Source organism: Stegostoma tigrinum, chromosome 20 (genome assembly GCF_030684315.1).
Source record: "Stegostoma tigrinum isolate sSteTig4 chromosome 20, sSteTig4.hap1, whole genome shotgun sequence".
Classification (NCBI taxonomy): domain Eukaryota; kingdom Metazoa; phylum Chordata; class Chondrichthyes; order Orectolobiformes; family Stegostomatidae; genus Stegostoma; species Stegostoma tigrinum.
Genome location: NC_081373.1, coordinates 1,517,483 through 1,589,571, shown reverse-complemented (window position 1 = coordinate 1,589,571; position 72,089 = coordinate 1,517,483).

Here is a 72,089-nt window from a genome sequence, read left to right as displayed (position 1 = left end):
CAGTAACAGTGCTATCACACAGCACCTGCTCAGCAATAACCTGCTCAGGGACACCCAGTTTGGGTTCCGCCAGGGCCACTCAGCTCCTGTCCTCATTACAGCCTCGGTTCAAACATGGACGAAAGAGCTGAATTCCAGAGGTGAGGAGAGAGTGACAGACCTTGACATCAAGGCTGCATTCAACCAAGTGTAGCACCAAGGAGCCCCAGCAAAACTGGAATCAGTGGGTATCAGGGTTAAACCTTCTGTTGATTGGAGTCATACCTGACACATAGGAAGATGGTTCTGGTTGTTGGAGGTCAATCATCTCAGCTCCAGGACATCTCTGCAGGAGTTCCTCAGGGTAGTGTACTAGGCCCAACCACCTTCAGCTGCTTCATCAATGACCTTCCCTCCATCATAAGGTCAGAAGTGGGGGTGTTCAGCACCATTCTTGACTCCTCAGATACTGAAGCAGTCCATGTTCAAATGCAACATGATTTGAACAATACTCAGGCTTGGGCTGGCAAGTTGTGAGTAAAATTGCCAGGCCATGACCATCATGAATAAGAGACAATGTAACCACTACCCCTTGACCTTCAATAGTGTTACCGTCACTGATATCCCCTACTATCAACATCCTGGGGGTTACCATTGACCAGAAACTCAACTGGAGTCAACACATAAACATAGGGCTACAAGAGCAGGCCAGAAGCTGGGAATCTTGCGGCGAGTAACTCATTTCCTGACTCCTCAAAGCCTGTCCACCATTTACAAGGCACAAGTCAGGAGTGTGATGGGATATTCCCCACTTGCCTGGGTGATGCAGCCCCAACAACACACAAAAAGCTTGACACGATCCAGGACAGGCAGCTCGCTTGTTTGGCATCACATCCACAAGCATCCACTCCCTCCACAGCCGACGCTCAGTAGCAGCAGTGTGTACTATCTATAAGATGCACTGCAGAAATTCACCAAAAATCCTTAGGCAGCACCTTCCAAACCCATGACCACTTCCATTTAGAAGGACAAGAGGCAGCAGATACTTCCCCTGCAAGTTCCCCTCCAAGCTACTCACCATCTTGTCTTGGAAATTCATCTCCATTCCTTCAATGTTGCTGGGTCAAAATCCTGGAATTTCCTCCTTAACAGCTTTGAGGGTCTGCCTACAGCTGGAGGGCTACAGTGATTCAAGGAGGCAGCTCACCACCACCTTCTCCAGGGCATCTAGGAGCAGGCAATAAATGCTGGTCTGATGAACAATGCCCACATCTGCAAGTGAATAATAAAAATTGTCAAGCATTAAAGAGTGAAAATGGTAATTGGCTACTGACAGCACAACAAGTCGGATAGATCAGCTTTCATACTGTCCATTCCAGATACTGGTATTTCATTCTCAAAGACCTAAACCATGTCTCAGCTTTTGCTGTGAGCTTGCCCTGATCATGTTACAATTATCGAACTATCATTGCGGATGGGTCATTATTACAGGGAATCGCTTTGGGAAAACAGCAGAGCGATCCTCAGTCCTCATTACATTCATTTTTCAACCAAGATCAACAAAACAGGTAACGGAGAAAGTTCATCCAGGCTAATGTTGTAAACAGTTAGTAGCCAATTGACTGATCTTTTCGCACTCAAATTCTTTCCCTGTCTGAAAGCTGAATGCGTTATAAAATCAGTTGCCATCAGTTATATCAACATTCTGTCCATCTGTCCAAGAAGAATTTCTCTCTCATTAGCTCTCGTTTATTTCACTGTTGTCTGCCTGTGGACCCTTGCGTCAGTGGAGGGTTAGTTGATAGTGTTTTTACATCAGACTCTGAATTAGTTTAGCATTGAAAACCCACTGCATGAGCTGATCATAAGTATCTGGGGCTGCACTGTCAGAGGTGCTGTGTCTTGGAGAAGATGTTAGGCTGAGGTCACATCTCTCTCTCGGGTGAAAGATCTTGAAGCACTCTCTTTTTGAGAAGAGATGTGGAGATATCCTTGGCCTCCTGATCAAAGCTTGTTCCTCCAAAAATGTAACAAAAACATTACCTTGTTATTTTCACATTATTACTTGTATACAAATTAGTTACAATATTCCTATACTACAGTGATGAGATTTCAAAATTACTTCATTGGTTTGGATATTCTGAGGTTGTGAAAGGCACCATATTGATGCAAATTCTTTCTTTTCCTGTCTTTTACTGTTTTCCCAGTTCAGTGCGGTTTATAAAAGAAATTCCCAACAAGAAAACACATGAACTGGGATGAACCAAAACTATTCCCATGAGTTTCATATTAAAAAAAGATGTTTGTTACGTGGGAGTTATTCCAAGACTGTCCACACAAAATAAATTAATGAACAAAATATTTGGATTTTACAATGTTACTGTTTTACAATTAATGGTCTTGTCAAAGAACAGGGTTGTAAATACAGAGAAGAAATGTATACAATTTAACCTATATAACCTGGCAAAATTAACATTCATACTAAAGGAATTAAAGTTGAAAAGAACTAACTAAGCTGGAAAATGTATTGGGTATTTTACGGAAGGAATTCTGCACAATTTTAAACACTGTCATATATGAACCATTTCAGTAGCCTCCTCCTCACAGGTGCTATCTCAAGTTGTGATAATGCTTGTGTTTACCCTCAGGCCCACACTAAAGCTTACTCACCTCATCCAAATCTACTTTTACTCATTGAATTAGCCTTGGTTGCTAGTCCTCAAAAGATTCAACTCGCTGAATTGGACTTTACCAGAAATTGGTTCAGAATCATTTCAACATGTTCATGCTATGGTCCTGTCCATCTGCCCAGTGAGTTCTCTCTCCCTGTCTAATGGTAGATTGATTTGCTTTGTGAGTGATGGTCTACTGGCTGCTATTTCATTTGGTTAGCTACTTTCACGGTTATGGCTTGTTATTTTAAATTCTGTTTTATTTTCAACTCTACCTCTTTAAGCAAACCATTGTGCAGAGCTAAACTTTGCAATGCCAAAGACAAACTTCAGGTGTAGCGTGTACAGAAATGCCTGAATGGATATGATTAATAGTTGTTGTGTGTATACCTGGAGGAATCAGCACATAAGCTCTGCACTCTGGCTTCCAGCTGCCTTTCAATCTTGCAGTGTTTTCTGTAACTCACATTTTTGTGAAAATACTGCTGTAGTTAAATGAATAAAATAGTTTCCAAATGAGAATAAGACCCAGTTTATTTTAAATACTATTATTACTTCTCACCAGAATTGCTTAAGCTGTGTCCAGGAAATTAATAATACCAATAACTTTCAGCACTTTAACATAATGGCCCGTTCAGCAATAGATTTGCAAGCCACTTTCCATCTTTTCATTTCTCATTAACGAGTTTTGGTTTGACATAGAGTCATAACAGCACAGAAACAGACCCTTCGGTGTAACCAATCTATGTCTACCATAATCCCAAACTAAACTAGTCCCACCTGCTGGTGCTTGGCCCATATCCCACCAAATGTTTCTTATTTATGTTCTTATCTAAATGCCTTTTAAATGTGGTAACTGTTGTGCCGAACTTTTACCCTAAACCTAAGGTCTATCTAATCTCCACCCCTACCTTATGCTATCCTCCATATGGCTATCTAATAGCTGCTTAAATGCCCCTAATGAGGCCGACTCCACTACACTCTCCGTCAATGCGTTTCATGCCCCAACCATTCTCTGAGTAAAGAACCTACCTCTGACGTCTCCCCGATATCTACCTCCAGTCACTTTAAAACTATGCCCCCTCATAATAGCTGCCTCCACCCTAGGAAAAAGTCTCTGGCTGTCCACTGTATCTACACCTCTGATCATTTTGTACACAGATGTGCACAATATACCAGTGACACAAAAAAGGACCAGGGACACCCCATCAGCACTGTCTTTTCCACATCGTCAGGATTCAAGGGATTTTAGGACAGTGTCCCTTTTGAAGTCAGTCCTCCAAAGTATTCACCAGAAGAAAGCTTTTTCTTAAGGAGAGAAATTGGGCAGTTTCGGCCTACACACTCTACAGTTTAGAAGGATGAGAGATTTAATTGATTTATACAACATGTTAAAGAGATTAACAAAGTAGATGTAGAAAAAGATTTTTTCTCATATGCGGCAATTTAGAATGAGAGGTCACAGAATTAGAATATGGGGTGATAAATTTAAAATAGAGATGTGGAGGAATTTCTTCTCTCTCTGGGCCATGAGTCTATGGAATTCACTGCCCTAGAGTGTGCTTGACGCATACTTTCTTACATAAGGAGACTGAAACTGAACAGACTAATTCCTGGGGTAGCTGCATTGATGAATAAACAGAGGCTGGATCAGGCAATATTCACCATTTAGAAGAACAAGGAAGGACCACATAAAAACCTAACAATTTCTAGCAGGATGGGACAGTGTAAACGCAGGAAGGATATTGCTGGTAGCCAGGGAGTCTGGAATCAGGGTCACAGTCTAAGGATATGGGGTAGATCACTTAGGTCGAGATGAGGATATGTGAGGTAGCTATACAAGGGGGCATAGTTTAAAGTGACTGGAGGTAGATATAGGGGAGACGTCAAAGGTAGGTTCTTTACTCAGAGAGTGGTCGGGGCGTGAAATGCAATGCCGGAGAGGGTAGTGGAGTCGGCCTCATTAGGGGCATTTAAGCAGCTATTAGATAGCCATATGGAGGATAGCATAAGGTAGGGGTGGAGGTTAGATAGACCTTAGGTTTAGGGTAAAAGTTCGGCACAACAGTTACCACATTTAAAAGGCATTTAGATAAGAACATAAATAAGAAACATTTGGTGGGATATGGGCCAAGCACCAGCAGGTGGGACTAGTTTAGTTTGGGATTATGGTAGACATAGATTGGTTACGCCGAAGGGTCTGTTTCTGTGCTGTTATGACTCTATAGAACATAGAACATAGAACAGTACAGCACAGAACAGGCCCTTCAGCCCACAATGTTGTGCCGACCATTGATCCTCATGTATGCACCCTCAAATTTCTGTGACCATATGCATGTCCAGCAGTCTCTTAAATGACCCCAATGACCTTGCTTCCACAACTGCTGCTGGCAACGCATTCCATGCTCTCACAACTCTCTGCGTAAAGAACCTGCCTCTGACATCCCCTCTATACTTTCCACCAACCAGCTTAAAACTATGACCCCTCGTGCTAGCCATTTCTGCCCTGGGAAATAGTCTCTGGCTATCGACTCTATCTATGCCTCTCATTATCTTGAATACCTCAATTAGGTCCCCTCTCCTCCTCCTTTTCTCCAATGAAAAGAGACCGAGCTCAGTCAACCTCTCTTCATAAGATAAGCCCTCCAGTCCAGGCAGCATCCTGGTAAACCTCCTCTGAACCCTCTCCAAAGCATCCACATCTTTCCTATAATAGGGCGCCCAGAACTGGACGCAGTATTCCAAGTGCGGTCTAACCAAAGTTTTATAGAGCTGCAACAAGATCTCACGACTCTTAAACTCAATCCCCCTGTTAATGAAAGCCAAAACACCATATGCTTTCTTAACAACCCTGTCCACTTGGGTGGCCATTTTAAGGGATCTATGTATCTGCACACCAAGATCCCTCTGTTCCTCCACGCTGCCAAGAATCCTATCCTTAATCCTGTACTCAGCTTTCAAATTTGACCTTCCAAAATGCATCACCTCGCATTTATCCAGGTTGAACTCCATCTGCCACCTCTCAGCCCATCTCTGCATCCTGTCAATGTCCCGCTGCAGCCTACAACAGCCCTCTACACTGTCAACGACACCTCCGACCTTTGTGTCGTCTGCAAACTTGCTGACCCATCCTTCAATTCCCTCATCCAAGTCATTAATAAAAATTACAAACAGTAGAGGCCCAAGGACAGAGCCCTGTGGAACCCCACTCACCACTGACTTCCAGGCAGAATATTTTCCTTCGACTACCACTCGCTGTCTTCTGGTGGCCAGCCAATTCTGTATCCAAGCAGCTAAGTTCCCCTGTATCCCATTCCTCCTGACCTTCTGAATGAGCCTTCCATGGGGAACCTTATCAAATGCCTTACTGAAAGGCATGACCTACCCCTCACAAAGCCGTGTTGACTGTATGTCAAACCAAAACTCACAAATGAGAATTGAAGAGATGGAAAGTGGCTTGCAGATCTATTGGTTATCTCAAAAGAGAAAAAGAACATCAGTTCCTGATTTTCTCCCAATTCTATTTAACAGTTAGTGTTGAATTGGAAAGTAAAATAATTACATTTATCACAAATTGAGTAACAGAAAAATTCTAATGAACCCTTACATTCAAAAAATGCTATTGTATTCAGATTGCCATCTTAATTTACTGGAAAATGTGCTTCAGTTCTAATGTTTAGCAATGTATGTTGGATCAAGTCAGCAGCTACAAATTAAAGTGAGCCTTCAGAATCACCCAGGTCACTTTGCAAAGGGAATGAAAACGAGGAAAGTAGGAGTATTATTACAGATGGAATCTATAAGTTGGTTTACAGCATAACAAGCCCGGTAATTGTTCAAGTAAAGGTCATTGGGGTTACAGAGGAAAAATTAGTTCACTTACAGTTTTCATGTCATTTCTTTCCCTCAGATGTGCAGTTATTGATTTTGCATTAAGTGGAAGGATTTGATGATGGAAAGAATGGCTGAACACCTGTGGATTCACTCATTCACTCAATCAACCTGCTCAAGTCCCAAACAATGCACTTCGAAATTGGTGAACCTGTGGAATTCCCTGCCAAGGAAAATGGCTAAGGCCAAAACATTGAATGTTTTCAGGAAGGAGTTAGATATTGTTCCTGGGGCTGAGGGATCAAAGGATACAGGGAGAAAGCGTTGGATGATCAGTCATGTTCAGATTGACTACTGGAACAGGCTCAGAGGGCCGAATCGGGGAGAGGGGGGAGGTGGTGATTGTGGGGAGTCGGGGTTTGGGCGGGCAGAGAGAGGTGCAGGGAGTCGGTGGTTGGGCGGATGGGGAGGTGTGCGGGGAGTCGGGGGTTGGGCAAGTGGGGAGATGTGCATGGAGTCAGGAGTTGGGGGGTGTGGGGAGAGGTGCAGGTTGTCGGGGGTTGGGTTGATGGGGAGATGTGCGGGGAGTCGGGTGTTGGGTGGGCGGGGAGATGTGCGGGAAGTTGGGGTTTGGGTGGGTGAGGAGAGGTGCAGGTTGTCATGGGTTGGCTGGGTGGGGAGATGTGCGGGGAGTCGGGGGTTGGGCAGGTGGGACATGTTGTGGGGAGTCGGGGGTTCGGCGGCTGGTGAGAGGTGCGGGGAGTCGGGGGTTGGGCAGGTGGGGAGATGTGCAGGGAGTCAGGATTTGGGCGGGCAGGGAGATGTGCGGGGATCCGGGGTTTGGCCGGGCAGGGAGAGGTGCAGGGAGGCAGGGGTTGGGCGGGTGGGGAGATGTGTAGTGAGTCGGGGGTTGGGCGGGTAGGGAGAAGTGCGGGGAGTCGGGATTTGGGCGGGCAGGGAGATGTGCGGGGAGCCGGGGTTTGGGCGGGTGGGGTGACGTGCGGGGAGTCGGGGGTTGGGTGGGCATGGAGATGTGCGGGAAGTCGGGTGTTGGGCGGGTGGGGAGAGGTGCGGGGAGTTGGGGGTTGGGCGGGTAGGGAGATTAGGGGGGAGCCGGGGGTTGGGTGGGTAGGGAGATGTGCAGGGAGTCGGGGGATGGGTGGGCGGGGAGATGTGCAGGGAGTCAGGGGTTGGGCAGGTGGGACGTGTTGTGGGGAGTCGGGGGTTCGGCGGCTGGTGAGAGGTGCGGGGAGTCGGGGGTTGGGCGGGCGGGGAGATGTTCAGGGAGTCGGGGGTTGGGTGGGTGGGGAGATGTGCAGGGAGTCGGGGGTTGGGCAGGTGGGACGTGTTGTGGAGAGTCGGGGGTTCGGTGGCTGGTGAGAGGTGCGGGGAGTCGGGGGTTGGGCGGGCAGGGGGATGTGCGGGGAGTCAGGGGTTGGGTGGGTGGGGAGATGTGCAGGGAGTCAGGATTTGGGCGGGCAGGGAGATGTGCGGGGAGCCGGGGTTTGGCCGGGCGGGTTGAGGTGCAGGGAGGCAGCGGTTGGGCGGGTAGGGAGATGTGCCGGCAGTCGAGGGTTGGGCCGGGCGGGGAGATGTGCCAGGAGTCGAGGGTTGGGCGGGCGGGGAGAGGTGCAGGGAGGCAGGGATAGGGCGGGTGGGGAGATGTGTGGGGAGCCGGGGTTTGGGCGGGAGGGGAGAAGTGCAGGGAGTCGGGATTTGGGCGGGCAGGGAGATGTGCAGGGAGCCGGGGTTCAGGCGGGCGGGGAGAGTTGCAGGGAGGCAGGGATAGGGCGGGTGGGGAGATGTGCCGGGAGTCGGGGGTTGGGCGGGCGGGGAGAGGTGCAGGGAGGCAGTGTTAGGGCGGGTGGGGAGAGGTGCCGGGATCCGGGGTTTGGGCGGGCGGGGAGAGGTGCAGGGAGGCAGGGATAGGGCGGGTGGGGAGATGTGTGGGGAGTCAGGGGTTGGGCGGGTGGGGAAATGTGCGGGGAGTTGGGGGTTGGGCGGGTAGGGAGATGTGCGGGGAGTCGGAGGTTGGGCGGGTAGGGAGATGTGCGGGGAGTCGGGGGTTGGGCGGGCGGGGGAGATGTGCGGGGAGTCGGGGGTTGGGCGGGTAGGGAGATGTGCGGGGAGTTGGAGGTTGGGCGGGTAGTGAGATGTGCGGGGTGTCTGGGTTGGGCGGGCGGGGAAATGTGTGGGGAGTGGGGGGTTGGGCGGGTAGCGAGATGCGCGGGGAGTCGGGAGTTGGGCGGGTGGGGAGATGTGCGGGGAGTCGGGGGTTGGGCGGGTAGCGAGATGTGCGGGGAGTTGGGGGTTGGGCGGGTGGGGAGATGTGCGGGGAGTGGGGGGTTGGGCGGGTAGCGAGATGCGCGGGGAGTCGGGAGTTGGGCGGGTGGGGAGATGTGCGGGGAGTCGGGGGTTGGGCGGGTAGCGAGATGTGCGGGGAGTTGGGGGTTGGGCGGGTGGGGAGATGTGCGGGGAGTCGGCGGTTGGGCGGGTGGGGAGATGTGCGGGGAGTCGGCGGTTGGGCAGGTGGGACATGTTGTGGGGAGTCGGGGGTTCGGCGGCTGGTGAGAGGTGCGGGGAGTCGGGGGTTGGGCAGGTGGGGAGATGTGCAGGGAGTCGGGGGTTGGGCGGGTAGCGAGACGTGCCGGGAGTCGGGGGTTGGGCGGGTGGGGAGATGTGCGGGGAGTCGGGGGTTGGGCGGGTAGCGAGACGTGCCAGGAGTCGGGGGTTGGGCAGATGGGGAGATGTGCGGGGAGTCGGGGGTTGGGCGGGTAGCGAGATGTGCGGGGAGTTGGGGGTTGGGCGGGCGGGGAGATGTGCGGGGAGTCGGGGGTTGGGCGGGTGGGGAGATGTGCGGGGAGTCGGGGGTTGGGCGGGTGGGGAGAGGAGCGGGGAGTCGGGGGTTTGGTGGGTGGGGAGAGGAGCGGGGAGTCGGGGTTGGGCGGGTGGGGAGATGTGCAGGGAGTCGGAGGTTGGGCGGGTGGGGAGAGGAGTGGGGAGTCGGGGGTTGGGCGGGTGGGGAGAGGAGCGGGGAGTCGGGGGTTGGGCGGGTAGGGAGATGTGCAGGGAGTCGGGGGTTGGACGGGTGGGGAGATGTGCAGGGAGTCGGGGGTTGGGTGGGTGGGGAGAGGTGCGGAGAATTGGGGGTTGGGTTGGTGGGGAGAGGTTCGGAGAATTGGGGGTTGGGTTGGTGGGGAGAGGTGCAGGGAGTTGGGTGTTCGGTGGATGGGGAGAGGTGCAGGGAGTCAGGAGTTGGGAGAGGTGCAGGGAGTCGGGGGGAAGTGCGTGGAAGCGGTTGTGAGGCAGTGGAGGTTGGGTTTTCGGAGGAGTAGAGGATGATCACTCGATTCAAGGTGGAGGGTCAGCTTATCTCAAAAGAGAAAAAGAACATCAGTTCCTGATTTTCTCCCAATTCTATTTAACAGTTAGTGTTGAATTGGAAAGTAAAATAATTACATTTATCACAAATTGAGTAACAGAAAAATTCTAATGAACCCTTACATTCAAAAAATGCTATTGTATTCAGATTGCCATCTTAATTTACTGGAAAATGTGCTTCAGTTCTAATGTTTAGCAATGTATGTTGGATCAAGTCAGCAGCTACAAATTAAAGTGAGCCTTCAGAATCACCCAGGTCACTTTGCAAAGGGAATGAAAACGAGGAAAGTAGGAGTATTATTACAGATGGAATCTATAAGTTGGTTTACAGCATAACAAGCCCGGTAATTGTTCAAGTAAAGGTCATTGGGGTTACAGAGGAAAAATTAGTTCACTTACAGTTTTCATGTCATTTCTTTCCCTCAGATGTGCAGTTATTGATTTTGCATTAAGTGGAAGGATTTGATGATGGAAAGAATGGCTGAACACCTGTGGATTCACTCATTCACTCAATCAACCTGCTCAAGTCCCAAACAATGCACTTCGAAATTTCATCCTCCCATCCCCTTGACCCCTCAGCCCCCACCGCCCCCCCACCCCCCGTCCACCATAATTGTATTCAGCAAAATATTTTGAAAGATTGGGACCAATACAGGAAAATGCCTTTCCTCTGCTCGCTGAGTTCTTTCACTAATGTTCATCATTTGGTGTAGTTACTGTTTATTGCACCAGAACACACGCTGGTGAGGCCTATTTGTCATTCAGACCTGGTGTTGCTTTGGTAACAGTCGGGGAGGGGGTATTTGGTGGCTTTGACACTTTTACATTTAGAGAGCTACACACCTGATCCGTGAGTGTTGCAAATAAACTTCAAGCCATTTGTCTCAATGAGAATCTGAATCTCTCGTCTCACTGAGCAGGACCTTCAACACAGACAGCAGAGTTTGCTGCAACTCTGTGTTCATGCTCTTGAGGTGAAAGGGATGGCTACTGTTACAGGTATATCCCCATGGCAGGTTAACAAAGTGTGGAGCTAGAATGAACACAGCAGGCCAAGCAGCATCTCAGGAGCACAAAAGCTGACGTTTCACGCCTAGACCCTTCATCAGAGAGAGGGATGAGGAGAGGGGTCTGAAATAAATAGGGAGAGAGGGGGAGGCGGACCGAAGGTGGATAGAGGAGAAGATAGGTGGAGAGGAGAGCATAGGTGGGGAGGTGGGGAGGGGATAGGTCAGTCCAGGGAGGACGGACAGGTCAAGGAGGCGGGATGAGGTTGGTAGGTGGGAAATGGAGGTGTGGCTTGAGGTGGGAGGAGGGGAGAGGTGCGAGGAAGGACAGGTTAGGGAGGCGGGGATGAGCTGGGCTTGGTTTTGGGATGCAGTCGGGGGAGGGGAGATTTTGAACCTTGTGAAGTCCACATTGATACCATTGGGCTGCAGGGTTCCCAAGCGGAATATGAGTTGCTGTTCCTGAAACCTACGGGTGGCATCATTGTGGCACTGCAGGAGGCCCATGATGGACATGTCGTCTAAGGAATGGGAGGGGGAGTGGAAATGGTTTGCGACTGGGAGGTGCAGTTGTTTATTGCGAACCGAGCAGAGGTGTTCTGCAAAGCGGTCCCCAAGCCTCCGCTTGGTTTCCCCAATGTAGAGGAGGCCACGCCGGGTACAATGAATACAGTATACCACATGGCAGATGTGCAGGTGAACCTCTGCTTAATATGGAACGTCATCTTGGGGCCTGTGATAGGGGTGAGGGAGGAGGTGTGGGTGAAGTGTAGCAATTCCTGCGGTTGCAGGGGAAGGTGCCGGGTGTGGTGGGGTTGGAGAGGAGTGTGGAGCGGACAAGGGAGTCACGGAGAGTGTGGCCTCTCCGGAAAGCAGACAGGGGTGGGGATGGAAAAATGTCTTGGGTGGTGGGGTCGGATTGTAGATGGTGGAAGTGTCGGAGGATGATGCGTTGTATCCGGAGGTTGGAGGGGTGGTATGTGAGAACGAGGGGGATCCTCTTTGGGCGGTTGTGGCAGGGGCAGGGTGTGAGGGATGAGTTGCGGGAAATGTGGGAGACGCGGTCAAGGGCGTTCTCGACCACTGCAGGGGGTAGGCTGCGGTCCTTGAAGAACGCGGACATCTGGGATGTGCGGGAGTGGAATGCCTCATCCTGGAGCAGATGCGGCAGAGGAGAAGGAATTGAGAAGAGGGGATGGAATTTTTGCAGGGCTGTGGGTGGGAGGAGGTGGCGAAGGAATTGGGAATAGGGAATGGAATTTCTTCCTCTCACCTATCCCCTCCTCCCACCTCAAACCGCACCTCCATTTTCCACCTACCAATCTCATCCCACCCCCTTGACCTGTCCGTCTTCCCCGGACTGACCTATCCCCTCCCTACGTCCCCACCTATACTCTCCTCTCCACCTATCTTCTTTTCTCTCCATCTTCGGTCTACCTCCCCCTCTCTCCCTATTTATTCCAGAACCCTCACCCCATCCCCCACTATGATGCAGGGTCTGGGCCTGAAACATCAGCTTTTGTACTCCTGAGATGCTGCTTGGCCTGCTGTGTTCATCCAGCCTCACACTTTGTTATCTTGGATTCTCCAGCATCTGCGGTTCTCATTATCTATCCTCATGGCAGGTGTTCTCTGTAGCACACCATAGTGTCCTCGGATGTACAGGTTGAGTGGATTGGCCATGCTAAATGCAGTGTTATGGGAACAGGTTGAGGTGGCGGGGGGTCAATGTAGATCTGGGTGGGATACACCTTAGATGGTTGGTGCAGACATGATGGGCTGAATGGCTTATGTCTGCACTGTGGAGATTTTATGGTTATTGGTCTCTGTTGTCAGATCAGCAGCTGAGCTCCCCTTCCCTTCCACACCACCTACAACTGCTAAATTGCAGCCCAGGGAAAAGCTGGCATTTCCATGCCCTGTGCACCACACACACTCAACAGTCCAAATTTCAAAGTCACTCCACAAGGGCAGGAAGGTGGTTACAGGCCATTTGGCCCATTTAGCCTGTTCACACAGTGTGGTGCATTCAGAATTTTCTTCCACAACATTTCAAAGGGCTTCCTCCATTACCATCCAAGCTACTCTATCACCTCACTTCATAGTATAACGGTCGGGTCATAAGAATGGTATGGCCCCATAGGAGACCACTCAGCCAATCCACTTTATTCTATATCTACACTCTTCCTGTGTATTTCTGCTTCATATGTTTATGCAGCTCCTTTGTGAAAGTTAACAGTGACTCTAATTCTGTCAGTGTTCAGAGAGTGCATTCTCGATCACAATGACACTGTGCCTTCCTCATGTTGTCACTGATTCTTCTGCCAATAATGTTAATCATGTGAGGGATGTGACAGTTGTGAATACAGATACAAATCCCCAGTGCCAGACACTGGTAGATTATAACCTTTCCCCATCACCTCTTGTAAATCAACATAAACAACCTTCACATCAATAAAATTGAAGCTGCTGCTTCAGAAAACTGAACTTGGTTATGGGAAGGAAAACAAATGGATAGAAAGTAGAAACTGAGCCTGAAAGGAGAGAAACACTTAATTGTTGTGAATCGGAATTTGAAATACAGAATCAGCAGGGCCCTTAACTGCAGGGAAAACCAGATGAATTAAACATCTGAGTGAATTTCAGTCTTTCCAGTTAAAAATTGCAGGGCTGTGGGGAAAGATCAGGACTAATCAGATAACCCTTTCAAAGACTTGGTACAAGTACTCTGGGCTGAAAGACTCCCTTCTGCGCTGTACCAGGCTCTACTCTGCGTTCTTAGGAGGAGACCTACTCAGTATGTTAAGCCATTCTTGCATTCAGATGTTGACAGACATGCTTTGTATTTCAAACATTTTCTGGATCCCGTTAAGGAGGTAATTGCATTGTCTGAGCATGGAGAGGCAGACACATGACAGGGGAAATTAAAGCCAGGGGAATGTGTATCACCAGAAGGTGCTGTCTTACTCCTCTATCTCTACTTAATGGGAATATCAATCTTTTATGTAGCTAATATATCTGTTCATCTTCTTTAAAGATGATGATTGCTAAAATCAGATTACTTTTATTTATTGTGTCCTCTTATGTATTTAAATCTACACATTAGTAAACAAATGCTGTGTAATTTAGAGACAATGGGAACTGCAGATCATATTCCGCTTGGGAGCCCTGCAGCCGATAGGTATCAATGTGGATTTCACAAGCTTCAAAATCTCCCCTCCCCCTACTACATCCCAAAACCAGCCCAGCTCATCCCCACCTCCCTACTTGTTCTTCCTTTCACCTGTCCACTCCTCCCACATCAAGCCGCACCTCCATTTCCCACCTACTAACCTCATCCCGCCTCCATGACCTGTCCATCCTCCCTGGACTGACCTATTCCCTCCCTACCTCCCTGTCTATACTCTCCTCTCCACCTATCTTCTCCTCTATCCATCTTCAGTCCGCCTCCCACTGTCTCCCTATTTATTTCAGAATCCTCTCCCCATTCCCCTTTTCTGATGAAGGGCCTGGGCCCGAAACATCAGCTTTTGTGCTCCTGAGATGCTGCTTGGCCTGCTGTGTTCGTCCAGCGTCACACTTTGTTATCTGCTGTGTAATTTACTTTCACTTTATTGGTTCCATACAGGACTTGCTCGCTCCACTGTTAAAATTTCCAAAAATATTTCCTTCTCTGCCTTCAAATTTGATAAGAAAAAACAAAAATTGCTAAGTGAGAGTACAGTCATCTAACATCTCGAGTGCACTTTCTCTGCATTTTTGTGATTTTTCTTTTCACTCATTAAGTCATGTTTCCCCGTTATCATAGAACTCCTTCCTCCAAGCCAAAAGATTGTGTGCTCAAAAGTCATTGAGGAAACCGGAGTCTATGATCCAGGATGGCACTCTGACACTGGAAGTTAGGTAATGCTGCTGGTGCCATCCTTCGGGTGAGAGGTTAAACTGAGACACCTGATTGCCTCTGCAATGGATACAGAAGGCCCATAGCCCTATTGGAAGAAGGAGAGACCCTGTCCCCACCACTGCATGTGATCCTGCTCATATTTATCAAACAACTCACAAAAACTGAATACAAGCAAATCCTGCAGATGCTGACGGTCTGAAACCAATACTGAATATCTGCTCATATGGCTCTTTGTGTGAGGTTTCTGTATGAAAATTGAATTTCCTACATTTTAGTAGAGACTACACATCAAAAGTAACAGTTTGGTTGTAATGTTCTTTGGAATACCTGTAAAACGCAGTCTGCATTCCTCTCCTGATTCTGGGTGCTGGTATCTTCCATGCACTGTGGAACTGGTTCTGGGCATGTTTGGTCCTATAGTGATGGTATGAAGTGGCAAGTTTAGAAAACATAAGGTGGTGAACAATCACATGACATGGGCTGGCAAGAACAGAACCCCAGTTCCTCAGTATCACATCAGTTACAGACTTCAATATGAATGCAAACTAACAATACATCAGTTAGTCATTAATGGCAGATTGAGGCGTTATCCTTGGCTATCTCTTTTGTGACTATTCTTTTTAACTTTAATCATTATCACCCTTCACCTTCTCCTGGGTGAGGAGAAATGCATTGGTTCTCCTCTTTTCCCTCACTTAACAATGACATTTGACAGTTTAATTCTTTTTATCATAATTTAATTAAAACATATTACATTAGTCCAAAATGAAGGAGCAAAATACAAGCTGTCTTGAGTGAAAGAATTTTTTATTGTTTATCACTTCCCTAGCTTGCTTTATCGTTGAGTGCTGTTTTCAAGAGAGGGAGAAATGGGACAGCCTTCTCACTTTTCTATTGTGGAGCCATAAAGCTTCAATCTGCTAAATTTCATTGTTTCAAACCTGTTGTCTAAAAGATAATTCGTTTGTGTATTCCCACATATGGCTTCATGTTTTTTTACAAACTAGATAATCTGTAGCTGACTTTCATTCCAATATGTGAAACTTCCAGCAGAGTGTCGATCGAACAAGGGACACAGTTTGATGTGACTTGTTTTAGTCATTTGGGAGACATATTAGTTTTGGTTCAGATTGGGTCTTGTTTATTGATGGTTTTGTGAACTGACACAATCTACGCTCAGGTGATCATTGTAGCCATTTTAAGTCTGTGACTTCCTTTTTTAATAAACCAGTTTAAGCCATAAAAGGTCTTGCGTTAAAAATCAGATGATAGTAATCACAAATGGGTAGTCTACTTCCAGCACTACCCTAACACCCATCAAAAGGTTCCAGAACAAAGCCAGGTAGATGGATTTAAGATACAACAAACATGTCAGGCTAAAGGGGCTGAATGGTCTCTGCCTGTTCATATGTTTCTCTCTAACACAACCAAATTTACTGCCAAATGCAGAAAATATTTAATTGACAGAACTTACATATAACAAATATACATATTTGAGATTGATTATTTTCCCAGTCTTTACTGAGAGAAAAAGAAATCTGCTTTGGATCATTTTGCATTATGGCCTGTATTATAGTGAGTGTCATAGAAACCACTTCAGACAAAGTTACAAACCTTCTGAGCTTCAATCTTGATGCTGCGACATTAACTGATCCCCTTGTGTGTATCTGACTTTCTGTCCAATGACAGATTCCATTACGCTACATCTCTAGATATTTCCCCCAGCCAATGGGAGATTTGAATTTAATTGTGATAGTGAATAGAGTAGCAAGGCCCTGGCTCCTCAATCACTGTCAGCACAGAATAAGTCGATGGATTGATTCATGAAACAAATTTGAAACTGGCACTTGAGTTAATGGAAGGCGGATGTGGTAGTAATGATCTGATGCATAGACTACTTTATTCATTGTTCTTTGGGTAATTCTGCTGGCCCAGTTCTTTGGTCATGATCTTTTCTAATGAATGTTTTCCTCATTTGGATGTTCAATCAGTGAAGAGGGTTGCCTTAAGTGGAACAAGTTTAAAGCTTGTAATTGGAGTTCAAAAAGGATCTCAAGATGGAAGTAAAGTTGGATTCAGTGCATAGGGTGGACTCATGCTAGGCCCTGACTGACATGGGCTTGAGCAAGAGGCTTGGGATCATTTGGGTTAGGTTTTGAGCAAAGCACTTCCAGATATCAGAACTAAAATGTCACATTTTACAACCAAGTGATTCTCTCTAGTGAGCAGCAAGAGGCAATTGTCACTCAATATCCCCCCATTATGACGGCTGTCACCTCATTTACAGATAGAACATAGAACAGTACAGTGCAGTGCAGGCCCTTTGGCCCACGATGTTGTGCCGAACTTTTACCCTAAACCTAAAGTCTATCTAACCTCCAACCCTACCTTATGCTATCATCCATATGCCTATCTAATAGCCGCTTAAATGCCCCTAATGAGGCCGACTCCACTACCCTCTCCGGCAATGCATTCCACGCCCTGGCCACTCTCTGAGTAAAGAGCCTACCTCTGATGTCTCCCCTGTATCTACCTCCACTCACTTTAAAACTATGCCCCCTCATAATACATAGCCCTACCCTAGGAAAAAGTCTCTGACTATCAACTCTATCTATATCTCTGATCATTTTGCCCACCCCTATCAAGTCACCTCTCATCCTTCATCATTCTAAAGAGAAAAGCCCTAGCTCTCTCAACCTTTCCTCGTAAGACCTTCCCTCCATTCCAGGCCACATCCAGGTTAATCTCCTCTGCGCCTTTTCCAACACTTTCACATCTTTCCTGGAATGAGGCGACCAGAGCTGGACACAATACTCCAGATGGGGCCGAACCAGGTTTCCCATAATTTCCCATTCTCACACTGGCTGGAGTCAAAGTAGACAGTAAGAATTCCTGAGGTCAGGGTGGATACCTGGTGTCTCCGGCCTGCAGCTTGCTTCAATGGACCTTCATGTGGACACATTGTGAACCTCACCTCAGCTCCCAGCCCATGGGACGCAGCTGCATACAGCCCACACCCAGGGAGATTGGCACCTGACATGGACCAGCCTCATTGCACTCTCATGGTACTTCTCTAATCACATCCTGCACACTCGCTGGCGCCTTTCATTGCAGTGCTTCTGCCAGGAACAGGGCCTGGCTCTTCCTTAGTTCTGTTGACTCACTCTCTTAGTGCTCTCTTGCTTTCCATGCTCTCCCAACATCCCCGTCTGACCTTGCCTTGCCTTTTAACACTTTACCCCTCATCCACACTTTAAAGTCTCACTGTCATTCTGCCTTAAATTTCAGTTTCTCTGAGGCACAGAGCCAGGCAGTTTGTCAGGCTGGTCAGCAGTGGCCGGTCAATGGGATGGACATGTTACTGTATGGCAGAACACCAGGTTAATCTGTCACCCACTGCATCACCAACAGTTCATACAGCCAGAACATGGCATGTGCATTAACCAATTGGCCAGCACTGAAAATGGTCCTCAGTCAGAGACTCTGTTTCATCTGTTAGTTGGAGAGTTTCGGCCCAGTCAGGCAAGCTCACTGTCTTTTGTGGACTCTCACCCATGTTTTATAAACCTGCATACTCAACAATTTTCATGTTGACCTTGTTGGCTTTTCACTGTCCGTCCTATGTGAACTTTAACTCATCTAAACCTCATCTGCACCCACTTTATCTTATTCTCTTTGCCTATCATCCCAGTGCATGCTAACCTACACCAGCCTCTTGCTCCCAAATCTGGCTTTTAGACTTCTTGTCCTGATGTTCAAATCCATTCCCATTCCCATTTGTGTAACCTGTTCCAACAAAGGCTTTCATTTATATAGCACATTTAACTGAGTAAAATGACCCAAGGTACTTTACAGGAAATTCATCAAATTTTGACATGTTGTCTCATCCTCAGTCGGGTGACCAAAAGCTTAGTCAAAGAAAGTGATTTAAAGGGGGCAAAGGAGATTGAGAGACCAAAGTTTGCTGCAGGTACTCCAGAGTGGAATGCCCTCTCTGTCTCTTCTTAATCTGAGTAAACCTTAGTCTGCAGCATTTGTTAATGAATATAATGTTTGAAATCACATTAATTCATAAAAAAATGAAGAATGGGAAGAAATTGTGCCTGCTATGTGAACGCAGCACATCAGAACCTCAAGCCAAACAAAAGCTGGGTTTGAGCTTTACTGGATATGATTTCAAAGCTCACTACTTCTAGTTCATGTCACATGAACAAATGAAAAGTAGAAAAAAGATTGAAGAAGGAAAGGTGAGGAGAGGTGGCACTGTTCTCATTAGAGCAGAGAAGGTTAAAGTGTGAGAATAAACAGGGGGCCCAACATAGCAGAAGCATCTGATACTGCTGGTTCGCTGTCCACTAATGGGATATAAACATATTTATTGAAAAGGATAATAAAATGTGAGGCTGGATGAACACAGCAGGCCAAGCAGCATCTCAGGAGCACAAAAGCTGACGTTTCAGGCCTAGACCCTTCATCAGAATCAGGCAGATGGAGATTTTTATTTAAACTGGTGATTTATTCTGAGCTGGAAAGCCCTGAAAGAAAAGTAGAGAAAGAGATTTCAATGGGAAAGTAACCAAGTAGGAAGGAGAAGTATAAATTATATTTGCATTTCAGAATTAACTTTACAAACAGTTATTTCAAGAGCATGAAGATCCTTTCCTTTGCAATCCTTTTGAGCAGGACAATGTGCTCAATGACTGAGCTTAAATCCAAGGCTGCAATGTCTTTCTGACGTGATTTATAACATTTTCTTGAGCGTATGATGCAGCTTTGGCTTATCCTTTTCACTTTAGCTCAATGTCAGACAATGTTTCATTTGCTACCTTCATTCTTCTTTCAGTCTTTTGTCCCCTTACCACATTCAAACAGAATGCCAGGTGCATTAGATAATGCAAATATGAACAATTGCATTGAAGCACAGAAGAGACAAACTGGAGTTTGGAATAAAATAAGGAAGCGCGTAAATTTGTACTTTGTTTTGTCTTGTGAAAAATTGCCATCAAATGGAGCAGTCTGTAATCTTGTGCTGTCTGAAGCCAACAGTGGGTGGGTTAAGGATTACAGTAAACATGAAAGCAGTGTGTTTATCCCAAATATTGCACTGTACATAGGACTTTGCAGAGATCATTCACACCCCTGACCTTTATTCTGCCATTTCATTTAATCACTGCTGATCTATATGACCTCATTCGCCTGCTTTAATTTCATATTCACAATGTCCTTGACCAACAAGGTCAATCGTTTCAGTTTTAAAATTTCCAACTGACTGACTCTGAGTAGAGTTTGAATGGAGGGGAGGTCCGTGGGTGTTCTCGACATTTTATTTCCAAAGGAAGAGGCTCGTGCTCCTCAAGAACTGCTCGAGAGATTGTGATGGGTTGAATTGATGAAATCTGATGAAAAGAGATCATTTGATTGTGGAATGACAGGATCCCACACTCACAGAAAACAATTGTGTTCTCTCGGCCTGAGTATCAGCTGCAGGCTGCACTCTCACTCATCTTCATACATTGTTATAGCAGAATCAAATACTGCAGATGCTTGAAATCTGAATTAAAACAGAAAGTGCTGTGTCAGTGTCTCTGGAGAGAATATAAGAAAATGGACCAGGAGCATCTCATTCTGCCCCTCAAGCTTGCTCTGCCCATAACGTAGAAACTCGTAGAATCCCGACAGTGTGGAAGCAGGCCATTTGGCCCATCAAGTCCACACTGGCCCTTAGAAGAACATTCCACCCAGACCCACATCATCCCTGTAATCCTACATTTCCCATGGCTAAGATAATAAAATGTGAGGCTGGATGAACACAGCAGGCCAAGCAGCATCTCAGGAGCACAAAAGCTGACGTTTCGGGCCTAGATCCTCTGATGAAGGGTCTAGGCCCAAAACGTCAGCTTTTGTGCTCCTGAGATGCTACTTGGCCTGCTGTGTTCATCCAGCCTCACATTTTATTATCTTGGATTCTCCAGCATCTGCAGTTCCCATAATCTCTGATACTCTTTCCCATGGCTAACATAGCTAAACTACACATCACTGAACACTGTGGGCAATTTAGTACTGTCAATCCATCTAACATGCACATGTTTAGGCTGTGGGAGGAAACTGGAGCTCCCAGAGGAAGCCCAGCAGACATGGGGAGAAGGTGCAAACTTCACATAGACAGCCACCGAAGGGTGGAGTCAAACCTGGGTCCCTGGCACTAACCCACTGAGCCACCATGCCATCATTCAGCAGGATCATGGTTGATGTGCTCCAGGCTTTATCACCTCTTTCATCTCAGCTCAACATATCTGTTAACTCTTCAATACTTCAAAAGTCTATCTTGTCCCTCTTTAAATCCTTTCAGTGATCTAGCCTCCACAACTCTCTTGGGTAGGGAATTGCAGACAATCACTACCCTCTTGGAGAGGAAACTCCTTTTCATTTAACTTTTAAATAAGTGTCTCCTTATTCCGTAACTATGGCCAGTCGATTGAGATTTCCTCATTAGTGGAATCATCATCTCAACACTGACCCTGCCAAATCCCCTCAGGACCTTATATATTTCATTCAGTTCACCCTTCCCTCTTCTCAGCTAAAAGAGAGCGAGAGGAGAGACAGAGTTAATATTTTGATTCTGATAGAATTCTTTTTCACAACATAAAGAAAATTCTGAGGCTCTGAAAAGAATTGGTATTTTCACAACATATTTAACAAAGCCAGAAGTTGCTCATTGGTGATACTTTATTACCTTCTTGGCACACTAGTATTCCATCTTGGACTGGTGCTTAACAATATCTCAATGCACTGGCACACATGGGCACCTCAGCTCACTAGACCTCCCATCCCTCGCAGCCTCCTTCTTCTACTAGCACACACAGACTTAAACCGACACCTGTTCTTGCACATTCTTGAAAGGAGAATGAGAGAAAATATGTCTCCTGTCTAGGCAGCAGAAATTGTTGGAGAAGCTCAGCAGGTCTGGCAACATTTGCAGAGAGAAATCAGGGTTAATGTTTCAGACCCACTGACTCTTCCAGAACTCAGGCCTGCACCGGCGAACTGAGGAGTATATCTATTCAGTTATACCAAGAAAACAACTCTCTACCACCTTCTCCAAGCCTAATAGGAATGAGCACTAAATGCTGAACCAGCTAGTGACACCCAATAATGTACAGGGCAATGACTGAGAATGTTAGAGAAGGATAGGTAGTTAGATATGGCACAGAATTCAAGGGATGAATGTTCTTACAGTACAGCGTTGGGGGTTCTCAGAAAGGAGCGGTAATATTATCTGATCAGTAATGAGACTCAGGAAATAGGAACATCACTGTTCCCATGAAGCTCCTGACGACAAACTCATTTAAATGGCAGTGACAGGAAGTTCTGCAAAACTGTGCAAACAACTGAGCTGGTTGTTCTCTATCTGTTAATGAAAAACCAAGTCATTCAACACTTGTTATAAAGAACCATTGTACCTGTTCTCAAATCATACTCTGAATATTGATTTTGTTAGAATTATTTACACTTATTAATCCAGCAAGGGATCAGTCATGGTGCTATTCACAAATCACGTGTACAACATACAAAATTAGCCAAATGTTCCTCTACTTCAGTCTTCCTGGAGCTGGGAGCAATAACTTTAACACCAGCCCTCTGGGATAAGTGGATAACATCACTGCAGTCGCTCACTGATCGTTTGCTGCTGTTTAAATGTATAATTAATTTAAATTAATGAAATGTTTTAATGCTGACTAGAAACATATTAAATCTTTCAATTGGAAATGGATTGCATGCGGTGTGGAACAAAACCTGTATGTCTCCGCCTCAGATTTTTTTTTCACCCTCTGATCTCTATGTGTTTGCTTACTATGATCTGCCTGTACTGCTCACAAACAAAGCTTTTCACTGCACTTAGGTACATGTAACAATAAATCAATCAAATCAAATTAAATAAGGTAACATTTACCTGAAATCAGGAAATAAATAATTAAAGCAGAAGCTAAATTGATATTAGGTGGATGGGACAGATGGCCGACTCCTGCTACTGGTTCTTCTCCCATCCCAATGCTGATAGCGGCATCATGCTGGAGTTGAAAGAAATGGAGCTATCTGGTATCTCTCAATATGAGGTGAACCTGGCTCATCTCAATTTGACTGATCAAAAATAAAAGGTTTGAAGAAGCGTCAATGGACTCAAAAAATACACTCTGTTTCTTTACACAGATGTTGCCAGGGCCTGCTAAGTTTCTCCAGCAGATTCAGGCTGCGTGCGTTTCAGATCTCCAGCATTTGCAGTTCTTTCTTTTATTATGGAAATAAATCTTGTTGTCTTCTGTTATTGAGCAACATAATGTTGATTTTCAACTTTTCACCTTTGCTGCTTGCTTGTCCCATTGTTGACAGAGGAACTGCAGTAATCCCCATTCAAATGGTGTAAGTGTGACTTTACTGGGATATTTTTCCAACAAAATGACAGACAAATGAAACAGTGCAGGCATAAATTTGTCAACGCATGTCTTTTTGTTTTATACATTGTGCTCTTTTTGATCATCTGCTTTCTGTACACTATGAAAGTGACACATTACTGCATGGCTTTTTCAATAGCATTGGCAAAAATGTTGCTGAGACAGCAAAGCAAAGCCTTAAATAATCCAAAGCTAAATATTGTGGATGTTGGAAATCTGGAAATGAAACATAAATTTCTGGAAATGCTCAGCAGCTTCAGCATCGGCAGTGCTGAGAGAGGCAGAAAGAGTGCCACAAGTCTTCCAGTTTCCAGAGGAACAAAGAAAAATACAGCACAGGAAGAGGCCATCCAGCACTCCAAGGCCGTGCTGACTCATCTTGCTGTTCCATTCTAAAACGGCTTGAGATGGATCAGAAACTCACCCTCGAACCTGCACTGAATACATGACAATTGTCAGGAAAGTTCTGGTTACAATTCTGCTGCATGTGGACCTCTTCAAAAACATCCCCACCCCTGAGTTAGAGTCAGATATTCACTTGCCTAAGAATTACTTCGGACACATTAGACAGATTGTAAGGGGAAATTTGGGAATGACATGAGTTAGCATAGGTTAAGACAATAAAGTGTGAAGCTGGATGAACACAGCAGGCCAAGCAGCATCTCAGGAGCACAAAAGCTGACGTTTCACGCCTAGACCCTTCATCAGAGAGGGGGATGGGGAGAGGGTTCTGGAATAAATAGGGAGAGAGGGGGAGGCAGACCGAAGATGGAGAGAAAAGAAGATAGGTGGAGAGGAGAGTATAGGTGGGGAGGTAGGGAGGGGATAGGTCAGTCCAGGGAAGACGGACAGGTCAAGGAGGTGGGATGAGGTTAGTAGGTAGGAAACGGAGGTGCGGCTTGGGGTGGGAGGAAGGGATGGGTGAGAGGAAGAGCAGGTTAGGGAGGCAGAGACAGGCTGAGCTGGTTTTGGGATGCAGTGGGTGGAGGGTATGAGCTGGGCTGGTTTTGGGATGCAGTGGGGGGAGGGGGTGAGCTGGGCTGGTTTTGGGATGCGGTGGGGGAAGGGGAGATTTTGAAACTGGTGAAGTCCACATTGATACCATTGGGCTGCCGGGTTCCCAAGCGGAAAATGAGTTGCTCTTGGGGCCTGGGATAGGGGTGAGGGAGGAGGTGTGGGGGCAAGTGTAGCATTTCCTGAGGTTGCAGGGGAAGGTGCCGGGTGTGGTGTGGTTGGAGGGCAGTGTGGAGCGAACAAGGGAGTCACGGAGAGAGTGGTCTCTCCGGAAAGCAGACTAGGTTGGGGATGGTAAAATGTCTTTGGTGATGGGGTCGGATTGTAGATGGCGGAAGTGTCGGAGGATGATGTGTCGTATCCGGAGGTTGGTAGGGTGGTGTGTGAGAACGAGGCGGGTCCTCTTTGGGCGGTTGTGGCGGGGCCGGGGTGTGAGGGATGCCTAACCCATAGCATAGGTTAACCCTACATTAATCTCAAACAGGGATTGGAATAAAGTAATCAGTTTCAGTGGAATTAGCAGGCAACTCTCACATCAATCATTTAAGATTTATTTCTCATTTGTTCTTCTTCAAGAAAGGCAATCAGATCAAGAAGTAAAAATTTAAAGATTAAAACATGCAATCAGGCTTGAAATGCTGTTGACAGAACAGAGTGCTGGGCACGGCTATGGGAACCTCTTCCTCCGTTACATTTATGACTGTATCAGACCCGCCTCTTGCTCCCCAGAGGAGCTCGAACAGTTCATCCACTTCACCAACACCTACCACCCGAACCTCAAGTTCACCTGGACCATCTCCAGCACATCCCTCACCTTCCTGGACCTCTCAGTCTCCATTTCAGGTAACCGGCTACAAACTGATGTCCATTTCAAGCCCACCGACTCCCACAGCTACCTAGAATACACCTCCTCCCACCCACCCTCCTGCAAAAATTCCATGCCCTATTCCCACTTCCTCCGCCTCTGCCGCATCTGCTCCCAGGATAAGGCATTCCATTCCCGCACATCCCAGATGTCCAAGTTCTTCAAGGACCGCACTTGTCCCCCCGCGGTGGTCGAGAACGTCCTTGACCGCGTCTCCCGCATTTCCCGCAACACATCCCTCACACCCCGCCCCCGCCAAAACCGCCCAAAGAGGATCCCCCTCGTTCTCACATACCACCCCACCAACCTCCGGATACAACGTATCATCCTCCGACACTTCCGCCATCTACAATCCGACCCCACCACCCAAGACATTTTTCCATCCCCACCCTTGTCTGCCTTCCGGAGAGACCACTCTCTCTGTGACTCCCTTGTCCGCTCCACACTCCCCTCTAACCCCACCACACCCGGCAACTTCCCCTGCAACCACAGGAAGTGCTACGCTTTCCGCCACACCTCCTCCCTCACCCCTATCCCAGGTCCCAAGATGACTTTCCATATTAAGCAGATGTTCACCTGCACATCTGCCAATGTGGTATACTGTATCCACTGTATCCGGTGTGACATCCTCTACACTGGGTAAACCAAGCAGAGGCTTGGTGACCACTTTGCAGAACACCTCCGCTCAGTTCGCAATAAACAACTGCACCTCCCAGTCATGAACCATTTTAACTGCCCCTCCCATTCCTTCGACGACATGACCATCATGGGCCTTCTGCAGTGCCACAATGATGCCACCCGAAAGTTGCAGGAACAGCAACTGATATTCTGCTTGGGAACCCTGCAGCCCAACTGTAGCAATGTATGCTTCACCAGCTTCAAAATCTCCCCTTCCCCCACTGCATCCCAAAACCAGCCCAGCTCGTCCCCTCCCCCCACTGCATCCCAAAACCAGCCCAGCTTGTCCCTGCCTCCCTAACCTGTTCTTCCTCTCACCTATCCCCTCTTGTCACCTCAAGCTGCACCTCCATTTCCTACCTACTAACCTCATCCTGCCTCCTTGACCTCTCCGTCCTCCCTGGGCTGACCTATCCCCTCCCTACCACCCCACCTATACTCTTCTCTCCACCTATCTTCTTTTCTCTCCATCTTGGGTCTGCCTCCCCCTCTCTCCCTATTTATTCCAGTTCCCTCCCCCCATCCCCCTCTCTGATGAAGGGTCTAGGCCCGAAACGTCAGCTTTTGTGCTCCTGAGATGCTGCTTGGCCTGCTGTGTTCATCCAGCCTCACATTTTATCATCCTGGGAACCTCAAGGCTGAGAGACTAACACAGAAGACAGAGGGACTAGATTAAGACCAAAGACTTCAGGTGCGCCTGACATTTTTTGGATGTGTGTAAAGCAAAGTGTTAGTCTAAAACAGGCCATATTAGAATTTGAGTGATGTGCAGTCTATGTGACCCACCATGTATAAGTATCTGATGAATCCTTGCTGAGTTAGAGTTCTATCTCAGAGCCCTCTCCGGGGTACGGTCTCCTAGTGTTGGCTCCATAAACAATCATTCACTTCCACCTTGAAACTCCTTAAATTATTTTCATACAATAATGTACGAAAACAGGACACAACTCCTGGGTAACTATAAAACTGGCAGCCACCTACCCTCCAGAAAATGCCTCAAAATCCTTCCCTCAATTTCTAGCTTCCCCTGAGCATTCAGTTGTCTCCTGACCCATAACACCCTAAAACATAAGATAGAGGATATATTACCACATGGTGTGAGATATAAACCAACCATCAACAACCCACAAGCCCTTAGAACAGCAGAACAAAACAGCCACAAGACGGTAAAGGCAATGATAAACGGCACACACAATTGGCACCACAGATACAGCAGAGATATCACATGCCAAAAAACTTTATTCCAGAAAGCTACCAAACACGACTGGACAACAGATCTGGAACAGGCCATCAACATCAGCCAACAGGCTACAAGAGCCAGGAAAAAATAGACCCTTCAGGAAAAACTGGCCACACTTACCCACCGAAACAACAACAGAACTGACACATGGATAAGGAACCTTTCTGACAGAAAATTGACAGAAACAGAAAAGGGCGCCGTCATCCGTAGACTTAACTACAGCTTCAGGGACACCACCAAAATGGAATTGCTAGCTACACTGGAAGCAACACTCAAGACCAACAACATCAGCGAAGAAACACAACAAACTATAGGACAGACACTAATCCCGACACTAACCAGAAAGTGGAAGCTCAACACCCTCAACAGATGGGAAAGACAAGCCCTGGACAGATTAAAGAAGGACGAGAATATCACTATATTACCTGCAGACAAAGGGCGCATGACAGTGATAATGAATAAAAAGGACTACATCTCCAAAGCACTGGCACTGCTCGCCGACAAGAACACATACCGATCAGTACAGACTGATCTGACACCACAATTAGGCAGCAAAATCCTATACACGCTACAAAGACTTAAACAAACAGGACAGATCAACAAAACAGGCTTCTTAAGAATGAAACCCGAAGGAACCAACACACCCCGATTCTACGGCCTCCTTAAAGTGCACAAGCCGGAAGTCTCCCTACCAGGCAGTCCATTGCACAGATTAGCCAGAGAACTGCAAAGAAGACTCAAGCACCTAGTCATCAAATCATCCCGCTCCATCCACTCAGCCCAAGGCTTCCTCAACTCCATCAAAGACATAAGGATGGACAATGACATGGCCATGATATCGTTTGGTGTCACCACCCTATTCACATCAGTAGACATACCACTAGCAAGGAAAACAATAACAGCACTGCTGGAACAAGAGCAAGACCCCGTGATACCATCTCCAAGGAGAACATGCTGAAGCTACTGGACCTATGCCTCACCACCCACTTCACCTTCAACGGCCAAACATACGAACAAATCAACAGGGCACCCTTAGGATCGCCTATCTCTGGACTCACAGCAGAGGCCGTGATGCAAAGACTGGAAAGGACTGCCCTTTCGCAAATCCAAACAAAACGATTATACACTATGTGGACGACACTAAATGGACCAAATTAGAGGAGACATACAAACTCATAAACAACACCCTCACTGGGATCAAATTCACCAGAGAGGAGGAGAAGAACAAACAGTTCCCATTCCTGGGCATCATGGTAGAGCGCAAGACAGATGGGGAATTCCAAATGAACATACACAAAAAAGCCACACACGCTGACCAGGTACTGAACTTCAACAGCAACCATCCTAAAACAAACAAACAAGGCTGTGTGTGAACATTATTTAAACAGGAAAAACACACTGCAGCAGCACAGAGACTATGCCAATAAGAAGAAGAAGAGTACCTCTCCCAAGTATTCAGAGACAATGCATAACAAAAAACTGGGTCAGAAGATGCCTATTATACGAACACCACCAGGAAGATACTACATGCCCCAACACACTCATCACGGTATCTTATATTGGGAACACGTCTGAACTGGCCACCAGACTCCTATGACCACTGGGCATCACAGTAGTACACAAACCCACATCAACCCTACACCAACTGCTCACTCGAACCAAAGACTCACCACCACTATGGACAGGGCCAGTGTCAAACACAAGATTCTCTGCAGAGACTGTGACAAACACTACATCGGACCAACAGGAAGAAAATTAACCACAAGTGCACGTGAACACCAACTGACTACAAAAACACAACCAATACTCAGTCATCTCCATCCACATGGATGAGGAGAACCGCCAGATTGACTGGGACACCACCAGGATCCTGGGATAGGCAAAGCAGAGATAAGCACAGGTATTTCTAGAAGCCTGGTTCTCCACGAAGAAAGCCATCAATAAACACACAGAACTAGACCCTATATACACTCCATTGTGAAGGAAAACCCAAAGTGAGGTAATCCAGCTCAACGGACACCAGAGTTTAGAAACCAGGCGGGAAAACACAACAGCACTTCATTGGAGGTTGCACTGATGATGTTACCCAGCAGGGTAATGAAACATCTGCAGAACAACGAACAGATCGGTGAGCCAACCAACCACAACATCCACAACCCGAGCTACAAACCTACTTCAAAGCCTTAGCTGTAGGAGCAGAATTAGGTCATTCAGCCCATTGAATCTGCTCCACCATTTGATCATGGCTGATATGTTTCTCAATTTCAATTTGATCGTGGCTGATGTGTTTCTTGATTTCATTCTCCTGCCTTCTCTCTGTAACCCTTGAGCCTTCAACTAATCAAGGACCTATCTATCTCACTGACTGAAATAGATTAAATACACTTAGTGAATTAATCTCCACCACTCTCTGTAGCAATGATTTCCACAGAGCTACCATCTCTGGCTGAAGAAATTCTTCCTCATCTCAGCTCCGAAGGGTCGCCCCTTAACTCTGAGGATGTTCCCTTAGGGGCCTAGTCTCTCCCACTCGTGAAATCTTCATCTCCATATCCATTCTATCCAGGTCTCTCTTTATTCTGTAAGTTTCAATTAGATTCCACCACACCCCCATCCTTCTAAACAGAGTCCTCAAATGATCATCGTATGACAAACCCTTCACCCCTGGAATCGTTCTTGTAAATCTCCTACAGTCCCCTGCAAAGTCAGCACATCCTTCCTTAGATATGGGATGAAACTGCTCCCAATACTCCAAATGCAGTATGACCAGAGCTTTGTATAGTCTCAGCAGAGTATCAGTGACCCATCATGTTAAACCCCCAGACCACACTCAGCCTGCCTGATTGAGATCCGATCCACCTAGCTATCCTCTCCCCTCATCCTGATTACCCATACGTAGCCCTCCCACACCAACATGATTACCATATTTAAGTCTACAGAGGTGTTAAAGAAAGATGTTTTTCTCCAGTGCAAGTACTCCACAAGGGGTGTTTCTGTGTACTGTATGGGAGGGATTTGGGAATCTGTAAAGGAATGCTTTACGATTATACTTCGACGATCTGTATCAAAACCTTTAACTGTGTTTTATGTGTAAATAGTTCAGTCTGTTCCATTTTATTTTCAGTTCTTTTACTTAATAAACTTCTGCTTGATTGTTAAAATCAAATCTGCAGCATTGCATGCTAGTAGTTCTGTGAATGACAGCCTTTTTAAAATCGAAACAAACAATAATCAACAAGCTAGGTTTCAGACTGGGAGCTGATTTGTTCAGTAATAACATCAGCTGGGGTCTGAATAATTTGAATTGACAAAGGAGCGACCTGCAAACACAAAACCCAGACAGATTTGGTGAAGACCAAATCCTTCTGTCAATCATAAACAAAATCCATAGAAGTCCAGTGCCTCTTCCCTCAGCATCGATTTGCAGCTTGTGAACTGTGTTATTCTTAAGGCAGGTCATCTTTAACTGCTGGAGGCAGCATTAGAGATATGATATGATCTGAGATATAGGAGCAGAATTAAGCCATTTGGCAGTCAATTCTGCACCACCATTCACTCATGGCCAATCTGTTTCTTGACCTCATTCTCTTCAACCCTGATTCCCTTCCCACCGAAAACCTATCCATCTCTCAATGACTCAATATATTCAACAACTTGGCCTCCACATTCTTCTGCAGTAATGAGTTCCTCAAGTTAACTACTCTCTGACTGAGGAAATTCCTCCTCATCCCTTGAGTCTGAGGCTGTTCCCTTGCGCCCTAGTGTCTCCAAATAGTGAAAACATCATCCCCACTGACTCTCTATTCTACAAGGATATCTATCTACAAGATGCACTGTAGAAATTCACCAACGATCCTTAGGCAGCACCTTCCAAACCCACAACTGCTTGTATCTTCAAGGACTGTGACTCAATGGTATAGTGAATGAGGTGACCAATAGTTTACTGCTGCAATCTGTGAATGAAGGGCTCAAGAAAAGCTTGCAGTGCTGTACGGAACCTTTCAACCCATCCTGTCTGCACTGAGTCTCCTGCACTGACCACACATACCCTGACATTCTTCTGATATCCAGCGAATGCTCTACACCTTGTTATCTCACTTACTTTCAGCTTCTTTTGTACAAGGGCAGCCGGTTTCACTGCACATTCCCCTCTCTGTTTAACACGTTGAAACATGGGAACACAGAGTTCAAAATAGCTTAATTCAACTTGATTATAAACAATGATAGAATCTGAAAAAGTGAACCATAAACCATCAGTTAAAACACTAAATTCAGTCCTGAAAATACAATGAAGAGTGAGAAAGAAAGATAGGATTGAGAAAGAAAGATAGGATTAACACAGAAAGAAAGAATAGTTTAAGATACTTTTTTGTATCCAATAAAGATTAAAATCTGGAGGAATGAGACTACACTTTTAAAAAATGCCTTTCAAAGTCAGTAAGTTTCTTTGGCACTCGAAAAGACTTGAAACACCTTGAACTGGACAGTTTCCAACCAGCAACCTCTAACAGATGGCAGCACTAGGGCGGCGCATGTACGGGATCGCCACTGCCTAAACCTTCTCCTGAGAAGCCTCACACCTTCTTGATTTGGGACAATGTTGATGTTGTTCCTTCACTTTCAATGGGTCAGAATATTGGAACTCCCTCTCCTATAGTACTGTGGATACTCCTTCACCATATAGGCTGCAGCATTTAGAGAGTGTAGCTCAAGGTCACCTTCTCAAAGGCAATCAAGGACGGACAACAGATCTTTCCCCAGTGACGCCCCCATCTTATGAAGCAAGTAAAGTAGCTCACCATCATCAAGGCCAGTTAGGGATGTGTAATTAATTTTATCTTGCTGCTGACCAAGGAAGCCATCAAGATAAACCACAGAGCTTGTCCATTCTGGCTTGTCAGTTACTTTTTGGGTGAGTTTAGCAACTTCATACTGTCAAAAATCTTCAATAGAATCAGAATCGGTTCAGAAACAAACTCTTCAGTCCAACTTGGCTGCGCTGATCACTCACCCCAATCCGACCTAGTTTAATTTGCCAGCATTTGGCCCATGTCCCTCGAAACTCTTCCTATTCATATGCCCATCCAGATATCCTTTAAATGCCATAATTGTGCCAGCCTCCACCACTTCCTCTGGCAGCTCGTTCCAAATATGCACCTCCCTCTGTGTGATAGAGTTGATACTCAAGTCCTTTTTAATTCTTTCCCCTCTCGCTTTAAACCTGTGCCCTCTAGGTTTTGATTCCCCCACTCTAGGGAAAAGATCTTGGCTATTAAAAAAGCTTGTCAAATAGTAGCTTTCAGATTTTGTGTTTCATGATGAATGCATGCTTGCTGAAGCTGCTGCTTGATTGGAACATTAATAATATGAATATTGTTACTGTCAGAGAGAATCGACGAGAGGGCAAAGAAATCACATGACCCATCAACGATGTTTAAAGAATGAACTTTGAGGATCTAAGGCCTGAAATCTTTAAACTTTGAATCTCCATAAATGATAAATGTTGCTCAGAAAGCACGAGGGAGAGCCTGTGACTTACTTCTGAGGCCAGCACAGAACACTGATCCAACATACATTGAGTTGTTTCAGCGATAGTGGGAACTGCAGGTGCTGGAGAATCCGAGATAACAAGGTGCAGAGCTGGATGTACACAGCAGGCCAAGCAGCATCTCAGAAGCAGGAAGGCTGACATTTCGGGCCTAGACCCTTCAGTTATCCTGTCAGGAAACAATGTTTTCTTAAAACCATGGGGAGGCTTTGTCCATTGCCTTGCAGATTGGGAAAAATTACGTACAAAGCTAGAAGTATTAGTATTTAATTTTTATCTCCCTGTCATATTAATGAACAGCGTGGGGAGATATACCTTCTTGCCCATTTTGCCGTATGCTGCTCGGTAATGGATTGATATAATGTGTGCAATTGTGAGCTCAAATAAATGCCAATAATGACAGATATCCCAGGCTGAATCTGCCAGAAGTGACAGCTGCTACCTTTGCTCCTCAGAGACATCATGTCACGCCTCGTGTAAAAAAAGCCACTATTATTATTGCCTTTCAAATTCATTGTTTCTGGATGGGATGCTGGTCAAGTGCATTGCTTTGTCCTGAGTGACTTCAAGCATCTTGGCCTATCCAAGTGAGCGGGGAGTGTTCCATCAACGAATCATAGAACCCCTACAGTGTAGAAACAGGCCATTGAGTCCACACCAACCCTCTGAAGATCATCCCACCTTGACCCAAACCCCTACCTTATAACCCTGCATTTTCCATGGCTAATCCACCTTGCCTGCACATCCCTGAACACTGTGAGCAATTTAGCCTGGCCAACCCAGCCTGGCCTGCACATCTTTAGACTGTAGGAGAAAACCAGACCACCACAAATTCAATATGAGATGCAATCTCAGGCTAAATCTTTGCAATGTGGTGACAATGCTAGCTTTGTAAAATAGGAAATAAATTTATAATCACACAACAACAAGCATAAGTTATGGCTAAAGTCTCTGAGGAGCATTGTATTTATGGGAAAGTCACTTGCTCACAATGACTTCACATTTCTGATATTCTTTCTGTGGGATGGTTTTGTTGGGCCTGGTTAGCACAGTTGGCTTGATGGCTAACCTGAAGTAGATGGTCCCTTGTGCTCAATATCAAATGGAGAATTTTAATGTCCACCACCAAGAGTGGATCAGCAGCCGTATGACTGATCGAGCTGGTTGGGTTATAAAGGACTTAGCTGCTAGACTGGGTTTGTAGCAAGTAGTAACGGAACCAACGAGAGGGAAAAACATACCTGACCTCGTCCTTACCAATCTGCCGCCTGCAGATGTATCTGTCCATGACAGTATCGATAAGAGCGACCACTGTACAGTGGCTCAGTGGTTAGCACCGCAGCCTCACAGTGCCAGGGACCTCCCATAGCCCAAAGATGTGCAGAATTAGGTGGATTGGCCATGAGAAATGCAGGATTACAGAGTAGGGGATGATAAAATGTGAGGCTGGATGAACACAGCAGGCCAAGCAGCATCTCAGGAGCACAAAAGCTGACGTTTCGGGCCTAGACCCTTCATCAGAGAGGGGGATGGGGAGAGGGAACTGGAATAAATAGGGAGACAGGGGGGGGGGCGGACCAAAGATGGAGAGAAAAGAAGATAGGTGGAGAGAGTATAGGTGGGGAGGTAGGGAGGGGATAGGTCAGTCCAGGGAAGACAGACAGGCCAAGGAGGTGGGATGAGGTTAGTAGGTAGATGGGTGTGCGGCTTGGGGTGGGAGGAAGGGATGGGTGAGAGGAAGAACCGGTTAGGGAGGCAGAGACAGGTTGGACTGGTTTTGGGATGCAGTGGGTGGGGGGGAAGAGCTGGACTGGTTGTGTGGTGCAGTGGATGAAGGGGACAAACTGGGCTGGTTTAGGGATGCTGTAGGGGAAGGGGAGATTTTGAAACTGGTGAAGTCCACATTGATACAATTGGGCTGGTGGGTTCCCAGGCGGAATATGAGTTGCTGTTCCTGCAACCTTCGGGTGGCATCATTGTGGCAGTGCAGGAGGCCCATGATGGACATGTCATCTAGAGAATGGGAGGGGGAGTGGAAATGGTTTGCGACTGGGAGGTGCAGTTGTTTGTTGCGAACTGAGCGGAGGTGTTCTGCAAAGCGGTCTCCAAGCCTCCGCTTGGTTTCCCCAATGTGGAGGAAGCCACACCGGGTACAGTGGATGCAGTATACCACATTGGCAGATGTGCAGGTGAACCTCTGTTTAATGTGGAATGTCATCTTGGGGCCTGGGATAGGGGTGAGGGAGGAGGTGTGGGGGCAAGTGTAGCATTTCCTGCAGTTGCAGGGGAAGGTGCCGGGTGTGGTTGGGTTGGAGGGCAGTGTGGAGCGAACAAGGGAGTCACGGAGAGAGTGGCCTCTCCGGAAAGCAGACAGGGGTGGGGATCGAAAAATATCTTGGGTGGTGGGGTCGGATTGTAAATGGCGGTAGTGTCAGAGGATGATGCGTTGTATCCGGAGGTTGGAGGGGTGGTGTGTGAGAACGAGGGGGATCCTCTTTGGGCGGTTGTGGCGGGGGCGGGGTGTGAGGGATGTGTTGCGGGAAATACGGGAGACGCGGTCAAGGGCGTTCTCGATCACTGTGGGGGGAAAGTTGCGGTCCTTGAAGAACTTGGACATCTGGGATGTGCGGGAGTAGAATGTCTTATCGTGGGAGCAGATGCGGCAGAGGCGGAGGAATTGGGAATTGGGGATGGAATTTTTGCAGGAGGGTGGGTGGGAGGAGGTGTATTCTAGGTAGCTGTGGGAGTCGGTGGGCTTGAAATGGACATCAGTTACAAGCTGGTTGCCTGAGATGGAGACTGAGAGGTCCAGGAAGGTGAGGGATGTGCTGGAGATGGCCCAGGTGAACTGAAGGTTGGGGTGGAAGGTGTTGGTGAAGTGGATGAACTGTTCGAGCTCCTCTGGGGAGCGAGAGGCGGCGCCGATACAGTCATCAATGTACCGGAGGAAGACGTGGGTTTTGGGGCCTGTGTAGGTGCGGAAGAGGGACTGTTCCACATAACCTACAAAGAGGCAGGCATAGTTGGGGCCCATGCGGGTGCCCATGGCCACCTCCTTAGTCTGTAGGAAGTGGGAGGAATTGAAAGAGAAATTGTTGAGGCTGAGGACGAGTTCAGCTAAGCGGATGAGGGTGTCGGTGGAGGGGAACTGGTCGGGCCTGCGGGACAGGAAGAAGCGGAGGGCCTTGAGGCCATCTGCATGCGGAATGCAGGTGTATAGGGACTGGACGTCCATGGTGAAGATGAGGTGTTGGGGGCCAGGGAATTGGAAGTCCTGGAGGAGGTGGAGGGCGTGGGTGGCGTCACGGACGTAGGTGGGGAGTTCCTGGACCAAAGGGGAGAAAGGAACTCATATTCCGCCTGGGAACCCTGCAGCCATATGGTATCAATGTGGACTTCACCAGTTTCAAAATCTCCCCTTCCCCCACTGCATCCCTAAACCAGCCCAGTTCATCCCCTCCCCCCACTGCACCACACAACCAGCCCAGCTCTTCCCCCCCACCCACTGCATCCCAAAACCAGTCCAACCTGTCTCTGCCTCCCTAACCGGTTCTTCCTCTCACCCATCCCTTCCTCCCACCCCAAGCCGCACCCCCAGCTACCTACTAACCTCATCCCACCTGCTTGACCTGTCCGTCTTCCCTGGACTGACCTATCCCCTCCCTACCTCCCCACCCACACCTTCTCCACCTATCTTCTTTACTCTCCATCTTCGGTCCGCCTCCCCCTCTCTCCCCCTCTCTGATGAAGGGTCTAGGCCCGAAACGTCAGCTTTTGTGCTCCTGAGATGCTGCTTGGCCTGCTGTGTTCATCCAGCCTCACATTTTATTATCCAGATAGGTGGAGATGAGTTCGGTGGGGCAGGAGCAGGCTGAGACGATGGGTCGACCAGGGCAGGCAGGTTTGTGAAGAGACCACTCTCTCCATGACTCCCTTGTTCGCTCCACACTGCCCTCCAACCCCACCACACCCGGCACCTTCCCCTGCAACCGCAGGAAATGCTACACTTGCCCCCACACCTCCCCCCTCACCCCTATCCCAGGCCCCAAGATGACATTCCACATTAAGCAGAGGTTCACCTGCACATCTGCCAATGTGGTATACTGCATCCACTGTACCCGGTGTGGCTTCCTCTACATTGGGGAAACCAAGCGGAGGCTTGGAGACCGCTTTGCAGAACACCTCCGCTCAGTTCGCAACAAACAACTGCACCTCCCAGTCGCAAACCATTTCCACTCCCCCTCCCATTCTCTAGATGACATGTCCATCATGGGCCTCCTGCAGTGCCACAATGATGCCACCCGAAGGTTGCAGGAACAGCAACTCATATTCCGCCTGGGAACCCTGCAGCCTAATGGTATCAATGTGGACTTCACCAGTTTCAAAATCTCCCCTTCCCCTACAGCATCCCCAAACCAGCCCTGTTTGCCCCCTCCCCCCACTGCACCACACAACCAGCCCAGCTCTCCCCCCCCACCCACTGCATCCCAAAACCAGTCCAACCTGTCTCTGCCTCCCTAACCGGTTCTTCCTCTCACCCATCCCTTCCTCCCACCCCAAGCCGCACCCCCATCTACCTACTAACCTCCTCCCACCTCCTTGACCTGTCCGTCTTCCCTGGACTGACCTATCTCCTCCCTACCTTCCCACCTATACTCTCTCCACCTATCTTCTTCACTCTCCATCTTCGGTCCGCACCCCCCCCCCCTCCCCCCGCCTCCCTATTTATTCCAGTTCCCTCTCCCCATCCCCCTCTCTGATGAAGGGTCTAGGCCCGAAACGTCAGCTTTCGTGCTTCTGAGATGCTGCTTGGCCTGCTGTGTTCATCCAGCCTCAGATTTTATCATACTGGAATTCTCCAGCATCTGCAGTTCCCATTATCTCCATTACAGAGTAGGGGGTTGGGTCTAAGTGGGATTATCTTCTGAGTGTTGGTGTGGACTTGATGGGCTGATTGGCCTGCTTCCACTCTGTATGGATTTCATGATTCTTTGATGGAATACTTCCCATTTGCCTGGATGTTTGAAATAATTCAAAAAAAAGCAGTACACTTGATTGGCATCACATCCACAAACAGCCACTCCGTCATCCACTAACATTCATTACAGCAGTGGGTACTATCTACAAGGTGCACTGCAGAACTTCACGAAAGATCCTCAGACCACACCTTCCAAACTCACAACAACTTGCATCTAGAAGGGTAAGGGCAGCAGATACATGGGAACATGAACCCCTGCTAGTTCCCCTCCAAGTCACTGACCATCTTGGCTTCGAAATATATTGCCATTCCTTCAGTGCCATTCAATTACAATCCTGGAACTCCATACTAAAAGATTTTTGACTCCACCTATACCACACACACTGAAGCGGTTCAAGAAGGCAGCTCACCACCACCTTCCCATGGGGCAACCAGGGAAGGGCAATAAACACTGGCCCAGCCCATGATGTCCACATCCCACCAAAATGAATCAATAAAGCATTGAGCTCCAGGTACGTAACCTATCATCACTCTCCTGGACAGTGATACCTATGGTCCTTTATGGACTATGACTAATAGTCCACCTTGGGGATGGTGGTGGAGGCAGATCCGATAGGGGTGTTTGAGAGGCTTTTAGATAAGCATATAGGTACGGAAGGAATGGAGGTGTATGGATCAAGGGCAAGCAAGAGGGATGACTTTCATTTGGCTTCACGCTCAGTGCAATATTGTGGCCGAAGCCCCCGTACCTGGGCTGTACTATGTTCTATGTTCTAATGTCCTGGTTGGTCTGAATTTCTGAAGACATTTGTAAGAATCTTAACTGAAGTGTTAGCCAATGATTATTACAATCTCTGACCATTAGTTGCTCACGAGAAATTCAAACTTCAAGTTGACAGTTGAGAGATATCAAGATTCATGTTTTAAATCTCTTTCTGTAATGAATGTCTGAAAAAATCAAATTGACTAAGCATCACTAGTTGTAAGAAATTGACCTTTAAATTACAGAAAAGAGATTCTGCAATTAATTTCTAGCATGACAAAACAATCCCTTCTACAGTTACACATGCTCAGAGCTTTGAGTGTAGGAGTTGGGATGCCATGTTGCAGTTGAGAACGACATCGATGAGGCTACTTTTGGAGTACAGCGTGCAGCTCTGGTTGCACTGCTTTAGGAAGGATGTTATTAAACTGGAGAGGGTGCAGAAAAGATTTACCAAGATGTATTTGGGAATAGAGTAATAAGGAGAGGCTGGATAGGCTGGGACTTTTTCATTGAAATGTAGGAAGTTGAAAGATGACCTCATGAAGGTTTATAAAATCATGAGGTAGTGGGCTCAGAATGCAGGTGGCGTAAGTGGCAGAGGAGGATGCGTTGCAACCGCAGGAAGTGCTACACTTGCCCCCACACCTCCTCCGTTACCACCATCCCAGGCCCCAAGAAGACTTTCTACATCAAGCAGATGTTCACCTGGACATCTGCCAATGTGGAATACTGTATCAGCTGTTCCTGTTGTGGCCTCCTCTACGTTGGGGAAACCAAATGGAGGCTTGGGGACCACTTTGCAGAACACCTCCGCTCGGTTCGCAATAAACAACTGCACCTCCCAGTCGCGAACCATTTCATCTCCCCCTCCCATTCCTCGGACGGCATGTCCATCCTGGGCCTCCTGCAGTGCCACAACGATGCCACCCGAAGGTTGCAGGAATAGCAACTTATATTCCGCTTGGGAACCCTGCAGCCCAATGGTATCAATGTGGACTTCACAAGCTTCAAAATCTCCCCTCCCCAGCTTGACCCACCTCCCTACCCTGTCCTTCCTCCCACCTATCCCCTCCTCCCACCTCAAGACCCACCCCCATCTCCTACCTACATGCCTCACTCCACCTCCTTGACCTGTCTGTCTTCCTTGGACTGACCAATTCCCACCCTAACTCCCGACCTACACTCACCTTTACTGGCTCCATTCCCACCTCTTTGACCTGTCCGTCTCCTCTTCACCTATCTTCTCATCCATCCATCTTGCATCCTCCTCCCCATTTCTCTTTATTTAGTCCAGAGTCCCCTTCCTCTTCCCTATTTCTGAAGAAGGATCCAGACCCAAAACAAAAGGGTCGAGGCCCGAAACGTCAGCTTTTGTGCTCCTGAGATGCTGCTGGGCCTGCTGTGTTCATCCAGCCTCACATTTTATTATCTCCAAGTCTTAAAACTAGTTACAGTGAAACAACACCAATAATCTTTATTTGTATCAAAAACAGAAACTTCTGGATGAATTCAGCAGGTCTGGCAGTATCTGTGGAGAGAAAGCAGAGTTAATGTTTTGAATCTTCTGACCCTCCATGCAGTTCTGACAAAAGGTCATTGAACTCCTAGTTAACTCTATTCTCTCTCCTCAGATGCTGCCAGACCTGCAGAGTTCCTCCAGCAATTTCTGATTTTGTTTCAGATTTCCAGCATCCACAGTCCTTTGCTTTATTTTACTTTCATTTGTTTGTGTTTTTCACAGCAGCATTGTGAAACACAAGTATAAACCAAGCCACAATAGGAGATACGAGTACAGTTTGGGGCGGCACGGTGGCTCAGTGGTTAGCACTGCAGCCTCACAGCGCCACGGACCCAGGTTTGATTCCGGACTCGGGCTGTGTGGAGTTTGCACATTCTCCCTGTGTCTGTGTGCGTTTCCTCCGGGTGCTCCGGTTTCCTCCCACAGTCCAAAGATGTGCAGGTTAGGTGGATCGGCCATTCTAAATTGCCGGTAGTGTTCAGGGCTGTGTGGGTTATAGGGGGTGGGATCTGGGTGGGATGCTGCAAGGGGTGGTGTGGACTTGTTGGGCCGAAGGGCTTGTTTCTTCACTGTAGAGAATCTAATTTAAACAAAAGCTTATATAAAGAGAGCTTTTAAGTAGTATTTTAAAGGAACAATGAGAAGTAGAGAGGTTTGGAAGGAAATTCCAGAACTCTGAGCGTGGACAGCTGAACCCACTGTCACGAGTGGTGGTAAAATTAACATTATGTGCACAAGAAGCTGCATTTGGGAGAATGTGGTTATTTTGGAGGGTTGTGGGGTTAGAGGAGATTACAGAGATGGTGGGGTTGGGTTTCGGGGTGAGCCGCTGGCAGGAGTTGAAAGCAAAGCTGAGAGTGAATGAAGATCACTGAACACAGAGATAATTGGGAAATGCGAGTTGGCGCATGTGAGGACATTGCCTTCAAATATTTGGATGGGCTCTGGTGGAACGTGGGAAGATAGCCAACTATTGTCATTCATTATGGATGGAAACAATGGCCAGCAGGTCCATCATTCTCTGTGATATGCTGTTGGGTGGGTCTATTTCTGCACCTTTCCCCCATGTTGTCTATCTTTTCCACAAAGCTATAGCTTGTTCTGCCCAATTTGTGCAGGCAGTTGTGCAGTTTCTTTTGATAACTGTGTACACTCCCTTCCCCCCACCCCAGGGCAGCTGGTTTGATCTCGCACTCAGGATAAGACCCTGTGAAAACCATCTCCAAAATAATTCCAGGACAGTTCTGAGGAAGAGTCACATAAACCTCAAAACATTTAACTTTATTTCCTTCTATGCACCTGCTGCCAGACTCACTGACATTCCCCAGCACTTTCTAAATTTGTTCTAGAATAATTCAATTCCTTCAGAGAAACAAGGGAGGGGGCGAAGCAATTGAGGCTAAAAAACTACTCCTTGTAAAGTACGAGATAAATTTTGTGGTAAAATATTTCAATTCTCGTTAAGCTATCTCCTTGTATCCTGAAGAACAAATCGTGCCTCACTAATTTCTGTTTTAGTGGAAGCAGACCTCTGATCCAAGCATAACATATAATTTGGCACGTCAACTATGAGCTTGTTAGCATCAGTGCAACCGCTTGGAAGGCTATCAAGCACAGAAACGCCACGGCAATCTGATGATTGAAAACAAATACACATGCACATTGGCTGATTACGGAAGCTGTGCTAACCTCCTGACCTTTGTCACGTTTCGAGATGAACACGCTGCACTGTACAGCTTTCAGGGAGCTGGGCGCAGATCCAGACAGATTGTATTTCCTGTCTGGATGATGCAATAAAACCTAAACAAACCCATGCACAGAAGCACGATGATCATTTCCTTGAACTTTTGCCTTTAGTTATTCTTTACTGTTTGTTGCTTATCTTTCTCCTTCTTCCACCCTTCCCCTTCCTCCTGCTCCTTCACTCTTCCCATTCCATTACAACCTGAAAGCCAATTATTTTACAGGCGTTGATTCCAGTGAGCTCCATTTCAGATTATGAGGTTTTCTGATTTGTGTTGAGCTGTGTAGATTTGGACATCTGTCTGAATTCCATTAGCATCATCATCATCATCATCATCGTAAGGATATAGCAGTGATTATACACCGTGCCAAATGACAGGAATCACCACACTTCCACCTCCCTCCGCCGGCAGAGGCACCTCAATGTGAAAAATGTGATATCATTTCTTATGAGGAAAAACAACATTGAAGGCCATGGGAAGGTTCAAAATTCCTGCCGTTGAGAAAGTGGTAATGAGAATGGAGGGGAAAAGGTTAGGTGGGAGTACTTTTGCGCTAGGAGTGTAATTGGGCTGTTTGGAGCAGAGTTTGGAGTTCCATCTCCAGGAGACTGTACAAATTCTGTACAGACATTCTCCCTGTGTTTGCGTGAGTTTCCTCCAGGAGCACCAATTTCCTCCCTCAGTCGAAAGGTGTGCCGACTAGGTGGGTTGGCCATGGGAAATGTAGGGTTACAGGGACAGCGTAAGGGGTGGGTTTGAATGGGATGCTCTTCAAAGGGTCGCAGTGAGCTTGATGGACTAAAAGGCCTGCTTCCCGACACCATTGTTTCTCAAATGGGCCAAGACAGGGAGATGGGTGTCAATCATCTGGTCAGCCATCCAGCCTTTAAAGCTAGGTTTGCAGGTGTACCCAAGTGCCAGCCCTGGCCAGGAATATTTTAAGAGATTTGACTCTGAATGAGGTCAAACTGGTATGGTGCAGACTGGTACTGTTTAATTCCCTACACAGCCTCTCCTTTCACTGTGCTACACACAAGCTATTGCAATGCCAAACATTGTGATCAGCCAAGTGCTGGAATGTGGGATTAATGTCGATAGGCCAGTATTGACTTGATGGGCTGAAGGACTCTGTGATCTATGAGCTCAGAAGCACACAAGCTGACAGGCAAAGGGACTGACTGCTGCATTGCAAATGGCAGGATAGTTTGCGACCCCAAGGGAGGGATGTACCAGGAATTCCTATCTGTAATGTTCCCTTTTCCTACGTTTTTCTGATCACTGAAACAAATTACAGGAACTGAGCAGAGAGATCTCGGTGTCCATGTACACAGATCCTTGAAAGTTGCCACCAAGGTTGACAGGGCTGTTAAGAAGGCATACAGTGGTTTAGCTTTTATTAATAGAGGGATTGAGTTCCGGAACCAAGGGGTTATGGTGAAGCTGTACAAAACTCTGGTGCAGCCGCACTTGGAGTATTGTGTACAGTTCTGGTCACCGCATTATAAGAAGGATGTGGAAGCTTTGGAAAGGGTGCAGAGGAGATTTATTAGGATGTTGCCTGGTCTGGAGGGAAGGTCTTACGAGGAAAGGCTGAGGGGCTTGAGGCTGTTTTCATTAGAGAGAAGAAGGTTGAGAGGTGACTTAATTGAAACATATAAAATAATCAGAGGGTTAGATAGGGTGGATGGGGAGAGCCTTTTTCCTAGGATGGTGACAGCGAGCACGAGGGGGCATAGCTTTAAATTGACGGGTGAAAGATATAGGACAGATGTCAGAGGTAGTTTCTTTCCTCAGAGAGTAGTAAGGGAATGGAACGCTTTGCCTGCAACGGTAGTAGATGCGCCAACTTTAGGTACATTTAAGTCGTCATTGGATAAGCATATGGACGTACATGGAATAGTGTAGGCAGAATAGGCTTCAGATCGATATGACAGGTCGGCACAACATTGAGGGCCGAAGGGCCTGTGCTGTGCTGTAATGTTCTATGTTCCATGTTCTATGTCACAATGTACAGGAAATTCAGGTGGAAAATGTGTGTCAAAAAGTAAACAACACAATTCTGGGATTATATATGAAGTAATCAATGTAAAAATAAGAAATGAATGCTCTGAAGACAGGTCACTGGGCCTGAAACGTTAACTCAGCTTTCACTCCACAGATGCTGCCAGACCTGCTGAATATCTCCAGCAATTTCTATTTTATCAGTTTTTGTTTCAGTTTTACACAGTTATTTGTCTTATGGTAACAAATTAATGCTCAATTTACATGAAACATCATTTTTGACTGTTCAGTGCAGTTCTGGGTGTCTTATTAAAAAGGGGACAAGAGAAAGAATGAGTTGAAAGTTAAGTCTTTACCAAGAACAAAGCTGTGAAGAAAAATGTAAATAATTGAGGTTCTTATTCCAATGGAATGTTAAGGCGAAATTGGGAGTTAATTGGTGATTCTATTTGTATGGAACTTTGTATAAAGAAGATACAGCGAGAGCCCAAAGGTTGTTTTTAGACTTCAACTTTTCAGCCCCCATGTGAATGTTTGTAAAACACTCAATGTCTGTGGTTCCAGCTTCAATGATCCATAAAAATAATGAATTACATTTTCACCAGCCTCTTGGTGGATTCAGTGTGCACGCGCGCGTGTGTGTGTGTGTGTGTGTGTGTGCGTGTGCATGTGTGCGTGTGTGTGTGCATGTTTGTGTGTGTCTGTATGCACGTGTGCGTGTGTGTGCGCATGTGTGTGCACGTGTGTGAGTGTGCATGAGTGTGCGTGTGTGTGTGTGCGTGTTTATGTGTGCGTGTAGGGGTGGGGTTGGGGGGGAGGGGAGGATGTACATGTCTCTGTACTCTGCAGTCATCTACAGTCTTCATTTCCTCATGAAACACAAATACTTTGTCATTGGTGATGGTCTATTAACAGTGTCATTGGCAAATTAGCTTGCAAAGATATTTCATGTAAACAAGTTTTCAGCAGCGATTAGGGGAAAGGAATTAATAATAAGGATTCTTTAATGCTTCCCAAGCAGTTAATGAAATGCTTCAGTGGTAGAGCTTGTTAGTTATGGCCTGGACAGTTCTCAAAGTGACTGGTAGCTGAAAGTATTGGCAGCTTCAATGTCAGGATCTTGGGATCTCACGGTGAATCTGTCCAACCAGACTGGCCTCCTTCCCACTGCTGCCAAGCACACAATGTAACAAAGCCCCAACAGAAATGTGTGCCCCACGTGACAAAATGATCCCTCATTATTTCTGTAACTTGCCTGTCAGCATAGACTCAGCTAACTAACCACAAAACTCTGTCCATAGGTTATTGTTATTCTATTTTAGTTTGAAATGTTATTTTTGATATTTGTTGTAGAATGCCTTGCAACATTTTATTACATTAAACATCCTATATACATTTGTTTTTGCTGAATTGTTACAAGTGGAAACGTGAAAATTATTTTTATTGACAATTTGCAAGATGCATTACTCAACATGTCTCTGTATAAATTACAATGGCGTAACAATCCAGAGAGCAATTTAATCTCTTACCTGCCTGTATAGGATACATCAGTTTTCTATGTGAATCTGTGCTTGGATTTCCTTCGAGAGCTCTGGTGGGTGAATTGGCCATGCTAAATTGTTCATACTGTCGGGGAATGTGCAGATTAGAGTGGGTTAGCTATGGGGAATGCATGGTTACAGGAATAGGGTACTGTGGCAGGTCTGCGTGGGATGCTCTTTGGAGGGTCAGTGTGGACTCAATGCGCTGAATGGCCCGCTTCTATGCTGTTGGGATTCCATGAACATAATCTAGAAGGCTCTGCCTGATAGGGTGTGAATCCATACTTAAACAAGACATCAAAAGCAAATTGTATATGCATCTGAAAGAACTGAAGAGCTTGCAGGGCCATGGGAGAAGAAGCTGCGAGTAAGGTTCGTGGAACAGCTTCTGAGAACAGTTGCATGGACTTGATCAGCTAAATGGCGTTTTTCTGTGCTGCAGTCGTTGTATCATTTTATCCTGTATACTTCAGCTGGGCTTTGTGTTGTTTCTTGATCTCCTTGGAAAATATTTCTCCTTAGCGTCTTTCTGTTCCATATGGCTTTGATCTTTTCAATAAGAACATTTCAAGGAGGTTTCCCTTTGCTAGCTTCAGTGTTCCATTCAAACACACACTTAAATGAACATGGCATGGTTTGACACAGCCTCTCGGACTTTGAACCATGCAAAGAGAGCTGCCTGGATAGGCTGAAAGCCTCAAAAAGTCTGCTGCAGTTGACTTATCACAGGATCGCAAGGAGACCTCTAATTTTTACATAAGTCTTAGATGCCTTTGTCACAGGCATCTTCCAGCGACCTCTGCTACATCCCATCCCTTCAATGCATCCATCAGTAAACAGGGTCAGTGATGATTTGCTGGTCAAGCTCAATGATATTTCCATCTCCCTGTAGGATGCTCTCTATTTGCAACATATGACATAATCCCTACCAATAAAAAGTGTCTTTATTCTTTAATGGTTTGAGGATGTCACTGGCAAGGCAGTATTTATTGTCCATCCCTAATTTCCCAGGGGACAGTTAAGAGTCAACCGTATTATGTGGGCCTCGAGTCACACATAGACCAGAACAGGTAAGGATGGCAGTTTTCTTCCCTAAAGCGCATTACTGAACCAGATATGTTTTCCTGACAATCGACAAATGAATTCATAGAACATAGAACATAGAACATTACAGCACAGTACAGGCCCTTCGGCCCTCAATGTTGTGCTGACCTGTCATACCGATCATAATATTCCATGTACGCCCATATGCTTATCCAATGATGACTTAAATGTACTTCAAGTTGGCGAATCTACTACCGTTGCAGGCAAAGCGTTCCATTCCCTTACTACACTCTGAGTAAAGAAACTACCTCTGATATCTGTCCTATATCTTTCATCCGTCAATTTAAAGCTATGCTCCCTCGTGCTCACCGTCACCATCCTAGGAAAAAGGCTCTCCCTGTCCACCCTATCTAACCCTCTGATTATTTTATATGTTTCAATTAAGTCACCTCTCAACCTTCTTCTCTCTAATGAAAACAGCCTCAAGTCCCTCAGCCTTTCCTCGTAAGACCTTCCCTCCATACCAGGCAACATCCTAGTAAATCTCCTCTGCACCCTTTCCAAAGCTTCCACATCCTTCTTATAATGCGGTGACCAGAACTGTACACAATACTCCAAGTGCGGCCGCACCAGAGTTTTGTACAGCTTCACCATAACCCCTTGGTTCCGGAACTCGATCCCTCTATCAATAAAAGCTAAAACACTGTATGCCTTCTTAACAGCCCTGTCAACCTGGGTGGCAACTTTCAAGGATCTGTGTACATGGACACCGAGATCTCTCTGCACATCTACACTACCAAGAATCTTACCATTAGCCCTGTACTTTGCCTTCTGGTTACTCCTACCAAAGTGCATCACCTCACACTTGTCTGCATTAACCTCCATTTGCCACCTCTCAGCCCAGCTCTGCGGCTTATCTATGTCTCTCTGCAACCTACAGCATCCTTTGTCACTATACAGCATCCTTCGTCACAGTCATCATTAGATTCTCAATTTCAGATATTTTATTGAATTCAAATTCGACCATCTGCCATGGCAGGATTTGAACCCAGGTCCCCAATATGGTATCAGAGATAATGGGAACTGCAGATGCTGGAGAATTCCAAGATCATAAAATGTGAGGCTGGATGAACACAGCAGGCCATGCAGCATCTCAGGAGCACAAAAGCTGACGTTTCGGGCCTAGACCCTTCATCAGAGAGCTCTCTGATGAAGGGTCTAGGCCCGAAACGTCAGCTTTTGTGCTCCTGAGATGCTGCTTGGCCTGTTGTGTTCATCCAGCCTCACATTTTATTATCCCCAAAATGGTATCTGGGTCTCTGGATTAACCATCCAGTGACAGTACCCCCAGGCCATTGCCTCCCCTATATTATATGTAATTGGCCTATACTGAGCAACATAACTATTTCCAATTACTACTCGATTCGTGAATAGAAAGGGTTATCATACTGTGAATGTGCTGGGGATCTGTGACTTCAGGAGCATAATCAATATCTGTTATCCTAACAGTGCACAGAATTCCTCATCTTGTAATAATTAACAAAGCTAGCATTTAAATAAAGACAGATGATTGAGAAACTTAAGCCAAGAGCTTCCTTTCTATCTAAGTGTGATAGTGGGCATTAGTAAGAGTGAGACACTCTCAGTCCCCACCATGCTGTTACTTAACTCATTGTTTCAGGGACTGTAGATACAAGAGCAGTACATGGCTGTCAGTGCCCAACACTTTGCTGCTATCTGAACATCTGTCCCCAGATTGGGGCAAATGGATACTCCCAGACCCATCTCCAAGCAGGCAGGCTTAGTCAGGAAGCCAGTCTGATTAAAGGGTCTTAATTGAGAATGGGGTCGGGGAATTTAAGCATGGCCCTCCCTGCCATGTACTTTGAACATGCTCCTCCACTCAATAAGATCACAGCTGAATCCTCTATCTCAATGCCATATTCTCTCATGTTTTTAGAATCTAGAGACATATCTATCTGCTAAGGGATTAATAAGAATGTGTTAAATAAAACTAGGATGTGTTTGCACCGGTTCTACCATCATAGATGATCTGGTTATATTCTTGACTCCATTTTCCTGCCTAGTCCTTTTAATCTTCAGATCCCTCATGGATCAAATTATATACTGCTCCATGGAATGGAGAATTCAATCCTTGGCACAATTGCACCTTTGCAGACAGGACCCGAGGAAGATGCATAATGTGGTCCTGTGATTTTTTTCCAAGGTTGAGGTGATGTTTACCTTCAGTGTTCTCAAACAATGAGGCTGATTTTAATGCAACCTTCCCAATATAAATCCATTGCGATTGATCAGAAAGTTGCATTTCCATTCTGTTAAATATTGCTCTTCAAACAAAATCAGACATTTCTGGGAAAAACTCAGCAGATCTGACAGCATCTGTGAGGAGAAAGCAGAGTCAACATTTCAAACCCAGTGGTTCTTCTTCAGGACTGAAGAAGGGTTTTTGTTTCAGATTCCAAACACTTGCAATTCTTTGTTTTATTGCTCTCTATTGATTTCAAACAGAGTAAGATAGGGCTTTAAAATCAATGTTACATCCAATTTCTTCCTGTTAGCTCAAGGTTAAAATTGCCCTTTAAAGATTCTGCTCCTTGCACACTTCAGGGTCCTCAAGGGAATTGTAAGAAGTCATGGCCTGGTCATGGCCTGCTGTCATAAATTGCAAAGGACCTTACTATTGAAGAGGCAAGAGAAGTGGTAAGGAACACCTTTCATCTATCAGAGAATTAGCTCTAAATTTGTACCAATAAGAAAAGCAACAGCTTGTCAAAAAAAGAAAACCAAAGTGGAAAACCAGGGCCATTTTGGTTTTCCAGGAGAGAATGATAAAATGAGATTCAGCCCTTCATGATAAATCTCTCCAGCTTTTGACATCAAGGGAAATGATAGTTGGAAAGAGATGTATGTACGTATATCAGGGCACTGATTCAATTGAAGCAAATTAAACTTCCAAATGATTCTCGCTCTGAGGAATATGCTGGCAGTTGCCACATAATCAGGAACAATTTAGTGAAAGGCCTTAATCAGTGAACACAATTGCACAAGAGAGGAAACAAAATGTACATGAGATTTGTGTACAGATTGGGGTCAATGAAGTAGACAGCAGCTTAAACTCTTGCTGGAGTGGATTGAGCAAACAACAGAATGTGGCTGAGCTCACATAGATTGGTTTCTGTTAGATTAATCAATGTCTGCTTTTTCGCATCAGCAAAAAACACTTGCAAATTCCCAAACCCTGCCTTTTGGATAAAATTAGCAGTATTTTTGTTCAAAATTGACACAGGCACAGACTAGATGCGATTGAAAAAAAGAAAAGCTTACATTTATATTATCTTCCTTATCATCAGACATTGCAAAGTGCTTTACGGCCAATGAAATAATTTTAAGGCGTGATTGTTGTCGCTCATGAAGCAATTTATAACAGTCTGATGTTGGTCAGGTAATCTGATTCGGGAATGTTCATTAAGAATAAATACTGAGCAGGAAACCAGAAATAATGTCCTACTCTTTCACGAATAATATCATGGGATCTTTTATGCTTACCTGAGTGAGGAAGCAGTGTCACACTCCCTTAGTACTGCACTCAAGTGTCAGCCTGGAGTTTTATGCTGTCATCCTGAAATGGAGCTGAATCTACAACTAGCAGAGTGACTTCACCTCATTGAAGTACTTATGTAATGAGTGAAATTTAGTTATCAAATAGTACTGCATATAAATTAATTATAAAATGTCTTAATTTGTGTCTCTCACTGGAAATGTCATAAAGAAAATCTTTCCGGTGCCACTTAACTGCCAAATACTGTAATGTAGTTTCAAGAAATCATATCTGGAGATACTGGACAAATTCTTGGGATGCCCACTTGTAATATTCTTGTAAAAATTAAGGAGAGGGCAATGAATGGACTGTCAGTAACTTCCCAGCTTTATTTTTGCTGGACAGAAAAGTAGTTTTTGGGTGGATATCTAGCTGTGTGTTGAACTTCTGTCTATTTATTTTTCATTGTATGTGACCAGAGCCAACTGTCACCAACACATGAACTAAATCCCTGTTGACATTATCATGAACGGAATTCATCAGGGCAGCAGAAACACTATTGCAGCAAAAGGTAGATATGGCATGCCATTAGAAATTGCTTAAAGAATTTTATGAATTAAGTAACATGGCCTTGAAGCTTATCAAACAAGACAGTTGGAATTACAACAAACAATCAATTTTTGACAGTGTTTCTAACAACACGACTGCAATTGTAGTGGTAACGCCCGCCAGCAAAAATAACCAGAATAAATAACTCAGAGTCAACCAGAAGGAAAGTAAGAGAAAATTGCAGTTGGCAGAGCAATCACGGAGGATGAAACAACCTGGAGGAAGTAGCCGTGATAATGGGAACTGCAGATGCTGGAGAATCCAAGATAATAAAATGTGAGGGTGGATGAACACAGCAGGTCAAGCAGGATCTCAGGAGCAAAAAAGCTGGCGTTTCGGGCCTAGACCCTTCATCAGAGAGGGGGATGGGGTGAGGGTTCAGGAATAAATAGGGAGAGAGGGGGAGGTGGACCGAAGATGGAGAGAAAAGAAGATAGGTGGAGAGGAGAGTATAGGTGGGGAGGTGGGGAGGAGATAGGTCAGTCCAGGGAAGATGGGCAGGTCAAGGAGGTGGGATGAGGTTAGTAGGTAGGAAATGGAGGTGCGGCTTGGGGTGGGAGGAAGGGATGGGTGAGAAGAAGAACAAGTTAGGGAAGCAGAGACAGGTTGGACTGGTTTTGGGACGCAGTGGGTGGAGGGGAAGAGCTGGGCTGGTTGTGTGGTGCAGTGGATGAAGGGAACAAACTGGGCTGGTTTGGGAATGCGGTGGGGGAAGGGGAGATTTTGAAGCTGGTGAAATCCACATTGATACCATTAGGCTGCAGTGTTCCCAAGCGGAATATGAGTTGCTGTTCCTGCAACCTTCGGGTGGCATCATTGTGGTACTGCAGGAGGCCCATGATGGACATGTCATCTAAAGAATGGGAGGGGGAGTGGAAATGGTTTGCAACTGGGAGGTACAGTTGTTTACTGTGAACTGAGCGGAGGTGTTCTGCAAAGCGGTCCCCAAGCCTCCGCTTGGTTTCCCCAATGTAGAGGAAGCTATACTGGGTACAATGGATGCAGTATACCACATTGGCAGATGTGCAGGTGAACCTCTGCTTAATATGGAAAGTCATCTTGGGGCCTGGGATAGGGGTGAGGGAGGAGGTGTGGGGGCAAGTGTAGCATTTCCTGCGGTTGCAGGGGAAGGTGCCGGGTGTGGTGGGGTTGGAGGGCAGTGTGGAGCGAACAAGGGAGTCACGGAGAGAGTGGTCTCTCCAGAAAGCAGACAAGGGTGGGGATGGAAAAATGTCTTGGGTGGTGGGGTCGGATTGTAAATGGCGGAAGTGTCGGAGGATGATGCGTTGTATCCAGAGGTTGGTGGGGTGGTGTGTGAGAACGAGGGGGATCCTCTTTGGGCGGTTGTGGCGGGGGCGGGGCATGAGGGATGTGTTGCGGGAAATGCGGGAGACACGGTCAAGGGCATTCTCGACCACTGTGGGGGGAAAGTGGCGGCCCTTGAAGAACTTGGACATCTGGGATGTGCGGGAGTGGAATGCCTTATCGTGGGAGCAGATGCGGCGGAGGCGGAGGAATTGGGAATAGGGGATGGAATTTTTGCAGGAGGGTGGGTGGGAGGAGGTGTATTCTAGGTAGCTGTGGGAGTCGGCGGGCTTGAAATGGACATCAGTTACAAGCTGGTTGCGTGAGATGGAGATTGAGAGGTCCAGGAAGTTGAGGGATGTGCTGGAGATGGCCCAGGTGAACTGAAGGTTGGGGTGGAAGGTGTTGGTGAAGTGGATGAACTGTTCGAGCTCCTCTGGGGAGCAAGAGGTGGCACCGATGCAGTCATCAATGTAACAGAGGAAGAGGTGGTTTTTGGGGCCTGTGGAGATGAGGAAGAGAGACTGTTCCACGTAACCTAAAAAGAAGCAGGCATAGCTGGGGCCCATGCTGGTGCCCATGGCCACCCCCTTTGTCTGTCGGAAGTGGGAGGGATCAAAAGAGAAGTTGTTGAGGGTGAGGAAGAGTTCGGCTAGGCGGATGAGGGTGTCGGTGGATGGGGACTGGTCGGGCCTGCGGGACAGGAAAATGCGGAGGGCCTTGAGGCCATCTGCATGCGGAATACAGGTGTATAGTGACTGGACGTCCATGGTGAAAATGAGGTGTTGGGGGCCAGGGAATTGGAAGTCCTGGAGGAGGTGGAGGGCGTGGGTGGTGTCACGGACGTAGGTAGGGAGTTCCTGGGCCACGGGGTAGAAAATGGAGTCCAGATAGGTGGAGATGAGTTCGGTGGGGCAGGAACAGGCTGAGACAATGGTTCAGTGGGGCAGGAACACAACCTCCACAGCCAGCAATCCCAGAGAAGACAGCCACACTGAGCCCTGCCGCATCTTCACCATTCCCCCTGACCTCCCACTAACTGAAGACGAATGGTCAGACCTTAGTAAGGGGCTCACCTTTGTCCCCCTACAACCACACATCAACGAATACCAGTCACGATTGGACATAGAGCAGTTTTTCCGCCGCCTTCGCCTCCACGCTTACTTCTTCAACCGTGAACTTAACCCTCCCTCCATTGACTCCTTCGCCCGCTTCCAACACAAGTCCTCCTCCTGGACACCACCCCCAGGCCTCCTACCTTCCCTTGACCTCTTCATCTCCAACTGCCGTCGAGACATTAACCGCCTCAACCTCTCTACCCCTCTCACCCACTCCAACCTTTCCCCCACAGAACGGGCAGCCCTCCGCTCCCTCCGTTCCAACCCCAACCTCACCATCAAACCCGCAGACAAGGGTGGCGCAGTGGTAGTATGGTGCACTGACCTCTACATCGCCGAGGCCAAACGCCAACTCTCCGACCACCTCCTACCGCCCCCTCTATCATGACCCCAACCTGAGAGCACCAAACCATCATCTCCGACACCATTCATGACCTCATCACCTCAGGAGACCTCCTACCCACAGCCTCCAACCTCATTGTTCCCCAACCCCGCACAGCCCGTTTCGATCTCCTTCCCAAAATCCACAAACCTGCCTGCCCTGGTCGACCCATTGTCTTAGCCTGTTCCTGACCCACCGAACTCATCTCCACCTATCTGGACTCCATTTTCTCCCCTTTGGTCCAGGAACTCCCTACCTACGTCCGTGATACCACCCACGCCCTCCACCTCCTCCAGGACTTCCAATTCCCTGGCTGCCATCACCTCATTTTCACCATGGACGTCCAGCCCCTATACACCTGTATTCCGCATGCAGATGGCCTCAAGGCCCTCCGCTTCTTCCTGTCCCCAAGGCCCAACCAGTCCCCCTCCACCGACACCCTCATCCGCCTAGCCGAACCCGTCCTCACCCTCAACAATTTCTCTTTCGATTCCTCCCACTTCCTACAGACAAAGGGGGTGGCCATGGGCACCCGCATGGGCCCCAGCTATGCCTGCTTCTTTGCAGGTTATGTGGAACAGTCCCTCTTCCGCATCTACACAGGCCCCAAAACCCACCTCTTCCTCCGTTACATTGATGACTGTATCGGCGCCGCCTCTTGCTCCCCACAGGAGCTCGAACAGTTCATCCACTTCACCAACACCTTCCATCCCAACCTTCAGTTCACCTGGACCATCTCCAGCACATCCCTCACCTTCCTGGATCTCTCAGTCTCCATCTCAGGCAACCAGCTTGTAACTGATGTCCATTTCAAGCACACCGACTCCCACAGCTACCTAGAATACACCTCCTCCCACCCACCCTCCTGCAAAAATTCCATCCCCTATTCCCAATTCCTCCGCCTCCGCGGCATCTGCTCCCACGATGAGGCATTCCACTCCTGCACATCCCAGATGTCCAAGTTCTTCAAGGGCCGCAACTTTCCCCCCACGGTGATCGAGAATGCCCTTGACCGCGTCTCCCGCATTTCCCGCAACACATCCCTCACACCCTGCCCCCGCCACAACCGCCCAAAGAGGATCCCCCTCGTTCTCACACACCACCCCACCAACCTCCGGATACAACGCATCATCCTCCGACACTTCTGCCATCTACAATCCGACCCCACCACCCAAGACATTTTTCCATCTCCACCCCTGTCTGCTTTCCGGGGAGACCACTCTCTCAGTGACTCCCTTGTTCACTCCACACTGCCCTCTAACCCCACCACACCCGGCACCTTCCCCTGCAACCGCAGGAAATGCTACACTTGCCCCCACACCTCCTCCCTCACCCCTATCCCAGGCCCCAAGATGACTTTCCATATTAAGCAGAGGTTCACCTGCTCATCTGCCAATGTGGTATACTGCATCCATTGTACCCGGTGTGGCTTCCTCTACATTGGGGAAACCAAGCGGAGGCTTGGGGATCGCTTTGCAGAACACCTCCGCTCAGTTTGCAATAAACAACTGTACCTCCCAGTTGCAAACCTTTTCCACTCCCCCTCCCATTCTTTAGATGACATGTCCATCATGGGCCTCCTGAAGTGCCACAATGATGCCACCCGAAGGTTGCAGGAACAGCAACTCATATTCCGCTTGGGAACTCTGCAGCCTAATGGTATCAATGTGGACTTCACCAGTTTCAAAATCTCCCCTTCCCCCACCGCATCCCAAAACCAGCCCAGTTTGTCTCCTCCCCCCACTGCACCACACAACCAGCCCAGCTCTTCCCCTCCACCCACTGCATCCCAAAACCAGTCCAACCTGTCTCCGCCTCCCTAACCTGTCCTTCCTCTCACCCATCCCTTCCTCCCACCCCAAGCCGCACCCCCATTTCCTACCTGCTAACCTCATCCCACCTCCTTGACCTGTCCATCTTCCCTGGACTGACCTATCCCCTCCCTACCTCCCCACCTATACTCTCTCCACCTATCTTCTTTTCTCTCCATCTTCGGTCCGCCTCCCCCTCTCTCCCTATTTATTCCATTTCCCTCTCCCCATCCCCCTCCCTGATGAAGGGTCTAGGCCCGAAATGTCAGCTTTTGTGCTCCTGAGATGCTGCTTGTCCTGCTGTGTTCATCCAGCCTCACATTTTATTATTATGGAGGAAGTAGCCACTTGTTAATGAGTGTACACTGGTGACAGCCAGATGTTGAGGAAACTGAGCTGGAAGTTGATTGAAACCTAACCTCCCCCTCACCCTCAAAAATCTTTGTTGCTCTGAATGACCTGAGCAGCAGAGTTACGGCTGTGTGGATATTGGCCCTGACAGTGTTGTCCTTTTCCCCAGGGACCCGTAGACATCAGACAACGTGACCTCCTTGAGTCTGCATGTTTCTGACTTCCACCAAGGAGGACAGTTAAAATACACAAAACACCCAGACATTGATTCATTGCCTGTTGGAATATCCCTGAGCTGGGGCATTGAATTCTGACTGAAACCATGCATCGAGAATATTTATTTTTATATTATGTTTATCGATGAAAGTTAAAGTCAATAGAATTATCTTGACTGGATTTAACAAAGGAGAAATGGTGGTTGATGTGAGGGTGGTAAAGATGCAAGCTGATGGATGTTGTACATTGTGTGTTGTGACCTGCTCCATGATTTCAGTGGAGAGTATAACCAGGTTGGAGTGGGAGGAGGAAGATGGAACAGGATTGTGTGACATTGTGTAGGAATAGAAGCTGCTCAGGTCAATGGGACCAATCACAGAGGAAGAGAGTGAGAAAGAATATTCCGCAATAATGATGGTGCAGTGGTGCTGAGTGCTAGAAACTAGTGGCAAGAAAGCCAAGTTGTTAATTAAGGGCAACACGCAGAAATGTGTATCTCTGCGAACAGAGATTTGACCATCAGGCTAGGGTGAGATGTCAAACTTCCAAAACATTAAACTAAAGTTTGACATGTTAATTTTGTAAACTTGGTTTTATCTGATCATATAACTACTGAATGGTACCATGTGGTTATTTACAACAATATATATCTGTTTGGGATAGGGATTTTATGTCTTGAGAAGAGGGGCATGTTGTCTATCTATTAGTCTGTCTCTAAGAGATACATACATGATATCATAACTGTATCATAGCCAAAGTCCTGCTTGTATAGAAGTCACATGCTCCATCTTACCGGGTCACTTGAACCATGAGAATCTACCAGAAATAAACTTTCTTGTTGTAACATTTTAGCTTAATTAACCACCCTATTCTTATGTACCATAAGTATGCAACATTTGGACATCAGACTAAGTTGCTGGATTCTTCATTGGATTCTTCAATACCACAATATCCACGCCCAGTTTCTTATACTATAGGAGATAGTTTAAGCATCGCTGCATCAGGTTAGATACCTTGTTGAAGGCAACTCACACAAAATAGCCCGATCACCAAATATCCTCCAAGTTTACACCATTCAGAAGTGAAAGTGTATCACTGTTTCTTTATTTTCACCAGATGAAAGTCTAGCCCCTTCCCACCGATCAGCCGTGGAGTTTTATGGTTACCATAGAGACTGGTGCAGCCCAAGAAAGTAGCTCCTTACCCCCTTCAAGGGCAATATAGTGATGGGAAATAAATGCTGGCAAGGCGAGCACTGCCTGTGAATTACTAACTTCTAACAAAAATGATTTATAATTGCTAAATGTATAAATCTATCCTTTAATAGAATCTTACAACACAGAGAAAAGCCATCCAGAACTTACTACCTGCATTGTTTTTTGTTAAATGAACTACAATAAACTCATCCCTTTCCCCATTTTCTCCATAGCTTCCCTAAGCATTCCCCAATCTCTCATCACATCATTGTTTCTCTTATTTGTTCTTATGATGTCTAGCTCCTTCTCTGTCCCAGGCAGCTGCAGTAGTGGAGTCTGGTTGCTATGTAGCAGACATAAATTTTAACAAAGAAACCATTACTCCCAAATAGGAAAGATATGTTGGCAGTGTGATGTTATTGCAAAAGGAGGTCATATTTAAGATGGCCAGAAGGAGTGCCAAGACTTAACCACTGCTGAACAGGATCAATTACAAACTGAAGGTTTAACATTCCGGATAAAAGTGATGTATTCTGGAGGGATCCTTATCAGCAGACTGTTGGATGATCATTAATGTGCAGGCATTTTAATTCTGTTTATCCTGAACTGTCTATAGTTATATTTCCAGTTGACCAAATATGGCTATGAGCTGCAGCTATGTCATCTCATTCCTGATTCCAACCAGGTGAGTTCAGTTAGCCCAGTAATCTGGACCTGAAACTTGGAACTGAGTGCTTTAAAGTTTGGAGTCTGGAGCATTAATATCCTTATAAAGCCTTTATTTGTCTTTGTTACCTTTTATTCTTTTCTTCAGGTTTGAATTCCATTTGCAGTCGCTGAGGGGAGGTTTGCCTTTTGCCGCACAGACTACGAGGCACTGCTGGGGCTCTCACATTTTGTTGCTCTTTGTCATCAAAGTTCGTGCTTTTGGTGCAATGTGTAAGACAAAGCCAAAAGACACTTTGGCTACAAGCCACTTTGGCTGATATGACAGTGAAGGAAAGTGTGCTCAGAATGTGCCCAGGTAGGTTGAGAATCAGCTTGTAAATGCTCCTAGCACATGTTAGTTACAGGTAGTACAGAAGTTGAAAATTCAAGTGGACCGGACACAATAATTGAGGAGGAACTGTTCCATTGGTGCAATGATCAAGAACAAGAAAGCACAGAGATTTAAGGTAATCAGCAAATGTAGCGATGGTCACATCTTCTTACAGGCAAATATTAATGGTCAATATGTGCCGGCCTAGCCAGGAATGCTTTTTCACACTGTGAGTGGTTAGGGTCTGGGGATGCATTGTCTGAGAATGTGATGAAATCAGGTTCAGACAAGGGAATCAGAATGTTATGTGAAAAGGATGAACATACACAGCTATGGGGAGAAGGCAAGGGACTTGCAAGGCGAGGGACAGGATTGACTGCCATGAGGGGTCATAGTTTTAAGGTGTTAGGAGGAAGGTATAGAGGAGACGTCAGAGGGAGGTTCTTCACCCAGAGAGTTGTGAGTGCTTGGAATAGTTTGCCAGTGGTAGTCGTGGAAGCGGAGTCATTAGTGATATTTAAGCGACTGTTGGACATGCACATGGACAGCAGTGAATTGAGGGGAATGTAGGTTAGGTTATTTTATTTTTGGATTAGGATTATTCCACGGCACAACATCGTGGGCTGAAGGGCCTGTACTGTGCTGTACTTTTCTATGTTCTATGTTCTATGAGAGGTTCCATGCCAGCTGTGTGACATCTTCATCTGGTGGAAAGAAAGTGGAGCCTTGAGCATCACCATCCAGAACTCCAGGAACACAGGATTGTTACAATGCAGATCGAGGCCACTTAACCCACTGTTTATCTTGCCCCTGAAGGCAGAGGACCAACCCTTGTTCAACAAAGAAGACAGGAGTGTATACAAAGAATTGCACTAGGGATACCTAAACAGTGTATCACCAACATGCTGTGACACAGAACTAGTAGAGGAAGCAACATGGTCCAAAGTTATAAATAAAAGACTTCATAAGATGTTTTGGCAAAGGTCATTGGATCCAACACATTAATCTCTGTTTTCTCTCTACTGATGCTGTCAGACATGCTGAGTTTTTCCAGCACACTCTGTTTTTGCTTGTAAGGTGGTTATGTTTTTAATGAGTTTAATGAAATGTGAAACAAAATGTCCTGCGATGGAGAATGGTGAAAACATGATGACTTTGGTCCAGAAACAGTCCAGCATGATTTTGTTGCCATGGCTATAGAGGCTCAGGCTAGAGCTTGGAAAATCAAGCACCGGTTTTCATACTAAAGATTAGGAATTGGTCTTCCGGAGTGCACACAGTCAGAGCGAGTGAGACAAACACAGGGGATATGTTACTTGGCAATTTAGTGGAGGAGTTTTTGGTGTTAGAGCATGTATTTGTGAAAGAGCTGTTATTCTGTTTGAAGGATAGGAGATTTCTGGAGTTTTAAGAAATAAGGAATTGCTAGAGTGGATGTTGCAGCCACAAGTCAGTTTGAGAATAATCAGAAGGATTAAGGAAGAGGATTCAGTGGAGATTGCAAGTGTCACCCTCATGTGACAGGGAGAAGGAATCTATTGGAAACCTGTGACTTTATCTACTAGTTCCCATATCAACTGAGCGTGTGACTTGATGAATAAACATGGCCCAAAGGGTTTTCAGTGGTGCTATTTAGTTAACGAGGAAGTACCCTTTCTGTAGTTTGGCATGTTAATCTTTGGCTATGTAATGTTTAATTGAGGATGATTTTTGTTTTTTTCTACATTAAAAGGTCATTTTTTTGCCTTTAAATTCTTTCTTTTAGCTGTTGGCAAATTCACATCTCTTTCTAAAAGTTATCTCTGTCTAATAAGATAATGGCAACAGACAGATCCCATAACCACTGGATCAAATCAAAGCTCCTTAGTGAGATGAGATAGTAAGAACTGCAGATGCTACAGTGAGAAATAGCACAGTGTAGAGTTGGATGAACACAATGGGCCAGGCAGCATCAGAGGAGCAGGGAAGTTGACGTTTCAGATTGCGATCGGAGATAATGGAAACTGCAGATGCTGGAGAATTCAAGATAACAAAGTATGGAGCTGGATGAACGCAGCAGGCCAAGCAGCATCTCAGGAGCACAAAAGCTGATGTTTCGGGATCTAGACCCTTCATCAGAGAGGGGGATGGGGAGAGGGTTCTGAAATAAATAGGGAGAGACGGGGAGGCAGACTGAAGATGGATAGAGGAGCAGATGGATGGAGAGGAGATTATGGGTGGGGAGGTAAGGAGGGGATAGGTCAGTCTGGGGAGGACGGACAGGTCAAGGAAGTGGGATGAGGTTAGTAGGTGGGAAATGGAGGTGTGGCTTGAGGTGGGAGGAGGGGATAGGTGAGAGGAAGAACAGGTTAGGGAGGCAGGGGCAAGCTAGGCTGGTTTTAGGATGCAATGGGGGGAGTTTCGGATTGCGACCTGTCTTCAGAATATTTCTCGACATGAAACATCAACTTTCATAGTCTTCTGATGCTGCCTGATCTGCTGTGCTCCTCCAGCTCCACACTATGTTATCCATAGTACCATGTGTGGTTTATCACAAAACAACACAGTAAGGGTACATTGATGGCTATGATCCTGGCATCCCAGTGATAGTCCCAGATTTGAGCTTCAAACCCAATTTGCTCCAGAAAAAGCTGTTTCAGAACAGCCATAACACTGGCACCCACATGCAGAGCGGAAAATTGACCGGCTATGCCCTGTTCACAATAAACAGGACAAATCAGTCATTGTCCTATTCATTTTCATCATCAGTAAAGGGAAGGAACAGAACGTAAGGGTACAGGAGCAGAAAAGGGCCATGCAACATAAAAACCAAACAAACTGTAGATGCTATAAATCAGGAACAAAAACAGAAGTTAGTGGAAATGCTCTGCAGGTCTGGCAGCGTCAGTTCTGAGGAAGGGTCATCAGACATGATACGGTTAACCCTGATTTCTTTTCACAGATGCTGCCAGACTGGCTGAGCTTTTCCAATAGCTTCTGATTTTCCAGTTGTTGAGGGCCATACAACCCTGCTTTACCTTACGCAATAATTGTGATTGATCTTGGGATTTAGTAAAACCTTCCCTGCCTGGTCCCCATATCCCTTGATTCTTGTCATTTCAATGAGATTACCACTCATTGTTCTAAACTCCAAAATGTATGGATCCAATCCATTCAGCCTCTGATTATGGAACAACATTGTCATCTCAGAGGCTAATCTCATGAAACATTGCTGAGCTGCCTCCAATGCAAATATATCCTTATTTATATATAGAGGCCAAAATTGTACACAGTATTTCAGTTGTGGCCTCACTAAAGACTTGTTACAAGTATTGTTGGGAATATTTACTGGCAAGGTGATGCTGGAAGATATTGACTTTTTGGAAACGTGAAGAGAAAGGGATTTTTAGCCAACAGTTTAAGGAGAATCCACATCGCCATTTTAATGTGGGCTGTGAGCAATCCACTGATTAGACAGGCAGCACACAAGAGGCCCTTCGGCCCATCATGTTTAAACAGGCCTACACAGGCCCCAAACACCACGTCTTCCTCTGGTACATTGATGACTGTATCGGCGCCGCCTCTTGCTCCCCAGAGGAGCTCGAACAGTTCATCCACTTCACCAACACCTTCCACCCCAACCTTCAGTTCACCTGGGCCATCTCCAGCACATCCCTCACCTTCCTGGATCTCTCAGTCTCCATCTCAGGCAACCAGCTTGTAACTGATATCCATTTCAAGCACACCGACTCCCACAGCTACCTAGAATACACCTCCTCCCACCCACCCTCCTGCAAAAATTCCATCCCCTATTTCCAATTCCTCCGCCTCCGCGGCATCTGCTCCCACGATAAGACATTCCACTCCCGCACATCCCAGATGTCCAAGTTCTTCAAGGGCCGCAACTTTCCCCCCACAGTGATCGAGAATGCCCTTGACCGCGTCTCCCACATTTCCCGCAACACATCCCTCACACCCCGCCCCCGCCACAACCGCCCAAAGAGGATCCCCCTCGTTCTCACACACCACCCCACCAACCTCCGGATACAACGCATCATCCTCCGACACTTCCGCCATCCACAATCCCACGGCACCACCCAAGACATTTTTCTAACCCCACCCCTGTCTGCTTTCCGGGGAGACCACTCTCTCCGTGACTCCCTTGTTCGCTCCACACTGCCCTCCAACCCCACCACACCCGGCACCTTCCCCTGCAACTGCAGGAAATGCTACACTTGCCCCCACACCTCCTCCCTCACCCCTATCCCAGGCCCCAAGATGACATTCCACATTAAGCAGAGGTTCACCTGCACATCTGCCGATGTGGTATATTGCATCCACTGTACCCGGTGTGGCTTCCTCTACATTGGGGAAACCAAGCGGAGGCTTGGAGACCGCTTTGCAGAACACCTCCGCTCGGTTCGCAACAAACAACTGCACCTCCCAGTCGCAAACCATTTCCACTCCCCCTCCCATTCTTTAGATGACATGTCCATCATGGGCCTCCTGCAGTGCCACAATGATGCCACCCGAAGGTTGCAGGAACAGCAACTCATATTCCGCCTGGGAACCCTGCAGCCCAATGGTATCAATGTGGACTTCACCAGTTTCAAAATCTCCCCTTCCCCAACTGCATCCCTAAACCAGCCCAGTTCGTCCCCTCCCCCCACTTCACCACACAACCACCCCAGCTCCTCCACTCCACCCACTGCATCCCATAACCAGTCCAGCCTGTCTCTGCCTCCCTAACCTGCTCTTCCTCTCACCCATCCCCTCCTCCCACCCCAAGCCGCACCTCCATTTCCTACCTACTAACCTCATCCCACCTCCTTGACCTGTCCGTCTTCCCTGGACTGACCTATCCCCTCCCTACCTCCCCCCCTATACTCTCTCCACCTATCTTCTTTTCTCTCCATCTTTGGTCCACCTTCCCCTCTCTCCCTATTTATTCCAGAACCCTCACCCCATCTCCCTCTCTGATGAAGGGTCTAGGCCCGAAACGTCAGCTTTTGTGCTCCTGAGATGCTGCTTGGCCTGCTGTGTTCATCCAGCCTCACATTTTACTATCTAAATGAATCCCACTTTCCAGCAAATGGCTTTGGCAAAATGGTTGAGCAAAGTTTTTAGGAAGATAGAGATGGAGTTCATTGAGCTTAACTGGTGACCGTGGGTCCCCTGTACTGATGGTTGCCTAGAAACCATTTCTAAAAGACTGTAAGTCCCTTCCTCCCTTGGTTGGAGTCCTTGATAACCTGGAAAAGGTTCCACATCCCTATATTTTGCCCACATTGTAAATCCTGAGAAAGTGAACCGTGGCCATTAGCCAAGACTCGGATCCAGGTTGATTTCCATTCAAACTGAAGTCTTGTTTGGAAAATCCTCCACTGGGCAATAGCTAACAGCAATTCAATTTTATCTGTGCAATTTCTTCAAATTCTGCCCATTGTTTCTCAGGCCTTTGGTGAATGAGGGTGGTCAGCTTTTTCCCTTTTATATCATCTCTGCAGAGTCTTATTCTTATTTGTGTTTCGTGAGTGTGTTTGTTTTGTGATTGAAAAAGATATAGCTCCAATTCTGGTTTATAACATACATTTTAACCAGTTTTGTTGCTTGTTTAAAGAATTGAATTTTGTTGCACAATAAACAAATTAATTTGAGCTCTTTAATGAAGCGTTGAGAGAAACAATGGGCATTTTGGAATTTGAATTAAAACATTGATACTATTGCGCGTCTTGTGGAGAAGGATCCCATTATTCATGCGTTTCTCTGATTGCAGTCAAAATATTGAAGCGAGAAATATTTATTAAAATGCTCTTACTAAAAAAGCCAACATTCCTAATTCCTTGCTGTAACTATATGGTAACGTTTTGTGCTCCCTAAACACCAGACAGCCTGAACATCAACATTTACAAGTTTCACACCTTTGAAACAAGTAGTTTTCTATTCTAGAGATAATGGGAACTGCAGATGCTGGAGAATCCAAGACAACAAAATGTGAGGCTGGATGGACACAGCAGGCCAAGCAGCATCTCAGGAGCACAAAAGCTGACGTTTCGGGCCTAGGGTCTAGGCCCGAAATGTCAGCTTTTGTGCTCCTGAGATGCTGCTTGGCCTGCTGTGTTCATCCAGCCTCACATTTTGTTGTCTAGTTTTCTATTCTAAATCGTTAATAATTTCACTCTTCTCCACTTTAAGATCCATTTGCCTCTTGTTGCCAAATCAATAAAACTTTTTACATCTCTTTTCAGCCTCTGTGACTCCTCCTCACAATTTGAATTCCCAACTAATTTTCTATCATTATCAAGCTTAGCTACATTAAAGTCTTTCTCTTTGAATAGCTGAGGGCCCAGCACTGTTTCTAGCAGCACTTCAGTTGTCACAGACTGTCGACTTGAAAATGTTTCTTGCATATTTAATCTCTGCTGTCTGTCCATTAACCAATCCTCCATCCATGCTAATGAATTTCTCAAAACTCAGAAGCCCTTATTTTGTGTAATAATCTTCAGTGTGGCACGCTTTTTGGAAATTCAAGTATATTGCTTCTTGAGTCTGTCCTTTTTTCTATCTTACTAGTTACATCCTCAAAAAACACTAATAATTTTTTCAAGCAGTATTTCCCTTTCAGAAGACAATGACTGACTTATTTTAATTATACAATTATCCTCAGCGTACTGCCAAGACTTCCTCATTGTAAATTCCAGTCCCTCTCCGATCACTGGTATCAGGCACTCTCTCTCTGTTCTTGATTTGTGCTGTTATATTGGCTAATTTCCAATCAGCTATATCCATTCCTGAATCTATGGAATTTTGGAAAACCTTGGTCAGTGTTTCCATGATCTCTGTAGCTAATCCTTTAGAATCTAAGGCCATCAGATCTTTCAGATTATTTGCTGCATCTTTGATTGGAGGGGAGATTGTGCTTCTCGGTGATCACATGAGAATATAGAAAGATGCTGAAGCAGCCAGCAGCCAAAACCTGAGCTGATAGATACAATTACTGCCACAAATATAAACTTCTTACTGGATTATAACCTTTAAGATCTGGAAATTTAAGAGCTAAACATTTTATCTTTCCTTTTGGTTCTTTCTCTTTTAGTTCTGCTGCATTTTAAAAATTATTGTTGTTCTTTTCAAAATTATGTTTCTGTAACCAGTGTGGCACCAGTGAATGGTGACTTGGTGCAATTTTCACTGTAGTCCTGTTTCCCAGTACCTGAGTACATGTGACAATAACATCTAATTCTATTTATAGTCAGCTACTCTCTGACAGATATCTGTATTGATAAGTGTGGAATGTTTATTGTTGTTGATCATAAAATCTAATCATAAAATTTATTGCACTGTTTTGGTGCATTAAATCAGGCCTGTGTCTTGAAGAAGTTTGACTTCTAAAATTTTCTATATAGTGAGTAGATACCTAATGTCACTGGGTTCAAAGAAATTGGATTTAAAGGTTGCTATGTGATCACTGAACAGTTTGATTGAGTTAAGCCAAGGTGGTGTTGGTCTGTTCAGGTAAACAAAACAAAGACCCATAAGAAATTTCTGTGGCAGCGAACCTCCCAGTGAACCATTTGTAGAAAGTTTGGTGAACATGATCCCAGAATATGCCAAAAATAACCACAGAATATCTCCCATTGGCTCAGATGTAGGTGCTGACAAGGCTAGAGGGGTTAGATTGAGTCTTCTTAATAGAAAGAACAGAAAAAAATATTGGAGTATCTCCACACCTTCGCCAAAAAGGTCTTGGAAGATTAAATCTGTAAGTCCCACTCCCCGAACCCAATACTTGATGTAATTGAAGGGGAATCTCGCACTTTGGGTATCTGAGTTTCACTGCACATAGAGCGACTACACATTTACACTCCAGTTACGGTCAGGGTGATCTAATTTTCACAAAGCCCAAATGCATTAGATCTTGCTGGAGAAGCTCTAAATTTTAGTGGAATAATTTTGAACAATGGGTTTTCATCAGTAGAGGAAAAGCTTTGGTCATCTGACCTAATGCTTCCTTCTGTGGCTCAGTGTTACCCTATGTTCCAAAGTATTCCTGTGAAGCACGCTGGGATTCCCATTATTTCCAAAGGTTTTTTAAGTGGAAATCACAACTGACCAATTGAATTTTTGGAGAACAAATAGGATGTGTCAATGAGAGCAATATGTTTGATGTAGTTTTCTTGGACTTCAGTTAGGTTTTTGATAAGGCCCTAAATGGGAGACTGATGTTGAAGGTAAGAGATGGTCCCTTTTATATCTTTCCCCTCTCACCTCAAACCTATGCCCTTTTGGGCTTCCCACCAAGGGAAAAAGATCTTGTCAATTCATCCTATCCATGCCACTCACGATTTTATAAACCTCTATGAAGTTATCCCTCAGCCTCTGATGGTCCAGGGAAAATAGCTCCAGTTTATTCAGCTTCTCCTTACAGCTCAAATCCTCTAATCCTGGCAACATCTTTGTAAATCTTTTCCGAGCCCTTTCAAGTTGAACAATGTCTTTCCTATTGTAGGGAGGCCAGAAGTGAACACAGTGTTTCAAAAGTGGTCTCACCAATATCCCATACAGCTGTAACATTACCTCCCAATTTCTACTCTGAACGCACTGACTAATAAAGGCAAGCATACCAAATGCCTTCTTTGCCATGCTATATACGTGTGACTCCACTTTCAAGGAACAATGAACCCGTTAAACCATGATCTATTTGTTTTGCAGCACTTCCCAGGACCCCATCATTAAGTGTAAACATCTGCCCTGATGTGCGTTAGCCTCACATTTATCTTGGTTAAACTCCATCTGCCACTCCTTGGCTGATCGAGGCCAGGCCGCTTGTCCTTCTAGATGGATGTGTACAGTGTTTGGGTGGCCCTGTCTAAGGAACATTGATGAATTTCTGCAGTGCATCTTGTTGATAATACACACTGCTGTTACTGAGTATCGGTTATCCAGGGGCTGGATGTTGATGTGGAACTGAAATACTTAATGGAATTGAAAGAAAAATGTTATACTTACTTGGTACACAATTCCTGCATTTTGATTAAAGAAATGGTGCAAAGCCTCAAACAGTCATAAACAACAAATGATATGCGATGAATATGTTTCTCATTCCAAACAGAAGTGAAATAACACAGACAATAAAAATATGTAGACCTTGGCATTTTGCGGCAATAGCTTTTATTGTAGTTAATTTACTCCAATACATTCTACTGTCTGAAAAGATTTTTTTTGAATATATAATTTGGCCTTCATCACACCTCGCTCTTCTATTTCTTAATGAGCTCATTAGCATTCACTCTCTGTCAGGCCATAAAGAATACTGTCATTTTCCATTTCCCATCCATTTAATGTTTTTATTATTTATCCAGTTGATTCCCAGGAGTTCCCACAAACTGAGCTTGTGTGCTCCTAATGCAATGAAGAAAATTACTTCCAGTCAGTGCTCAGAATAGAACAGAATTTGACATCAAAGGAAAGCAGAATGTAGCTTACAATGACAGTTTCTGTTAAAGGCAACCAAAATTTCCTGCAAACTGTTGCATCACTTGTTCTCTTTGTGCACGAAAACACACGGAGTAAAATTATTTTTGCCTCTTTATCTTTTATTTTCCTGTGTACTACAGGGATAAATATTCTGCTATAATCTAACCCACTCAACTACTTATCTGCTTCAACCAGGACAGTAACAGGATACTAAAATAGTTCATGCGAGACACAAACTTCCTCAGAATTTCCCAATTGTCTGATGTCTTTTTGGCTAAATATTTCCTCTCACGAAAGTTTAAGATCAGTCTATACATATTCAAAACTAACATAACACTCAAAATGGCCACAGAAGAAATGCAGAAGGTTAAGTATCCTTTTTTATCCCCTTTTATCCTTCCAATGGGCATCACCAGCGAGGTCAGCGCTTGTTACCCAATCTCTAAACTGACCAGCTTGCTAAACCATAGCAGAATTTATTCTGAAGAATTAGCAGCAAATGTCAATCTCATCGCTGTGGGTCTGGAGTCACATGTTGACCAGCCCGGGAAAGGTTGGTAGAGCTGTTTCCTGAAAGGGTATTAGTGAACAAAGTATCCTTACGACTAATAAAAAAGCCTAGTTATGATAGTTTCATGGTTACCATTACGAGGTTTTAAGTCCAGATTTCTTCGAACTAATTGAATTTAATTCAACAACGTATCCCAATGGGGTTGTACATACAACCCGTGACCTTTAGCTCCTCCCTCCTTATCAAAAAGGCTGTGATATTGTGATCAAACTATTTTCTTGCTTGTGCATAGTAACATCATAAAACTCTGACCAAGCAGCTAAATATTGATCTCGGAGATACCCTGATGTAATGAGGTTATTTTAATAATTAAGCCTCTACTGTAACTCTAATGACCACTACGAGTTTTGCTGAAATGCCAACGGTGTTGAGAATTTTCAACAAGCAGAATTTTCTAATGGCAGATAACTTCCAGATTGGACCAACAGTGATGTGTAGATATTGGTGCAAATTTGTGTGAAACTTCTTGTTTGTTGTTTCGGACAAAAGCAATTTAAGAACTGAGCCGGTCTAGACAGAATCTATCGTCGCAATTCTCTGTTCCCTGCTCCTTCACAATCTTGCCCCTAAAAGTTGCGAACATATTTGCCTCAATTGTTCCCTGTACTGGAGGATCATAGATTAATATGATCTCTACAGCAGGCCATTTAGTTTATCAAGTCCACACTGTCCCTCCATTGAACATTCTACCCAAACTCACCTGTCCCACCCACCCCCAACGTATTCCCTTACAGAGTTCAACAATTTCACTATTCTCTGGGTAAAGAATTTCTTTTGATGTCCCGTTTGGATTTTTTGGTGAATATCTTATTTTGATAAACCCTAGTTGCATTCTTTCCCAAAGGAGTCTCACAGTGATGTAGCACACCTAAGGGCCTTTGGCCCATTGGCACTGAACCTATCTATCTGCACAAGCCCCACTTTCCACCACTGACCCTTAGCTTTCAACATCTGACATTTCAAGTACTCATCCAAGTACTTTTTAAAGGTTGTGAGGTTTCCTGCCTCAATTACCCCCCAAGGGATTGCATTCCAACCAGCTGCTGGGAGAAAAGAAGCAAAGTAGTCAGCATGGATTTGTGAGGGATAGATCATGCCTCACAAACCTTACTGAATTCTTTGAAGAAGTGACCAAACATGTGGATGAAGGTACAGCAGTAGATGTGGTATACATGGATTTGAGTAAGGTGTTTGATAAGGTCCCCCATGGTAGGCTCATGCAGGAAGTAAGGGGGCATGGGATTGGGGAAAATGACGCAGATTGGATTCAGAATTGGCTGACCCTTAGAAGACAAAGGATGGTAATGGACGGAAAATATTCAACATGGTGCTTAGTTACGAGGGGTGTACCACAAGGATCTGTTCTGGGTCCTCTTCTATTTGTGATTTTTGTAAATGATTTGGATGAAGGAGTGGAAGGGTGGATTAGTAAGTTCATGAATCACACGAAGGTAGGTCGTGTTGTGGACAATGTGGAGGGCTGTTCTAGGTTACAAAGGGACACTGATAGGATGCAGAGCTGGGCTGAGAAGTGGCAGATGGAGTTTAACCCTGAAAAGTGTGAGGTGATTCATTTTGGAAGGACAAACTTGAAAGCAGAATACAGGGTTAACGGAAAGATTCTTGGCAGTGTGGAGGAGCAGAGGGATCTTGGGGTTCATGTCCACAGTTCCCTGAAAGCTGCCACCCAGGCGGATAGAGTTGTTAAGAAGGCGTATGATGTGTTAGCTTTCATTAGTAGAGGGATTGAGTTCAAGAGCTGTGACACTATGCTCCAGCTATACAAAACCCTGGTTTGGCCACATCTAGAGTATTGTGTCTAATTCTGGTCACCTCATCAGATGTGGAAGCATTGGAAAAGATGCAGTGGCGATTTACCAGCATGTTGCCTGGAATGGAGAGAAGGTCTTACGAGGAAAGGTTGAGAGAGCTAGGGCATTTCCCTTTAGAACGACAAAGGATGAGAGGTAACTTGATAGAGGTGTACAAAATGATCAGAGGTATAGAAAGAGTGGTCAGACAGAGACTTTTTCCTCGGGTGGAGATAGCTATTATGAGGGGGCATAGATATAAAGTGAGTGGAGGTAGATATAGGAGAGACATCAGAGGTAGGTTCTTTACTCAGAGAGTGGTCGGGGCGTGGAATGTATTGCCGGAGAGGGTAGTGGAGTCGGCCTCATTAGGGGCATTTAAGTGGCTATTAGATAGGCATATGGATCATAGTATAAGGTAGGAGTGGAGGTTAGATAGACCTTAGGATTAGGATAAAAGTTTGGCACAACACTGTGTGCCAAAGGGCCAGTACTGTGCTGTACTGTTCTATGTTCCCTCAAATCCCTCCTAAAGTTCCTGCCTGTCATCTTAAAATAATGTCTCCTTGATATTGATTAAAAACTTAGGGGAACAGTTGCTTCTTACCCCCACTTATCTAAGCCCGTATTAGTCTGATACACCTCAATCAGGACCCTCTCAAACTGTTCTGCTCCGAAGATAGCATCCCAAGTTTATCCCGTCTCTTAGGAGTTAAATCACTTCATCCTGGATAACATCCCGGTGAATATCCTCTGTATCCTCTCCAGTGCAATCATCTTTTCTATCACGTGTTGACCAGAACTGCACACAGTTTTCCAGCTGTGGCCTAACAAAGTTCTGCACAGCTCCAGCACTCTCTCCCTGCTTTTATAATCAATGCCATGATTGAAACCATACCCTTCAACCAGACAAGATCGAAGTTATACAGTAAATGGAAAAGTCCTGGGGAAAATTGATGAACAGAGAGATCTGGGTGTTCAGGTCCATTTTTCCCTGAAGGTGACAACGCAGGTCAATAGAGTGGTCAAGAAGGCATACGGCATGCTTTCCTTCATTGGGCGGGGTATTGAGTACAAGAGTTGGCAGGTCATGTTGCAGTTGTATCGGAGTTTGGTTCAGCCACATTTGGAGTACTGTGTGCAGTTCTGGTCGCCACATTATCAAAAGGATATGGATGCTTTGGAGAGGGTGCAGAGGAGGTTCACCAGGATGTTGCCCGGTATGGAGCGTGCTAGCTATGAAGAGGGGTTGCATAGATTAGGATTGTTTTCATTGGAAAGACAGAGATTGTGGGGGGACCTGACAGGAGTCTACAAAATCATGAGGGGTATCGACAGGATGGATAGCAAGAAGCTTTTTCCCAGAGTGGGGGACTCAATTACTAGGAGTCATGAGAGAGGAGGAAAGTTTAAGGGAGATATGCGTGGCAAGTTCTTTACGCAGAGGGTGGTGGGTGCCTGGAACATGTTGCCAGCAGAGGTGGTAGGCGCAGACACGTTAGCGTCTTTTAAGATGTTTCTGGACAGGTACATGGATGGGCAGGGAGCAAATGGACACTGACTCTTAGAAAATAGATGACAGATTAAGACAGAGGATCTCGATTGGCGCAGGCTTGGAGGGCCGAAGGGCCTGTTCCTGTGCTGTAATTTTCTTTGTTCTTCTCAGCCGAATGCTCAACCTCTGCCCCACTAACAAAATGGACCCCAATGGTCTCTCGGGAATCCATCAGGTGGAAGAGACTCTGGGTATTCTTCCATAAACCCCAAGGTGTCAGCGGCGAGTCCAATGAGACACCCAATGAACTGGAACAGTCGACAGAGAGATCCACGATGCAGCGACCAAAGAAGAAAGATTTGGTTTGGACACCTGGACGTCCCAGCATACCAGGCAATGGGGCTCTGAGTGAGACCCTCCCTAGCTATGTCGGGGGCATCTTGAAACCCATCGTATAGGGAACCCCCAGCTTCTGTCATGACACAACAGATCTATTACAGAAACTTAGCACCCATGGACCAATTGAACCAGGAACATTCCTCATCACAATGACATTTCAACACTCTACACCAGCACACTCCACAGTAACAGTATCAGCCTCAGGACTCAATACCACCAACAGCTAATTTCTAGACACCATCCTACAACTCACCCGCTTTATCCTCGACCACAACATCATCACCTTCGATGACCAGTTCTTCATCCAGACATATGGAACAGCCATGGGGATCAGATTTGCCCCAATATGCCAACATTTTCATGCTCAGGGTTGAACAAGATTTCTTTGCTGCACAGAACCTCCGACCAGTGCTATACACCAGATGCATTGATGACACTTTCTTCCTTTGGACTGATGGTGAGGAATTACTGAAACAATGACACAGTGATATCAACAAATTTCATCCCATAATCAGACTTACCATGGACTACTCTTCAGAATCAGTCTCATTCTGGTACACACATCTCCATCAGGGACAGACACCTCAGTACCTCACTCGACCACAAGC